Here is a 71,738-nt window from a genome sequence, read left to right as displayed (position 1 = left end):
TTAAAGGATTGGGCAAAGTGGCAATATCAAATGATCATTCAATCTCAAATGTGCTTTATGTTGCTTCATTGAGTTTCAACTTGCTATCCGTTGGACAATTATGTGATCTTGGCTTTCAATACCAATTTACCGAGAAGGAAGTGATTGTATCCAAGAAAGATGATGATCAAGTGATATTCAATGGGTTTAGATACAACAACCTATATTTAGTGGACTTCACCTCTAAAGATGCTAATTTGAAGACATGTCTATTCACTAAAACAACACTTGGGTGGCTATGTCATAGAAGACTTGCTCATGTTGGGATAAGCTCACTTAAGAAGCTAATAAAGAATGATTTGGTGGGAGGGTTGAAGGATGTGAAGTTTGAGAAGGACAAGCTTTGTAGTGCATGTCAAGCCGACAAACAAGTTGCAAACACTCATCCTACAAAAGCTTTCATATCAACAACAAGAGTGCTAGAGCTCCTTCACATGGATTTATTTGGACCAACAACATACAAGAGTTTGGGAGGAAATCTTTATTGTCTTGTGATTGTTGATGACTACTCTAGATACACATGGGTATTCTTCCTTCATGATAAATCCGAAGTTGCATCATGCTTCAAGAAGTTTGCCAAGAGAGCACAAAATGAGTTTGAAGTGAAGCTCAAGAAGATTAGAAGCGACAATGAGAAAGAATTTGACAATACAAACATTGAAGCCTATTGTGATAAAGTTGGGATCAAGCATGAGGTCTCCGCAACATATACTCAACAAAATGGTGTAGTTGAGAGAAAGAACCAGCCATTAATCACACAAGCAAGAACAATGCTTGATGAGTACAACACACCCGAAGCTCTATGGGCAGAAGCTGTCAACACCGCATGCTATGCATCCAACCACCTATTTCTTCAAAAGTTTCTTGGCAAGACACCTTATGAGTTGCTCAATGGGAAGAAGCCGGACATCTCTTTCTTTAGGGTGTTTGGTTGCAAATGCTACATCTACAAGAAGCGGCAACACCTAGGGAAGTTTCAAAGACGTTGTGATATTGGTTTTCTTGTTGGTTACTTATCAAAGTCCAAAGCATATAGAGTATTTAATCATGCCACCGGCTTGGTTGAAGAAACATATGATGTGGAATTTGATGAATCTAACGGCTCCCAAGAAGTACATGAGAATCTTAATGATGTAGGTGATGAACCATTGAGGGAGGCCATGAAGAATATTTCGGTTGAAGACATCAAGCTTAATGATGATGAAGATGATGTACAAGTGATCAATCCACCTTTTTCATCAAATGTGCCACAAGATGGTGATAAAGATGGGAGAGTAGAAAATGAAGATACTCATGCCTCCCATGAGCAAATGGTGACATAAGCATAAGATGTTGATGCTCCACAACCTCCCCCTCAAGTGGTTGATAGAAGAAACTCACCTCTACTATAAGCTCATCCACAAGATCTTATCATAGGGAGTCCATCAAAGGGTGTATTGACTCGATCTAAAAAACTTGCTTCATTTATTGAATATCACTCTTTTGTCTCTTGTTTTGAGCCTACCAAGGTAGAAGAAGCTCTTCAAGATCCGGATTGGATAAATGCCATGCATGAAGAGTTGAACAACTTCACCCACAATGAAGTTTGAACTCTTGAAGAGCGACCACAAGGTGCAAGAGTCATTGGAACAAAGTGGGTGTTCTGCAACAAGCAAGATGATCAAGGCGTTGTTGTGAGGAACAAGGCAAGACTAGTTGCAAAGAGGTTCTCTCAAGTTGAAGGGTTAGATTTTGGAGAGACCTTTGCACCGGTTGCAAGACTAGAAGCCATTCATATCCTCCTTGCATATGCATCATATCATGAAATGAAACTATATCAAATGGATGTGAAAAGTACTTTTTTAAATGGCTTTATTAATGAACTAGTCTTTGTTGATCAACCTCCCGGGTTTGAAGACCCTAGATATCCTAATCATGTTTATAGGTTGTCCAAGGCGCTATATGGGCTTAAGCAAGCCCCAAGAGCTTGGTATGAGCGTCTTCGGGATTTCCTCATTGAGAAGGGCTTCACCATTGGGAAGGTCGACACCACACTATTCACCAAGAAGCTTGATGAACATATCTTCATTTGTCAAGTATATGTTGATGATATCATCTTTGGATCTTCAAATGAAGATTCTTGCAAAGAGTTTGGTGAATTGATGTCGAAGGAGTTCGAGATGTTAATGATTGAAGAGTTTACATTCTTTCTTGGTTTTCAAGTCAAGCAAATGAGAGAAGGGATTTTTATCTCTTAAGAAAAATATACTAATGATCTTCTCAAGAGATTCAAAATGGATGAATGTAAGCCAATTAAGACACCAATACCAACTAATGGACATCTCAACCTAGATGAAGGAGGTAACACGATTGATCAAACTCTCTACCGCTCTATGATTGGTAGCTTATTATATTTAACCGCATCTAGGCCCGACATCATGTTTAGTGTGTGTATGTGTGCTAGATTTCAAGCTAATCCTAAGGAAGCTCACTTAATTGCCGTTAAAAGAATCCTTAGGTATCTTAAGCACACACCAAGCATTGGCCTTTGGTATCCTAAAGGAGCTATATTTGAATTAGTTGGCTATTCCAATTCGGATTATGTCGGTTGCAAAGTTGATAGAAAAAGCACATCCGGAGGGTGCCATTTGCTTGGTAGATCACTTATGTCTTGGTCCTTCAAGAAGCAAAATAGTGTGGCTTTGTCCACTGTCGAAGCGGAATATATTGCTGCAGGTGCTTGTTATGCACAAATACTTTATATGAAGCAAACTTTGCTACACTATGGTGTAGTTCTAGAAAAGGTACCACTTTTGTGTGACAATGAGAATGCGGTAAAACTTGCTAATAATCTGGTTCAACACTCTCGCACCAAGCACATAGATATCCACCATCACTTTCTTAGAGATCATGTTGCTAAGAATGATATTTCATTAGAAGGTGTAAGGACCGAGGATCAATTGGCGGATATCTTCACTAAACCGCTAGATGAGGCAACTTTTTGTCGGTTGAGGAATGAGCTCAATGTGCTTGATTTTAGAAACTTCACTAGAAAATGAGTTTGTGTTGTCCCTTGCATTGCATTGTAACATACAACATGTTTAACTTTATGGTAATGCACTTATGGCTTGTCTAACATGGTTAAGATAACCACCGGAAAGCGTGTGAAGAAGCTTAACCTTGGATCAAACTTGACAAGCAACTAGAATTACTTTCAAGTATTGCATTGCATATGCATGAATGTTGTTTTGTCGTTTCTCTTCAATCACCCTTTTATTGCCTATTTTCTTAAAATGAATTATAGCCTAAGGCAAAATATTTTGAAAATTTTGAGGGTTTGAGAGAGGTCACTCATATCAATCCTAATTGGTGTTTATTTGGGTCTTATTGAAGTTGGGACTTGATTGGGAACATGCAGCATGAAGGAACTTTGAAGATTTGCTGAAAAAGAGTGACCAGACGCTGGACCGGACTCTGCTCCCCTACGTCCGGTCAGTTCACATGAGGTGAACCATTGCTACGAATGAGTGACCGGACGCTAGAACAATGTTCTCCTTGCGTCCGGTCAGAAGGTGATCTTGCGTCCGGTCAAGCGAAGAAGACAAAGACAGGATCGTCCAGACTCTGGCTGCGTCTGGTTAGTGCTGATTGGACATGTCCGGTCGTGACTCCAGGGGATTTGGACCTCTCTGGAGTCGACCAGACTCTGGGTGGCAGTGTTCGGTCATTGCCATCGGAGCGTCCGGTCAATAGTAGTCGTGCAGGATTCCAACTCTTATCTCGTTTCCTTTTCTAATCCATCGGGGGCCACCATAAAATCGGACCACGCCATGACCTAATCCCCATCCCACAAGCTAGCCGCACTGACGTCACCTGCTCCTATGCCCACGTGCTGCTGCATTGCACCTCCCCGCCTGCACCGCCGCACATCTCGAGCTTCGCCGCTGTCCCGCGCCGCTCCTGAGGCGCCGCTCGCGAGCCACACAGTAGAGCTTTGCCGCGCCCGTGCAATGCCCGCGCCTCTCCTGAGCACCACCATGCCCGCGCTTTGCTCCACACCGCCGTAGCAGCATCGCTCGTGCCCTAGCGCCTCTACCACTGTGCCACATTGCTCCATGTCATGCCCTAATCCACTGCCCAACATCTTCTTGGCTATCGCAGCACGTCGCTGGAACCCTAACCGTTTCCGATCCGGTGGTTCCCCGATTCATTCCTCTTCTCGTCGACACCGTGTTGCTTTGGAGGAGACTCAGCATCAGGGAGAGCCATAGTAGCAGACAGAGCAGACTTAGGAGGGAGAGCAGGCAGAGGAGATAGAGCAGGCACCATAGCTTCATCGCTCTAGTCGTACTTGTACCTAGGTGACATCGAGGGCAGAGACACAATAGAGGGGTTCTCGTCCGCCTCCCAGACCACAGGGTCCGCCTCCAGTGACTCATCTGGATTTGAGGGCCGCCATGGCCAAGCAGGTGCAGCAGCTCAGATTTGTGTTGTTTGAGGAGTGGTTCCCGCCTAGGAGGGATAAGCGTGCTTCTGAGGGGTTCTATACACCACTACAGGAAGATTTTTATAATACATATCTTAACAGTGGGGTTGCATTCAGGTCTCAGAGGGTTTGTTCTATTGAGGCCATAGTAGCAGCAACTGGAGAGTAGGTTCGTCCTCACCTTTCTTACTTGCCAAGGCTGATAGATCTACTTGGATGGATAGGCAGATATGTTCCATCTTTGGTCCGAGAGTTCTATGCTACACTTTGGATTGACCCAGCTCACGGGTTCATTCGCTTTGCATTTAGAGGCCGAGACTACAGGTTGATGAGCTTCATGGTCAGAGAGATACTTAGGCTACAGGATTCACCCATCCGCATTCATGAGGTTTGCTATGGACACATAGAGCCTCCTAGATGCCCTCATGGTGGTCTTGTGCCTCCCACAGATCTGGTCCACCATTGCTTCACAGAGCCTTTTGGCGAGGGGTCGAGCAGGACACCCAGGGATCTTACTCCTACAGCTAGACTACTAGATGTTATCATGAGGAGGACCCTACTACCAAGGATGGTATATCATGAGAGATTGACTCGCATTTAGTTATGGCTGCTGAACGCCCTGATGCAGCAGACAATCTTTGATGTTTGGGATGTCATACTTTCTGAGATGGAGGATACCCTTGTTGAGGAATTTAGATGACACAGACAGCTACCTTATGCACACTGGATTACTTTTCTAATTCACAGGGTAGTTATAGTGAGGCCTCTAGAGATGTTGGTAGAGTATTCTGGTGCTACTACCGAGTTCCCTGCATATAACTTGACCCAGATGCTCCGTCATAGTAGGCCGAGTGCACCTAGTAGGATGAGACTATTAGGGGCATTGTAGCTACAGAGGAGAAGCAGCTTGATGCTCAATAGGAGGGTATGGTAGAGAGCGACCCCAGTGACAGCTCAGATGATGACTACTAGGATATCCCTCAGATGCCTCTACGACGAGTCGACGACATGACCATGAGGCCGATAGCTCCAGTTTAGCTCCACCTACACCATAGACAGACCCCACTCTACTTGCTATCCTTGAGCGGATGACGCAGGATCAGGCTCGCTAGGCTCAGGAGACCACTGCTACATTTGCATAGTTTTAGGATAGACAGGATGAGTTTTGGTGATAGCAGCAGGCTATCCAGCAGCAGTAGCAGCAATTACTTGGATTTATGCAGCATGTAGTTACTGCTATTGGGGCTCCACCACCACAGCCTTCACCCCAGATTGGCTAGCCTACCACCATTTCTATGACTCTATCTTTACAGCCTAGTGGGCTTCAGAGTCAGGGACAACCAGTGGCATAGTTTACTTCACCTATAGAGAAGGTGTCCTAGTGGTTTGTCTCGCTAGTGACAGTCCCACAGTTCACACCTCTTCAGACGGGCTTCACATAGGCTCAGACTTCCTCGCTGCTTGTGCTAGATACCTCAGTCTCTAGGAGCCTTGGTGCGACATTTAGTGAGTTGATAGGGCAACCTACTCTGCCATATCTACATGTCCCTGGTCCTTCCATAGTTGCTCCTATTACTGAGACTACAGAGATGCTCCCTTCTTCAATTGCATCATCAGAGCCGCCTACTACAGTCATACCTACAGAGTCATAGGCTGCACCAGTCCCTGATCTGACCTGACCGCTTTAGCATCACTTCTAGCCATAGAGGGTTAGACTGCTCAGAGCTCAGGATCAGATGATGATGCTGCCTAGTTCTAGATCGCTCACCGCACCTCAGCGCCCGACTCGTCCGCTGCAGCCCCGCCGACCAACCCTTAGGTTTTGGTGTTTGATGCCAAAGGGGGAGAGGGATCGAGTATGATAGACTTAGGGGGAGCGATACATTTAGGGGGAGCTAATCTACATTTGGCTTTCTATGTGTGATACATTTTTATGCATTCATGTTTACTATTTTGCATTGAACTACATAAGTGTGATCATAATCATGATATTAATGTGATCGTGATATTTATGTGATATGTGACATGTGTGCTCTCTACTTTGAATTATATATATGTCATGTCACTCGGTTATGCTCATTTGCTTTGCTTCCGTGCTTTACTCTAATGCAAATGAGCTTTATTACTTGTACTCATGCTTATTTCATATCTATTGAGTACATCATGTTGGCTTGGGTCATATAAGCTTGCCTAACTCTTTTGTTCTTATTGTCAAAAGCTTATATGAACCAAGCATGTTGAAAACCTCATCTCTTTTACATACTCGAGGTTGTATTGTCATCAATCATCAAAAAGAGAGAGATTGAAAGCATCTAGGCCCCTAGTTGGTTTTTGGTGATTAATGACAATACGAGATTACTGTGACTAACGTGTGTTTTGCAGATGCAATTAAGTTAGGTCATGGTAATGACAATTGATTGGGCAATCATGGTGGTCATGCCCCTACGATGGAAATCATTTTGGTTTTCAAAGGATGGACGACAAGGGTAAGGATGGACTAGTTCTAAGTATCATTTGGTGTTGAAGAGACACTTAGAGTAGTTTAGGACTTTGTTTTTCCTTTGGCTATACTATTAAGGGGGGTATGGATGGGTAGCTTGACCTAGGTGAGTCTAGTGGGTTAGGTATGGTGCACACTTATTAAATCTAGCACTAGGTAGCTCCTAAAAGGCCCTTAGATCAATTGGAGTTAACTTCATTCACATATGATTGTGAGTTGGAAGTGAATGAGGGTCAAATGTTGACTGGACGCTGGTTCTGGTGTGACCGGATGCTGGCGCAGAGTCCAGTTAGTTCATTTGATCAAGGTGAAGTCATCTGGATGTGACCAGACACTGAGTGAAATGTGACCGGACGCTGGGTGCTAGAGTCCGGTCAACTCCAGTAAGGTTTTAGAGAGGGAGAATCATAATCGGACGCGTCCGGTTAGTGTTGACCGGACGCTAGTTAGGTTCTGGCTATTGACCGAACGCTGAGCAGCAAAGTGACTGGACGCTGGATTCCAGAGTCTGGTCAACATCAGTAAGGTTCCAGAGGGCAGTTTTTGTGATCGGACGCGTTCGATCAGTGCTAACCAGACGCTGGTCAGTGTTCGGTCACAACTTAACTGCTCGATGGCGGGGAGAACTGACCGGAGCATTTGGTCACCTTGATCGGAGCATCCGGTCACCCCGCAGTGGCACATAATAGTTCATTTTGAATGAGGGGTTATAAATACTTCCTCTATTCACTCAAGGGATCACTTTTTCTCATTCCAACAGCTGAGAAACACCCTTGAGAGTGCCAAGAAGAGCAAGGTCCTAGTGAGGTGATTGAGATTTGATAATCCAAGAGAGAGACCTTATTAGTGAAAGCAAGAATAGCAAAGTGTGCATCCACCCTTGTCATTAGGCTTGTCATGGTCAAGTGAGAGTTCATGCTTGTTACTCTTGGTGATCGCCATCACCTAGACGGCTTGGTTGTGATTGGGAGCTTGGTGATCATCCGGCAAAGCTTGTGGATGACCCAACTCAAGTTGTGAGCGGTTGTGGGTGATTCACCACAACGGAGTGTCAAAGAATCAACCCGTAGAGAGCACTTGATCCTTCCGTGGATCAAAGGGGAGCTACACCCTTGCGCGGGTGCTCCAATGAGGACTAGTGGGGAGTGGCGACTCTCTGATACCTCGGCAAAACATCGTCGCGTTCCTCCTTCTCTCTTTACTTTGAGTATTTACGTTGAGCAATTTAATTCTTGTCTTTACATTCATAGAATTTCCATGCTAGAGTAGGATTGGAACATAGGTTGCTAAACTTTTGTGCGATAGAACAGTAAAAACACTTTCTAGGCACAAGGGGTGAAGTGGGCTAACCGTAGGGTTTAATTATTGCAAAGAATTTTAGAATTAGCCCAATTCACCCCCCTCTTGGGCATCTTGATCCTTTCAATAGACATACTGTTTACTTCGTTTTTGTTGGGATTTAACCACCAAAAATGACACTGCCTATCATTTCCCACTTAGAAAAATTAAGGGTTTAGTTTGATCTACAACTTTTAACACTTTTGCCATAATTTCCAAAAGGTCTAAGCCTTGTTAATTTCGGTCTACTAACATACCATGACCTAGTCCAGACTTCATACTAACTTGTAGGAACAAAATATTACAGCACTATTTAAGTATGTTCCACTATATAATTTACCAAAGATAGCACTTTAAACTTAAATTGTTTGTTTGCCGACTTAACCGTGAAGAGTGGATTTAATTTCAATTTGGTTTGTGAGCTTCCCAAAAGTACTAGCTGATATTATTATTCTCCAATATTTAAAATTGCATGCCCAGCTATGTAACTTGTCCTCAAATCTTTATTTCCACACTATACTCTAGTTATAATTGGTCGTTGTTCATAGAAATTGTTTTCATGCCATCAATTAACACAACTCATTCTATTCTTTTTGTTAGGAGTTTTCATCACCACATCTTTATGCTAAGTAAATGAACTCACTATATTATTAGATCTATCTCTCAAGCCATAATCTCAGTGCTTAGCGAGCTCGTAACACCAGAGGTGTTACAACCAACCCCCCCCTTAAAAAGAATCTCATCCTGAAATTCGGAGTAAGAACCAAAAAGGAGACAACGTGATTACACTTCGTAGATATGAGATTACACGAAAGATTACACGACTTCGAATACTAAACCACATGGGGATTTAGGGATACATGGTTAAGAGCAACCTAGTATAACCAAGGCTTAATCTAGAAGTTGGGATAGATAAGGGCAATGGAGAAACAACAAGAAAATGATTATACAAAACATGGCATATGTCCAACAGATCCAGAAATAGGAGATCAAGAACTCAAACATCATGAATCCTATGACCAACTAACCAAAGGTGGACTTGAACTTCTTCGACAAAAACTAGATCCTCTCTTCTTCTCAGATTACACAATCATCTCTGACTGGCAAACCTAGTTCCACGAACGATGACTGGATCTCATAGCTCTGCTTCGAATTTGAGGGGATGGGGATGAAGAAGAAGAGCAAGGACCAAGGGCATCTTATAGTGGTGAACAGAGATGGGGCACAATGCACTAGAAGTGGAGGCGGCGTGGAAGGGAAACACCGACTGTCATGAGGTGGGAAGAACATCAGCCATGGTGCGCTCCCTGCACGAGCTTGAGTGGAGGGAGGAAAAAAGGAGAGGAAAGGGGGTTCGCTCGACGAGGGAGGCGTATGGGAGTCTGTGTCCCCAAAAGAGAAAACATGAGGGGGTCCAATATGGGAACGAGGGCGAGGATCAAGAACCGACCAAATGCGAGGAAAAAGGAGAAGCGCATAGTGCACAAATACGGTGGATGCGGCATAATGTTGTGGTTACACGAGAACAGGGTACGAGTGGACCCTGACACTAACGGCGTCCGCAGGGCATATGGCAATAGTGACCGACGTGCGTAAGTGGTCGAGCTAGACACAGGGCTTGGGACATGATGTCCACTCAGGCTTTTCCTACCACTCCCACTACCCGAGGGCTAACTTTTCATTGTTCTTCTTCTTTTCTTTTCCTTCCTTGTTCACAATATGTGCCAACCTTTTGTATGAACTGAGATCGCGACATACATGCTTCCTCCAAAACCACATTCTCTTGTTTACTTTGGGAGAACACTATTTCATCAACCCATTGTGGATTTCCCATTCGAACAGCCGAATATTTCTAAGAAGAATATTTTGTATCAAAAGCGGTATGGCGGTATAACTTGGTAAAGGTGCTTGGTAAACAACCTCGATACCAGTGTGTGCCGAGTAGCGTCACCATGTGGCAGCTGTTCCATAGGGGCCCTTGATTTTGTCATGGCACCATAAGCTATTAACCAGACAACTATTACCAACTTACACGCAATGAAGGCGGTGGGGTCATAGACCACAGAATCAGAGAAGTATTGCAAGGGAAGATTCAAAGAACAAGGGTTCCTTTCACAATAAGGGACAAGGAATTCAAATCCCACAACGGATTTGATTTAAAGAGATTCAAGGGCTCTGCTGGAACATCCACAATTAGTTGATACAGTGTCCTACGTTACCCAATCATGGCTGGTCTGCTGGCATCTGAATAGCAACTTCTCTTGTAACCAACTTAACATTGTCCTTGAAAACCCTAAGCACGTTGAACGAGACCTAAGGGTAGATGGATGCAATAAACACAACGAAATAAAGAAAATGCACATTCCAAATGTCCTTATACTGGTACAACATACAGGCACTCACTCTCCCACTCGGCACATCTTCATTCCCAAGCTCGGTGGATTCTTCTATCGCCCTAGCTATGGGTCTGCCTCCTATCTTGGCAGTGGCTGAGTGAGGGGAAGCAAGGGCTCTACTTCTCACACTTCTGAGGGTGGGGGTGCTGGCGATACTGCAACACTAGTTCTCCTTTCTGGCGGTTGGATAGGGATTCCCTCCAAGATCAAGGGATCTTGCCTTTCAGCGGATAGCATCCTATGCTTGGCCTTAGTGACAAGGTAGGCCTCTCCCAACTAATGGGCATATCGATCTTCAGTTCCTTTAGGGCTTCCAACATGGTGATCTCCTGACTCTATGCGGCTGCCACAATAGCATGCGCTTCAGCAAGCTACACCTGGAGCATCCTAGAGAAGATCTCGGCTTCCTCGGCTCGCCGGAGGCACTTCCTCAGCTCCGAGGCTAGTCAGTCACACTGCTCATCCAGAGCAAGCAGGTACGTGGTCAAGTGCACCAAGATTGGACTATCTTCTTGCGCATCCCACCCTTGCAAAGCCTCCATACAAGCCCTCCATACCCATCGATTCTTTTCCAAAGGTGGAAAGAACCTCATGGGGGTACGAGCAATGGGCTCTTCATAGATCTACCAAAGGTACCGTAAGGCTTTACGGGCCACAACTTAGTAGGTGTCGATGAAGCAAAACCCGACTGTGGTCACATTCCAGGCTTCAGTGATGTCGGGGAACTCCTCACTCTTCCCAATATAGACGGTAACTTCACACCGCTCAGTGCCAAGTTTCTCGTACTCACGGCCCTCATACTCGGGACGATCCTTGACCCCGAGTTTTTGCAGGGTGGCATATAGGATTTTTGGGAAAACCCTCAGTGTTCAAGCAGTAACTACTAACCTAGACTCCTGCCATCCCTAGTGGGTGGTTGTAAGGAAGGATTGAGCGAAAAGCTTGCTCAAAAGAAAGGGCTAGGTGAGCTAGAGTGCACCGAGTGGTGGTACCAATGGCTAGGCCAGGCCTTGTTTATAATGGTAGAGTGGTTAGTGGTCGTTACACAGTCCTCCTTGGTTCCTGCATGGGGCCACTACAAATGAGTCGACTAAATTTTTTGCGCGCTCGAGGCGAGCGATGTCTGAGGCCATTAATGACTAACACAGCTATAGGGCAAGGGTCCGACAAGAGTGCAAAAAAGAGTACGGGGAGACGTGGGTCACGATAGGCATGAACCATAGGCGAATGCGGAGCACGAAGTCACAGTGCAGTGATAACTCTGAAACAAGGATGGGTCAGTCATGCACAATACGACACGCGTGACATCTACAAAGGGCGCATCTACCAGCAATACAGTCATGACGACTAAGGCATTACTAGCGTGACTGACTTAAAGATCATATACTATGTGAGAGTCAGTCCATCAGAAAGAACCTAGTTAAACCTATTCTAGATGTTCAACCATAGCAATAGGGATACTTATATACTTCGTAGTTAAATGCCCTAACTTTTTTGTAAAAATAGGTTATCAAAATTTTAATTTAGAAAAGGGTTTCAAAGCTTTATTTCCGCATTTATTCTCTGATACCACCTATGGCAGAACCACCTAAAATAACTGACTTCCGAAGGTGCTTGTCTTCCATTAGACACTAAACACCCCAAGAGTGAGCTAATTTAAACAGTTCTATCGAGCACACCTCATGGGAGAACCCGAAAATCCACATTTTCAACAGGATCATAAATGGGAGAATAAAGCTTACAATATTTTAGCCATTTCTTACATCACTTTCCATGCAACATCAAAGTATAATATTTATTGTTTATAACAGCGGAATATAACCATGCTATTAGAGTTACAAAGGAAGCATGATTAATTTAAGGACATGGTAGAGCATTAACATAGTGGACATTATATACAAGAGATGCTAACATATTTTTCATCTTTTCTTATAAAAACCTTTAGTAAGGGTTATAAATAAACACTACGGGCATAGCATGAAAGGAATCCTCTTTGAGCCCACCAGGAGGTTTCCACACACAAGAGTCAGCTCTAAGCATCATCTAATCACCTGCAACAGGGGAATAAAACCCTGAGTACTCGAATGTACTCAGCAAGACTTACCCGATAGGAAGAAAATAAAAGACTCCAAGTGTCGGTGTTTCGAGTTACCACCGATGAGTAAATTTGTATTATTGCGCATCTCGCTCAGATGGTGTGCTTAGAGGACATGAGGTTTATACTGGTTTGGGCAGAAAGTCCCTACATCTAGTTGATCGCTGCTGCTCGTGTTACTAGCACCGAAAGTTTATAGTAGGGGTTACAAATGGGTGAGAGAGGGAAAGAATCCCAAGTCTCTGGTGAAAGGAGTGAGTGGGTGCTGAGAGCTCAATCGTTGCTCAGCTGTGCGTTCGTGTCATGCTCTTGTGTAGATCTGTATCGAATCTTGCTGGGTCGATCAGTTCGGGATCCCTTTCATGGGGCACCCTACTTTCCCTTTTATAGGCCAAGGGAAAGCGTGGGTTATAGTGGAGGAAAAGGAGAAGAATGAGAGAGAGGAAGGCCTCTAGGATCACCGGGTCCTTCTTCTCCTTCATGTGGGTCCCACCAACCCTATAGATGTTAATAGGGATAGTTCCACGTCGTGGTCCTATCCGTCACTAGCGCCATGCATTGGCATCATCCATTGGTCATGGCACTCCACTCCGTCCTGGTGAACATCGTGGTGAACTAACGCGCCTATCAGTGTTCGTACGAGGGTTAGGCAGAATAGCACCGGTACCCCGACGCTGTTCTTAATGTGAATCCTTAGGTATGGCCCGTCATGGTCACGGGTTACATCAGGGCGTGTTGATCTCTTCCCTGGTGTTAGAGTTTTGACCCAGGCCCATATGCTTGGACCTAGAGTGGTTGGCAATGGTATGGGTCCCTGTCGGGCAAGACAGAGCCCGCACCCAAGGGGTCTGGTGAGGCGGAGCCCGTGGTCTTGGGGTCAGACGAGGTGGAGCACAAACCCAAGGGTCGAGCAAGGCGGAGCCTGCCCCCGGAGGTCAGGCGAGGTGGAGATCATGGCCTCAGGGTCGGGCGAGCCAGAGCCTACCCCCGGAGGTTAGGCAAGGCAAAGATCGCTGCCTCGGGGTCAGGCTAGGCGGAGCCCGCCCTAGAGGTCGGGCGAGGCAGAGATCGTGGCCTCGGGGTTGGGCGAGGCGGAGCCCACCCCCGGAGGTCAGATGAGGCAGAGCCCACGCACCTGGGGGTCGGGCAGAGCTGTAGGCGCACTCTTGACTGCTCGGTTGAATCAATGTTGATGACCATTAGCTCCTCCTCTTAGGGTACCCTAGTATTGGTCCCCGACACCATGGATATGCAACTTATTTGGCTTGTGGGTTATGTGGAAAGCATTACTAAACGTGCGTCCTTATATTTAATTTTATTAGCAGTCATCATTAGTTCATTAACTAACCATTCTATGTAAGCACCTATGCTACTTTCAAGCAGGTGGTAAGCAATCAAAACCATTTTACCATAGCCAAGTCATATCGTATCACACGCCGATTCACGAACCGATGTATCCCAGCTGGGTACCCTAAAACACATGCCCTGCTTGTACCCCAGGCACAAGCAAGACCAACCCACCACTCTCCTATCAAGGGGTCCAGGTCCCCGTCCAAACTTGGACTCCAAGCCCCCACTCCTGAGTCCTAGACTCAGTGTGGTGCTTAGACCTCCACCATCCCCTCCTCCAATGAGCCGGTCCAGAAAGAGCCAGAACCCACGATAAGAGAGCAACGAGCCTTCCTGCTCCCATAAGCAAGTATGTGCTTAGGATAATAAGTCTATGACCTGACTACCATCCATAGCAACGGACGATCCTCAATTGACACAGGCAGAACAAGTGCAATCTGAGCCTTGCTCGAATGCCTAACCAAGTCTAGATCCAAAGTACCATTCTGACTGGTCTCCAATTATCATTCATATATATGCCATGTGACAGTAACAATAATATCTTTTCTATCTCTCGCGAGTGATAGGTAATCACTTGACTTCTACCGGATCCTATAGCATAGCAATCTAAATGATCCTGACATTCTAGTATGACTCATAGGATAAGGATATATATATGCAAGTGGTTTTCATTCAACTCCTTAAAACTTAATGCACAAGCATAAGATAAAGTGTAGAATAGTAGGGTTATGCACCGGGGCTTGCCTGGGTGAAAGGTCCTAATGGCTAGAGGGGGTCAATAGCTTATTAAAAATTTCTACAACAACACTTAACAAACCGGTTAGACAATTATAAGGCAAAGCGAGTGTTGCACTAGCCTACTAAAAATGCAAGCCACCTACCACAATTCTGGTTTATGTAGTTTCTATCCACACAATAACTATGTCACTACACTAAGTTAGTGTGCTCTCAAAGGCTAACTAAAGTGCCACACTAACCAAAATAACAAGCTCTCACAACTAGCTACACTAAAGAGCTTGACAACTAGTTTGCGGTAATGTAGAGAGTCAGCAAAATGGTTATACCACTATATCAAGGAATAAGCCAATCAATCATAAGAATGAATACCAATCACCTCGGAATCAAATGATGACACAATGATTTTTTACCGAGGTTCACTTGCTTACCGGCAAGCTAGTCCTCATTGTGGCGATTCACTCACTTAGAGGTTCACGCGCTAATTGGCATCACACGCCAAACCCTCAATAGGGTGTCGCACAACCAACACAAGATGAGGATCACACAAGCCGTGAGCAATTTACTAGAGTACATTTTGGCTGTCCACCGGGGAAAGGTCAAGAACCCCTCACAATCACCACGATCAGAGCCGGAGACAACCACCACCCTCCGCTCGATGATCCTTGCTGCTCTAAGCCGTCTAGGTGGCGGCAACCACCAAGAGTAACAAGCGAATCCCACAGCGAAACACGAACAACAAGTGCCTCTAGATGCAATCACTCAAGCAATGCACTTGGATTCTCTCCCAATCTCACAAAGATGATGAATCAATAATGGAGATGAGTGGGAGGGCTTTGGCTAAGCTCACAAGGTTGCTATGTCAATGTAAATGGCTAAGAGAGTGAGCTTGAGCCGGCCATGGGGCTTAAATAGAAGCCCCCACGAAATAGAGTCGTTGTACCCCTTCACTGGGCACAACACGGGGTGATCGGACGCTCCGGTCAGATCAACCGGATGCTGGACCCCAGCGTCCGATCGTGCGATGCACGCCATGTGTCCCCTCTCTTCAAATACTGACCGCTCAATCCCAACGGTCAAGTGATGACCAGACGCGCTGCTGTGAAGTGACCGGACGCTGGACCTCAGCGTTCGGTCGTTTCCAGTAAGCATCTAGAAATAAGAAATCACGATCGGACGTGTCTGGTCATGCTCGACTAGACACACCTAGCATCCGGTCACTCTACGTCATCATACGTCAGACTGACCGGACTCAGGCCCTGAGCATCCAGTCAGTTTTCGCACTAGCGTCCGGTCATGAGACCGAAACTGCATGCCCTCAACTGTCACTGACCGGACGCGCCGGTCTTTTAGAGACCAGCGTCTGGTCACTTATAGTGACCACATTCACCTGAGTTTAGGGCACCGGTGAAGTCCCTAACCCTTGCACAAACGTGCCAACCACCAAGTGTATCACCTTGTGCACATGTGTTAGCATATTTTCACAAACATTTTCAAGGGTGTTAGCACTCCACTAGATCCTAAATGCGTATGCAATAAGTTAGAGCATCTAGTGGCACTTTGATAACCGCATTTAGATACGAGTTTTACCCCTCTTAATAGTACGGCTATCGAACCTAAATATGATCACACTCTCTAAGTGTCTTGATCACCAAAATAAAATGGCTCCTACCATTTATACCTTTACCTTGAGCCTTTTGTTTTTCTCTTTCTTCTTTTCAAGTCCAAGTGCTTGATCATCACCATGGCATCATCATCATCATGATCTTCATAATTTCTTCATCACTTGGAGTAGTGCCACCTATCTCATAATCACTTTGATAAACTAGGTTAGCACTTAGGGTTTCATCAATTCACCAAAACCAAACTAGAGCTTTCACTGGGTAAGATATAACCAAAGTTAACGTTCCATCATGATGACATGATCGTCAAGGCACCATCTTCTCTGCTACTTCGGTCGACTCCATGATCCATCACTGTCCCTAAAAGGATCAAGATGCCCAAGAGGGGGATGAATTGGGCTAATTCTAAATTCTTTGTAATAATTAAGCCCTACACTTAGCCCACTTCACCCCTTGTGCCTAGAATGTGTTTCTATTATTCTACCGCACAAAAGTTTTGCACCATAGGTTCCAATCCTACTCTAGCATGACAATTCTAGGAATGTAAAGACATGAAATAAATTGCTCAAATGTAAATGCTCAAAGTAAAGAGAGGGAAAGGAACGCGGCGATATTTTCCTGAGGTATCGAAGAGTTGCCACTCCCCACTAGTCCTCATTGGAGCACCCGTGCAAGGGTGTAGCTAACCCTTGATCCACGCAAGGATCAAGTGCTCTCAACAGGCTGATTCTTTGACACTCCCTCCCGGTGAATCGCCCACAACTGCTCACAACTTGACTTGGATCATCTACAAGCTCTGTCAAATGATCACTAAGCTCCCAATCACCACCGAGCCATCTAGGTGATGGCGATCACCAAAAGTAACAAGCACAAACTCTCACTTGACCACAACAAGCCTAATAAGAAGGGTGGATGCACACTTGCTACTCTCTATGCACTAATGAGGTCCTTAATCTTGGATTCTCAAATCTCAATCACGTCACTAGGCTCTTGCTCTCCCTTGCACTCCAAAGGTGTTTCTCAGCTGAACAAATGGGCAAGAGACCTCCTATGGATGAGTGGAGTAAGTATTTATACCCTCTCATTCAAAACATAACGTTTGGAGGCTAAGTTAGCACTCTGTGGGTTGATCGGATGCTCCAGTCAGGGTGATTGGACACTCCGGTTAGTTATACCCACTACTGTGTCAGAAAGAGCCATTAAGCACTGACTAGACTCTGACCAGCGTTCGGTCATCACTGACCGAACGCGTCCGGTCACAAAAATGCTCTCTAGAACCTTACTGATGTTGACCGAACGCTGGCACCTAGAGTCCGGTGACTTCATTGTTTAGCATCCGATCATGTGCCAGATTCTGACCAGCATCCGGTCAGCACTGACCAGACATGTCTGGTCATAAAAAATGCTCTCTGAAACCTCTCTGGAGTTGACTGCACGTTGGCATCTAGAGTCCAGTCACTTTACTGTTCAGCGTCCGATCAGTACTAGACAACTGCAGTTGATCAAATGAACTGACCGGACTCACCCTCCAGTGTCTGGTCACAACCAGACTAGTGTTCGGTCAATCATTTGACCCTCCATTCACTTGCAACTCAAAATCCTATGTGAATGAAGTTTACTCCAATTGATCTTAGGGCTATTCCTGAGCTACCTAGTGCTAGGTTTGATAAGTGTGCACCACACCTAACCCACTAGACTTACCTAGGTCAAGCAACTAGTCCATACCCCCCTTAATAGTATGGCCAAAGGAAAAACAAAGTCCTAAACTACTCTAAGTGTCTCTCCATCACCAAACGACACTTAGAACTAGTCCGTCCTTAACCTTGTCGTCCATCCTTTGAAAACCGAAAACGATTTCCATTGACAGGGGCATGACAACCATGATTACCCAATCAATTGCCATTACCATGACCTAACTCAAAATTGCCTCTACAAAACACACGTTAGTCATAGTAATCTTGAATCGTCATTAATCATCGAAACCCAACTAGGGGCCTAGATGCTTTCAATCTCTCCCTTTTTGGTGATTGATGACAGCACAACCTCAAGTATGTAGAAAATATGAATGAGGTTTTCAACATGCTTGGTTCATATAAGCTTTTAACAATAAGAGCAAAGGGGTTAGACATGCTTATATGACCCAAGCCAACATGGTGTACTCAATAGATATGAATTAAGCATGAGTACATGAAGTAAAGCTCATTTGAATCGGAGTAAAATGCAGAAGCAAAGTAAATGAGCATAACCAAATGACATGAGTCTCACCATCACATGTAAATAAGACAATACATGGAAGTAAACGTGAATGCATGAAGTCTCACACAAAAGAAACGAATCACACGCTCCCCCTTGATCACACACTCCCCCTAGATCTAACATACTCGCTCCCTCTCCCCCTTTGGCATCAAGCACCAAAACCTAAGGGTCGGACGGCAGGATAGGAGCAGTCGAGTCGGGCGCTGAGGTGCGGTGAGAGATCTGGAACTGAGCTGCATCATCCTCTAACCCTAAACTCTGAGCGGTCTGACCCTTTGTAGCTGGAAGTGAAGGCAAAGCAGTCTGGGTCTGCTCAGTGACTAACGTGGCCTATGACTCTAGAAGTATCACTGTAGGAAGTGGAGCCACATCTGCTGTTGTCGCTGTCGCTAAAACCTCAAGTGTAGGAGTGATAGTCTGAGGTGGCTCGGATGATGCAACAGACGACGAAATCATCTTGGTAGTCCCGGTAATTGGAGCAGCTATGGTAGGGACATGGACTCAAAACTCTGAAGGTGTAGGCTGCCCTATAAGCTCACTGAAGGTAGCACTGAGACTCCTAGAGACTGGGGTGTCCATCACTAACACTGAAGAACTCTGAGTCAGAGTGAAACCCGTAACAATAGGAGTAAAGTGAGGACCCTGAGCTATCACTGGTGAAGCAAACCACTAGGACACCTGCTCTGTAGGTGAAGCAAACTGAGTAGCTGGTGGTCCCTAACTCTAAAGCCCACTGGGCTATACAGCTGGAGTCACTGGAGTGGTGGTAGCAGGCTGGCCTATCTAAGGTGTAGACTACTGAGGAGCAACCCCAATAGCAATGAATATATGCTACATGAAGCCAAGTAACTATTGCTGAATCACAAGCTACTGCTGCTGCATGGCCTGCTGCTGCCTCTAAAACTCATCCTGTCAAGCCTAAACCTAAGCAAGTGCAGCTGCGGTCTCCTATGCCTAGCGTGCCTGGTCCTGCCTCATCCGCTCAAGTATAGCTAGAAGAGTTGGGCCTGTCTACGGTGGCTATGGTGGAGCAGAGAGCCACTGGCCTCTCTATCGTGTGGTCGAGGAGCCATCTGCAGAATCGGCTGATAGTCATCATCAGAGCTGACACTCGAGTCACTCTCGACCACATCATCCTACTGTGCATCAAGCTCCTCCTCTGTAGCTGTAATGCCTCTGATGATCTCATCTTGCTGAGCTATTGTCTCTGGTATCTTTAGGCAATGGCTCAGCTAACGAGGTGTCCTCGCATGACTATGATGTAGCATCTGGGTCATGTCATATGGTGGAAACTCAGTAGTAGCACCTATGTACTCTGCCATTATCTCAGGAGACTTCTGTGTAACTGCCTTTCGGATTAGAAAAGTGATCTAATGAGCATAAGGCAACTAACGGTGACCTCTGAAGCCCTCTGCTAGTGTATCATCCATCTCTGAAAGTATCACATCCCAAATATCAAAGACAGTCTAAGACACCAGGTGATACACTAGCCAAAGCTAAATTTGAGTCAGGCCCTCGCTGTAGCCCATCCTCGAAAGTAGAGTCCTCCTCATAATTGCATCAAGAAGATGAGCTATAGGTGTAAGATCACATGGTATCCTGCTTGACCCCTCACTAAATGGCTCTATGAAGCAAGGTCTGACAAGATCTATAGGTGGCACAAGTCCGCCGTGAGGGCATCTCGGAGGCTCGGTCTGTCCATAGCATACCTTGTGAAGGTGAATAGGGGACTCTATAATCCTTAGTATCTCTCTGACCCTCAAGCTCTGGAGCCTATAGTCATGGCCTCTAAAAGCAAAGTGTATGAATCTGTGCCTCGGGTCAATCCAAAGAGAGGAGTAGAACTCATGGACCCAAGATGGAACATACCGACTAGTCCATCCAAGAAGATCTGACAAGCCTAGCAGATAAGAAAGGTGAGGGCAGATCTGCTCGCCTGTAGCTACAACAAGAGACTCTATGGAGCAGACCCTCTGAGATATGACACCACTGTTGAGATATGCATTATAGAAATCCTCCTGCAACACGGTGTAGAAGTGCTCTGAGGCACGCTCATCCCGCCTCGGTGGAAACCAGTCCTCAAATTGTACAAATCGCAGCTGCTGCACCTATCTAGCTGTGGCTGCCCTCAGGTCAAGGTGAACCACCAGAGGCAGACCCTGTGGTCTGGGAGATGGACGAGAACCCCTCCTCTATGTCTTAGGCCTTGGTGACACCTGAGTGCGTGTGTGACCGAAACGTCAAAGTTGTGGCTGTGCTACCTGCTCTGTCTCCTCAGCCTGCTCTCCCTGCTGAGCATCCTCTATCTGCTCTGCCGATTGTGTCTGCTACTCAGTCTCCCCCTAAGTCTGACTCTCCTCTAAAGAGACACATCGTCCTCCAAGCATGACAGTCCTAGGTGGACTACCAAGACTGGCCTCAATCCTCTCAACGGCAGCCCTCTGAGCGGGTGACAACTAATCGCCTATGCGAATGCCACTGCCAGCTATACCTCTCTCTACACGCTCTATGGCGGTTGCCACTACTGCTGCCCTCTCTGCCTCAACATCAGTGAACTTGCGCTTCTTTGTTGTAGTCTTTTTTTCCTTTCCTTTTTGCTGAGCAGTCAGGCGAGGCGGAGTCCTTGGATCCTCATCACTAGGACCACCTCTGGCATTCTTGCACCGTGCCATCACTAAAGCTGACGAGAATCATTGCCACTGATAGGAAACAACTACCGACTTACACTCATGAGGCTTGGCCTCAATCCGTACTCGTGGACTTGGCCTCGAGTTCATTGACAACTGCCACAACAATCACAAAAGCACTGACTCGCTGCATGATAGAATAGATAGGGAATATAAATAATCACAATATTCATCTAGAGATGAGAAACCCTAAGAAGCAAGCAGTAGAAGTGAAATTGAAATCGATGGCTTGCTACCTGAAGAAATCCGATGATCCGGCGACCGACAAGCAAAGGAAAGGATCACGGGGCACCACCAGAATTGACAAGGATACGCCTAGGGCTAGGGTTTGGCGGCATGAAACCATATGACAGCCAGGAATGCATGGTAGTGCAATGCAGGCATGGGCATGAGCACTACGAGGTAGGCGCGGGCACTAGCGAGGCCATGGAGGCGTAAGCGCGGCAGTGGCGAGGCAGTGCGGTCGTGGGCACGGCGGCACGACGGCGGAGGCAGGCGCGGCGGCACGAGGTAGGCACGAGATGGTAGCATTACTCATACTACGCTGATGTACTCGCCGTGGTGCAATCGATTGTGCAAAAACATAAATGAAAGCATCTAGGCCCCTAGTTAGGTTTCGGTGATTAATGACAATATGAGATTACTGTGACTAACGTGTGTTTTACATATGCAATTAAGTTAGGTCATGGTAATGACAATTGATTGGGCAATCATGGTGGTCATGCCCCTACGATGGAAATCATTTTGGTTTTCAAAGGATGAACGACAAGGTTAAGGATGGACTAGTTCTAAGTGTCGTTTGGTGTTGAAGAGACACTTAGAGTAGTTTAGGACTTTGTTTTTCCTTTGGCCATACTATTAAGGGGGGTATGGACGGGTAGCTTGACCTATGTGAGTCTAGTAGGTTAGGTGTGGTGCACACTTGTTAAATCTAACACTAGGTAGCTCCTAAAAAGCCCTTAGATGAATTGGAGCAAACTTGATTCACATATGATTGCGAGTTGGAAGTGAATGGAGGGTCAAATGTTGACCGGACGCTGGTTCCAGTGTGACCAGACGCTGGCGCAGAGTCCGGTTAGTTCATTTGATCAAGGTAAAGTCATCTGGATGCGACCGAACACTGAGTGAAATGTGACCGGATGCTGGGTGCCAGAGTCTGGTCAACTCCAGTAAGGTTCCGGCTACTGACCGAACATTGAGCAGCAAAGTGACCGGATGTTGGGTTCCAGAGTCTAGTCAACATCAGTAAGGTTCTAGAGGGCAGTTTTTGTGACCGGACACATCTGGTCAGTGCTGACCGGACGCTGGTCAGTGTCCGGTCACAACTTAACTGCTCGGTTGTGAGGAGAACTGACCGGAGCATCTGGTCACCCCACAGTGGCACATAACGGTTCGTTTTGAATGAGGGGTTATAAATACTTCCTCTATTCACTCAAGGGATCACTTTTGCTCATTCCAACAGCTGAGAAACACCCTTTAGAGTGCCAAGAAGAGCAAGGTCCTAGTGAGGTGATTGAGATTTGAGAATCCAAGAGAGAGGCCTCATTAGTGAAAGCAAGAGTAGCAAAGTGTGCATCCACCTCATTAGGCTTGTCGTGGTCAAGTGAGAGTTTGTGCTTGTTACACTTGGTGATCGCCATCATCTAGATGGCTTGGTGGTGATTGGGAGTTTGGTGATCATCCGGCGGAGCTTGTGGATGACCCAACTCAAGTTGTCAGCGGTTGTGGGTGATTCACCGTGACGGAGTGTTGAAGAATCAACCCGTAGAGAGCACTTTATCCTTGCGTGGATCAAGGGGGAGCTACACCCTTGCGTGATTGCTCCAACGAGGACTAGTGGGGAGTGGTGACTCTCTGATACCTCGGCAAAACATCACTGCGTTCCTCCTTCTCACTTTACTTTAAGCATTTACTTTGAGCAATTCAATTCTTGTCTTTACATTCATAGAATTGCCATGCTAGAGTAGGATTGGAACATAGGTTGCTAAACTTTTGTGTGGTAGAACAATAGAAACACTTTCTAGGCATAAGGGGTGAAGTATGCTAACCGTAGGGTTTAATTATTGCAAAGAAAATTAGAATTAGTCCAATTCACCCCCCCCCCTCTTGGGTATATTGATCCTTTCAAGCTCGAACAAGGCGGTCGAGATGGCGGGGAGGCATCAGGAGCTCACCATGGTTCGTGCTGTGGTGACGGTTGAGTTAGAGGGAGTTCAAACCGAGCTAGCCACATGCGCCCGGCGGGCGCGGCGGTGCTCCGGTGTGGACAAGGTGGCGTCAGCACGTCGACGACGCACGCCCTGGCCAAACAGAAACGAGCACCAGATATAGAAAGTTAACACGAGCTCAGAAACACCCTCAATTTGATTCTTTTCCCATGGAGTGGGACTTACCCCAAACCTATGGTTGCGGCGACGCCTATGGCCGGCGGCGGCCAAATTGGCCACCTACAAGGCGCACCTGTGCCCTTATACGAGTTGGCCCGCAAGCAGTCGCTCTTAATTAGCTGCTGGAACGCTGATCCAGGGTGGCGTGCAACAGACTGCGAGCAAGGTATGGCGCAGCTCTACTGATCAAGGCAGGCAACGACGGCTATGCTTGACCCGGCCAAACCCGGCTGAGGCCCGATAAATACGCGAGGACAAGCTCACGGCGTGGCTCGGAGGGAGCGATCGTGAGCTACCGAGATGGGACGGCTCATCCGGGTGGACAATGTCTGCGGTAGTGAAATAGAGCCAAGCGCAAGCCGTCGCACGGAGTCAAGGCACGACGCGACACGAGAGGAGCGACGACATCCCAACAAGGACAGGCACGCGATGAGGCAGGGAAGACCGCTAGCGACTCGACGGTAGCTGGATTGGACGGCGAGAAGAGCGCCACGTCGATCTGCCGACGGCTGCCAAGGCACTAGCCCGGCCCTGCGCGTGGCACGGTGCGGCCAGGACAACACGAGGGCGCAGGAAGGCAAGGGGTGCGCCACGGCGTCGGTCGACACGTGGCAACGACACGCACACAGGCCAGAGGAGAAAGCCGTGGCCGGCAACAGCCGAGCCCGGCGCCCGCCACGCGCGTGCACACGGTGACCGCGAGCCCAGATAGGAAAGTGACAAGGGTGACGTGCACGAGTTTTAAAGCGAACGAAAAAATGTGCCTAACCCGACATGAGACCGACCAGCTATCCCAACTCGCAACTGGGACTATCAGCTAGCCAGCGAAGTATTCCCTACGCCCCAAGAGCGACTAGAGATGAAGATACAAGCCCGCCAACATGAGCTCGTCGCCCGATCACGGGTTCACAAACAGAACGTCCATGACGTAGTTCACAGCGCGTTCTGACGAGTTTTGGGTAATTTTTGTGAGCAACATTCTACCCACACCACAACTACTCATACTATGCTGATGTACTCGCCGTGGTGCAATCGATCGTGCAAAAACATAGACATACTGCTTACTCCGTTTTTGTTGGGATTTAACCGCCAAAAACGACACTGCCTATCATTTCCCACTTAGAAAAATTGAGGGTTTAGTTTGATCTACAACTTTTAACACTTTTGCCATAATTTCCAAAAGGTCTAAGCCTTGTTAATTTCAACTAACATACCATGACCTAGTCCATACTTCGTACTAACTTGTAGGAACAAAATATTAAAGCACTATTTAAGTATGTTCCACTATATAATTTACCAAAGATAGCACTTTAAACTTAAATCGTTTGTTTGCCGACTTAACTGTGAAGAGTGGATTTAATTTCAATTTGATTTTCGAGCTTCCCAAAAATACTAGCTGATATTATTATTCTCCAAGATTTAAAATTGCATGCCCAACTACGTAACTTGCCCTCAAATCTTTATTTCCACACTATACTTCAGTTATAATTGGTCGTTGTTCATAGAAATTATTTTCATGCCAACAATTAACACAACTCATTCTATTCTTTTTGTTAGGAGTTTTCATCACCACCTCTTTACGCTAAGTAAACGAACTCACAATACTATGAGATCTATCTCTCAGGCCATAATCTCAGTGCTTAGCGAGCTTGTAACATCAGAGGTGTTACAAACACCAATTTGTATAAAATAGTAGGCTGTTATATTGAATCATCTACTAATTTTAGTCAGTTTTGTCAAATATTATATTGAATCGTCTCGAACCAATTTCGGTCAATTTTGTCAAACTTTTAAGATGTGAATAAGGTTTTAATTATAGGGTTCATCTTTTAACCTGGAACTCACGTGTATATATAGCCACACCAATTTGCATATAAGTAATCTTAAACAAATTTTAGTCAATTTCATTAAAACTTTAATGAGTATAAACGTGACAATTTAATTCTAAAGTTCAGTTTTAGGCATGAAGTCAACATGTAGGCATAGTACTTTTGCTATTATTTGGATCCTACTGGATTGATTTGGACTTCAAAGCAAATTGGATTGAACATTAATCATTTGGAATTGGATTTAGATTGGATGTTATTTATTTTGTTAGATTTTAATTAGACTTCTCCATTGGATTTGGATTCTAATCCATTTCCACCTCTATATATCCTTGTTGCTGTAAATATATTCCTCGCTATTAATATTAGTACAATGCCCCCAGCCCCCACAAACTTCTTGCCAGTTGCTTTTAATGGAAAATTCAAGTGTATATCAAACCTCCGGCAGCGACATAAGTCACAACCTGACAATGGAAAATTCTGTGTATATCAAACCTGCGGCAGCGACATAAGTCATAACCTGACAAAAAACCTTCAGAAGACTAAATTAAAGCAAACCAATAGAACGCAATAATCTGCAGAGGTCAATTAGCAAATCGAGGTCAATTAGCAAATCAACGATCAAATGCACCACAAGTAAAGAAGGGATGAGCAAAGGCTATATGAAGTGTCATGTGCGGATGTGCCAATATCAACTTTCTTTGTTAACAACAGGACGGACGGAAGCACAAGTAAATAAAGGAGGAATGAGCAAAGGCTATATGAAGTGCCATGTGCTAATATCAACTTTCTTTGTTAACAACATGACGGATGGAAGAATAGATCAATCCACAGGACACAAATCAAGTGTGTTGAGTATTCTTTGGTACATTACAATACTTTACTCACTGTATCTTGTTACAAGATAGAACACCCAAAAAACAAACCCCCCCAAAAAAAGTAGAGAACAAAAACAGCCTCACTATATGAAGTTATGAAACACGGTGAGTTTTACATCATTTGTGCAGTCAGCAGTACCACAAAGCATGAGAGTATTGGACAAGTCAAAACAAGAATCAGAAACTATGCATGCATGTACTAATCAGTCTTGGTATCCTCAGCTCAGTCGAGTTTAGCTGGTTTTGATTCGACCCCTCCTTTTCGTTGTTCAATAGAGTAGGGCATGTAAGTTCCGAGTATCTTGTCCCACATCACAAAGAAGGGTTGTGAAAAGTTGTACTTGTTACCATAGAGCTGATGGTGAATGTCATGATAAGCACTGTTATTGCTGAACAGCGCCTGGAGGATGTTACCAGGAAGCCACAGCCCACAATGATCATCCACAGTTTTGATGGTTGCAAAGGAGAAAAAGAATATGGATGTCCGTGGAGTCATACCAGAAACAAGGAATGAGAGTGCACCACCAATGGTGTCCAAAATAAGGCCCTCAAGAGGGTGGTTGTATAGAGCTCCAAAGGAATAAGGGACTACAAGAGTGTGGTGCTTGGAATGGATGTGTTTATACAGGAACTTGTTAATGTGCATGTATCTGTGCATGAAGTACTGCCATGTGTCCATAACAACCATTGCAGTTATAAACTGCAACACTATTACAAGAGCAGGAGGTTGCTTCTGTCCAATACCACTCTCATCACCAATAACCTGTTTGTGAAGGAAAATGTCAGCATGTTAACAAACCTATCTACATAGATGATGTGTATCGAACAATTCACTGATGAACCATTTTTTAGGAACCCAAAAGAAACATTATGATGTCAAGCTGGTTCCAAAATCAAGACTGATCATAGAACTAGATATCCCCTAGATCAGTGAATTCTCATGAACCTATATTGATTTATATTCAAATTCTTAGTTTTATTCCAATCAGAATCAACATGGTTAACCCAGCAACCACCCGCTATACTGACCAGGCCCGGCCCTGGGGGGGTTCGAGCTGTGCCCCTGCACTGGGCCCTCGAACCAAAGGGGCCCAACTCCGTGCGTGAGAACGGAAGCCTGAGAAGGGAAGCCTGAAGCCGTCCGCTACATCCAGTGTCCGTGAAGCCGCATCGTTGCGCCCTCGCCGTCGCCGCAACCTCGCCGCTCCATGCGGCCTCGTCGCGAGTCGCCACCTCGCTGACAGCTGACCTCGCTGACAGCCAGCCGCAGCCACGTGATTCCGGACGACGCGAGTGACGAGTCCATACGTGAGGTGTTTCAGACTTCCCATTCAGGTACGTATGTTTGCCCAATCGCTCCTAATCCTTTTGTTGATCTCAATTTCATATATTTAATCAATGTTTAATTTGCTTTTTCCTTCAATTTCTATTCTTTGGAACACAAGATTTGAGACGCTTGTGCACACGCTGCAGCTAGGGCAGTGTGTGACCTTACACTATTTAGTGAATAATTGTTATCTCAATTTCTCAACTAGGTAATGTACTAACTCTGTTGATTTTAAAGTTGAATCTAGCACGGCATAATTTTGGTAAATTACTTGCTAATTGTTCTAAAATTTCAGTGGCCTCATGTTTCTTGAAAGCAAACATTTGGCAGTGAGAGAAGAGAAATGAAGAAATGCATAGAAGAGTTGATACAATGGTAGAGACGGTATATATTATAGCTATATTAGAGGGCCCATCTTTATGGCTCAGCTCCAGGTCACCGATTTGACAGGACCGGGCCTGATACTGACACAAGGATTTTAATCCACTTCACTAGCTACATGTGTATTGAATGTTATGTTCAGCTTTCAAATCCTCAAAGCATGTAAGTAAGACATGTTTGCTAAGAATCACCGAAAGTCTTCAATAACCAAAACTGATGACTTTCTTTAAAAACATGATCTGGTTTGCTTCACTTTGCTTTATACTTCATTGGTTAGGATAGATGCTCAGGAACAAAGTCTAGAAGGAAATACGAAGGCTGTTGAGCTATATGCAGTAATGGGATGCAAATACAATCCAGGAGGCTTGTAAACCAATTTGTGCTTCAGACTTATAAGGTGTGTTGTCTCGATCGATCATTTCCTGTGCAATTAAAAACATCAAGTTTGCTTCGTTGCACAGAATGATAACGCCCAAAGGAAGCACCTATTAAGCACGGGGCTCATCTAAAACCAACTAAAACGATCCTGGAATTCCGTGGTACAGACAAAGGAACAGATGGCGCCGAGGAGGAGAAGATTACCGCAAAGAGGGTGAGCGCGACGGCGACCTGGAAGACCTGCTGGAGGAGAACGCCCCTCACGACGGCAGCCTTGGAGACGACGTTCTTCGTGGCGGCCTCCTCCCTGGTGTGCAGCCGGTATCCGTCGAGCCGCCCCACCCCGTCCAGCGCGACGTAGAGCCCCGAGTAGAGCCAGTACACGGCGATCGGCACGAACGTGCCCAGCAGCTCGTCCGACACCGCCCCGATCCCCATCGTCCCCCCTCCACCGCCTCCGGCGTTGCTGTGGCTCCCGGCGGTCGGGTTAGGAGGCGAAATTACGGCGGCACGAGCGCGAGGGATGGATTACCGGGCTGGCCAACCCGGATCTCTCCGACTGCGGGAGAGGCGGAGGGAGGAGGAGGAACCGGAGTCGGATTTCCCTGGCGAGGTTGGTGGCCGCGGCGGGCAAGGGAGGGGGAGATGTATATATAGCGGTGGCGTGGCGCGGCGCGGCGGTCGCCGTCGGTCAGAACGAGGTTGGGGGCGGGTGTTGGTTCCAACGCGAAGGAGGGGTTCGGTCGCTTCCCGACGAACCCGGCCGGGCGATGCTGGCCACCGCACAGGCGGCGGCCCTTCTGTGGTGAGGACACCACCGGGTAGCGTAGATTGGCCGGCCTAGCCTCCTGGCCGTCTGATTATCAGCAACGGACGGCCACATCTTTTACAGACAACGAAGTCTGATGGTACCTACCATCACCGGGTTTTTTTTCCCCTCATTCTCAGTAACTAGATTTCTTTTTTCCAGAAGAAGACTTTTTTCGCGACCGATGGCACGTTTTTTTTAAGAGGAGGATTTTCCCAGAAGAAGACCTGTGTCTGACATTTCGTCTGGCTTAACAACGCCTTCCAGAATCGCAACGGCAATCGGCAACCATGTGTGCGTGTGAGCTGACGAGACCTTGTGATGTTAACGTCTGGAGGTTCCTGCTTGATGCCTCGACCAACGTTCGTTTCCGGATTTTTTTTAGCACCCCATCTTGAGCCGGCCGGAGCTGCAGTTTATGCTGATGCTATCCGGGTGGCCTGGCATCACGCAACGCACCAACGTGCAACGTTTGCTTATGGCAAAGGGGAAAACTACTGCACTAGCCAGTGAGATAACTGGACCAACACATGCAACAGTCTATCCGCAAAACTTCAAGCAAAAACTGACCTGGACTTGGCCATTTTTTTATGTTTTGCTTGTAAAACATCCTATCTGCAGGACAAGCTTCTGAAGTTCACGTCGACCGACCTTTTTTTCTAGGCCAAGCAGCCACCATGGTTAACAAAACAGGTCATGATGGGAAAGGGACCGAACGATCTTATGATCCACTGGTGCGATAAGTAACTGCATCCAGATTCACAAAGACGAGGTGAAAACTTCTGGCAAGGCAACCAACGCAAAAACCAATTTCTGCAAGAGTTCTGCTGCAGATCGACACAAAGACACTCATCGCTTACTTGGGTCCAACGAGGTCCACATTTCATTTCATACATTTATCTTGCAAAAGAAACCAAAGGCGATGGATAAACTGCAAAGCTACTATCATCAGGTTCTATCCTGTCTTCCATCGGTGTACAAGAAGCCATTGCCTACATTAACTGGTAAAATGGCTGGGGCCGATTTGAGTGCATGCATCTGGGTGATCATCAATATCCGGGTGGGCCAGCAAAGGAATAATGGGTGGACACAGGCACACTAGGGCCATTAACCCTTGTCAAAACTGGCCTCTGAATGCCTTCACCATAAACACTAGTCGGGCGCTCATAAGTAGTTTGGTAGGATGCTCCCGGATTGAAGTCCATTGCGCGTGTAGAGAGTTTGTAGGAACGATACAGCTCATCCACGCGTTCAGACCGCGCAGCAAGCTCTCCTGACAGTGCTCGGTGATCTCTTACCAGAAGTGGATCCCTAACAGTTGCCTCAGCTGCAGTTCTGGAAACAACAGTGAAGTTCAAGAATTTGAATATTTTCATAAAAGATAATAGAAATACAACTTTGTGAGGAAAAATGGACTCTCCATAAAAACATTGAATTCAAACAAAAATATCACCTACAAGCTAGCAACAAAACTTACAAAGTAAACCAAGTATAACAGAAACTAAAATGGCTATGGGATGCCCACTGAAAAATAGACAGGTAAGGTAAGAACAGTATACAAAAAATAAAATCTAAAGCACTTAGTTCAACACCAAACTCTGCATGTGAAACCTTCTTTTCTTTTCTTATATTTCTGAAATACTGTCTCTGTTCCAAATCATAAGATGCTTTGACTTTTTTGGTATGTCAATTTTGCTATGTATCTATATATACCATATGTCTAGATACATAGCAAAATCGATGTATAAAAAAAGTCAAAGCGTCCTACAATTTGGAATGGAGGGAGTATATGACAACCAACAATACACAATGCTATTAAGGTTTCATTCCTGATATTTTAATCTCTTGCATAGCAAATGACACTGAATCACTGATTATTAAATTATGTTGTATAATGGAACTTTGGATTGTTGCATAGTCGGTAGTTGCAGAATCACTACCTCTACAAGGATCATTTAATAGTGCAACAACAGTATTCCAGATTTACATACCGACTGAAACAAATTTCCAACATATTTTCAAACTGGAAGCTAAAATACAGACCATATTCAAAGCTTCCTTTCATGCACACTTCCATTAAGCATGTTAAGGATCAAGCTGAACTAACACACAGCCAACACCTCAATTGAATCGGCTGCCACGCTACAATTGTTTGGCAAGCTTTGGCCAAAGCATAGGGAAAATCTCTTTTGCCTATTTTGTTCATTCTTGCTACAAAACAGACTGACCAACGATAAAATACCCAACTCCTTTTTCTTCATCCCAAACATGTAACCATTACTTACACACACACACACAAAAAAAAAATGTAACCATTGATGAGCAATCAAAATACACATATGGTTTACATGTTAGCTAATTGCAAGCCAATAAGTGAGTGAGCTTGGCTTTCCTAATGACAAATCAAAAGGCAATGATTGAACATGGTTGTCGACATAGTTGAACTGCAAAAGAGAAAACAAGAAAGAAAAGGCAATGTAATGGAATACTAGCAGAGGCAAGGCAAGTATTTCTATGGTTGGCATGAGAGTATAGTTCAAAAGATACATATAGCAAATAAAGGAAAGTAATCTCTAGACAAAATCTGTTTCACTCCTATTCCGATGAGAAACCCAAATAGCTCAACTCCTCTAGAGGAGTCTAATTATTTTGTGGCTTCAAGCTCAAAAAAAGAGCCTAACGTCGCCAAGTAGATATAAATGAGTCAGGCATTTAAATAGAAGCCCTCAATAAGCTAGATCATTTCGGAAAAAGGATTAACATTTGCATAACCTGACCAAGCACCCAAATTAAGAAATCAGATTACAGTTAAAAGACTACCTTTCATGCATAATATCCATATGAGGTTGATGGTATGGAGACCTAGTAGCCACTTGGTGATAGTAATTAAGAGGAACATGTTGAGGCTCTTGCATGTGATAAGGATCTAGCACCACACCACGTCGAGGCTCGTCAAGAAGTGGAGGATGTAATGATCGTGTTATCTTGTACTGATCTGCAAGAGGATGTGCATGGACATTAATAGGTGCACCCCTTTCTTCAATATATTGCAATCGTCTTCTTTCTTCATAATCACTCGGTTTTCGAATATCTTCAACGATACGTGATCGTCGCACTTCCTCGATATGTTGTGGAGCTGGCTGAGAAAGGCCAATAGGCTTGAACATTGCCAATAGTCTTTGAACCTACAAGATAGTGCCATGACTTAAAGCATGAAACAAAATTTTGTGCCTTTTATTTTGTATATACAACATTGCAATATAGAACATTCCCCATGACTCACTTGTTTAGAGTTGAGCTCTTGGCTGAACCTGCCTTTTGAGGTGTAGTTCTCCTTAATGGCATTCTTGAAACTACTCTCAGGAATAGGAAGGCAATCCATGTCAACGCTAAATTTAACCTACATCAAGGACACAAGTTAGTTAGTTAAGCGATAACAATGTCACCATTCAAACATCATCCACTTTGGTTAGCCATCCATCTACAATTAAAAATCCATTTAATGGCTAGAAAAGCAAAGGTTGCATGATAATGGGAGGCCAAACCAAAATAACAACAATCACCACCTTCCTATACTAGGTTAACACAAAGTGCCTTAATTAACTCACCAAATCATCCTTCCGCCCTCATTAGTCTAGCAAAAAGTATTGTGCAAGGTAGTCATAGAAGCTATAAAAGCAGATATCTGGATAAATTGAACAACAATAGAGATGGTAAAACCATAGGGATATTTTGGGTGATGAGGAATTAAATGATCATTAAAGCAAACATAATTTTGTGAATCAATTGATGTAAACATATTTATATGAGGTATGGCATATGTTTGGGGTTTAAATCTTGAGCATGGATTTAGGATATGGCATTTGCACTAGGCCAAGCAGCTAAAGAACCAACCTTGGCTCAACGTGAAGCGCCGAGGAGGGGGGATGTTCCTTGTTAATGGCTTTCATAGGAGGGTGTACCGCTAGTTATCATCAAAACCATGAGGAAAAACAATCCCTGCTCTCTAGAATATCTAGACAATTTTAGTAGCATTCAAAAAAATATTTTCTAGGCAAGTCGGGCAGCATACATCTAATCTAAGGTGGTAAAAAACATTTTACGAAATTGTATTTTTGTTCCATGAATCCCACATTGTTGACTGTTAACAAATGTATATATTAGTTATAATATTTGAAGGGAACACATATAAATAGAGACATTCAAATGCTTGCTGATTAAGGGCAAGACATATAAATAGAGGCATTCAAATGCTTGCTGATTTCTCAGACCGGTTTCCACCCAAAGTGAGAGAAAAAAAACAGAGCCGGACAAATAAGAGTGTGCAAGGCACAGTATGATGAATGATATGTTGTTGTTGTTGTTTTCCCTTTTTTGAGAGGATGGGGACACTGGCTAGTACAGTTTCTTAAGGCTAACAACCCATATGTGTTCAGAACCTGAAAAACACAGTAGCAAACCTTCCTCCAATCCACTTTCATGGCAATGCAAGTATGATCATTAGTTCAGATAAGGGCACTTGATACGACAGGAAAAAAAAGTCTGCCAAAGGCTACACATGTATTAAAAACAAGACATTCCTAGTTTAAAGATGAAATTAAGTTATGTCCCTTGAATGACGTGACCATGAACACTATAGCAGTGAGCCATTGAGCAAATAAACTGATAAACTATTTTGTCATATACTCCTATGGATGACAACAGTCATAAACCTACAACATGTGTCCTCACCACCTTGGTATTTCACTGTACTATTTCATTAACTTTGTAAAACTGACTGAGCTGTATTGCAGGACTAAGTTTACCGTACAAGCAAAGCAAACAATAAGATACAAGAATTACCTGTGCAGGGAATTTCCCGTCAAAGGCATGTCGCACAAGATCCAATCCTCCCCTTGTATCTGCCTTGTACACCCCATACATTAGCTTGAGGTCAAAATCATACAGGAACAGCTTCGCCCCTGGCCAGATCTTCTCCACCACATCCATCTTCCCCCTGGGCAGGCCAAACACACCGTTCCGGTAGCACTCTGGCTTCGTCCTCGCACTGCACATGAATATGAATCCCAAACCACTTTCTTCCTCCTCCTTTTCCTTCCCCGTCGTCTTCCTTCTCTTCGCTTCCCTCTTCACACGCTCCTCTTCCCTCCCCTTCATCATCTCCTTCCTACTCGTCGTCCTCTCTTCTGCCTCCCCCTCCGTCTTGCTCTGGGCGACCCCGTCACTGGCCCCCTCTCCCTTCTTCTCTCTCCCCTTCATCGTCTCCTTCCTATTCTCCGTTTTGCTCTGCGCGACCCGGTCATCTGCAGTCTCTGCGGCGGCGGCGGCCGCCGGACTAGTCTTGACTGGTTTCGGGGCGGGTGTCTGCGCCGAAGCAGACGCCTCAGAGATGCCCGCGGTTTTGACCCCCTTCTTCTTGAACTTGTCGGGCTTGGTCAACCCAGGGGCGGCGGCCTTGGGCAGCGGCGCGGAGGAGGCGTCGCCCTTGCGCCTAAGCCTCTTCACCATGGCTGATCAGAACGAGGGAGAATCGAATCCCCACGATCAGTTGCGCTGAATTCGATACAAATCAAGCTAGATCCATGTGTTTCCTTTGTACAATCTATCGAATAGCAATCAACGGATTGTTTCTGAAAGCGTGGCCGAGAGGAATAAACCCTAGATGAGGATGGAAGGACGACGAGGAAGAGCGCACGGACCTGCGAAGCGAGGGAGACGGCGCGAGTGGTGAGGACGGGTAGTTGCGTTACCGATTCCGGGTGACCCGAAACCTATTCAGCTTTTCGTCCTCGACTCCTATACGGGGTCTAAAGACCGTCTCCCACACCCGTCACCTAAAATATAAATATAAGATTCATTCCTTATTTACAAGCAAAAGGTTTAATACTTATTTTTGTCTTTTCCAACCACAAGACTAAAAAAAACAACTTTTTCTGTAAATAGGTCTTCAGAAGAGAGATCCCCGTATTTAGGTTATGTCTCTCCTGACATCTAAAATAGATCTTCCATATATATGCTCTGTTGGAGACTATAGATATTATGTTGGAGATCTATTTTAGGTTTGGGTTCCACAATGGATCTCTTGTTGAAGACAGCCTAACGTCTTGTCGGCCTCAATAGGAATATGATGATCTACCATGGATACTTTTTGGTTTAAAAAAGTGTGGGCACATCAATTTTTTTTTCAGAAATGATATACAACACATATGTGTTTTAGCATAAAAAAACACATAGATTTTTTTATCTCTCTCCCTCTCTTTCTCACCGGTGACCACCGGCGCCGGCGTCGGCGACCGGCGAGCTCGCCCCGGCACCCGCGCCCGCGCCGACCATGGCAGTGGCGGTGGTGGTGGCGGTGGCGGCGGATCTGTGATTTATCCTTCCATAGAAAAAAATTATGATATGTGATCTGTGATCTGTGGAGGCTGGAGATAGAAGAATGGTGGAGGTTGTTGATCTTAATCCTATGGTACAAAAAAATTCATGTGTTGAAACTGCATAAAACACATAGTTGTATAGTAGACAGAATCCTTTTTTACTATATTTACAGAAAAAAATTAACAATATTTATATCTCTAGATAAGTTTACAATATATTCAACGATTTATCTAATAATAATCATAAATATTAATACTTTCTTACGTATATTTGGTCAAAATTAAAAATGTTTGACTTCTCCGAAGATGAGAATAACGCTCTCTCAGGGACCAAGGGGGTAGATCTCTTCCCTCTCTTGAAAGGTCCTAATGGCTAGGGGTGAATAGTCTATTAAAAAATTTTACAACAACACTTAACAGATCGGTTAGACAAAAATAAGACGAAGCGAGTGTTGCGCTAGCCTACTAAAAAATACAAGCCATCTACCATAATTCTAGTTTCTATAGTCTCTATCCACACAATGGTTATATCACTACACTAAGTTAGTGTGCTCTCAAAGACTAACTAAAGAGCTACACTAACCAAATTAAAAATCTCTCACGACTAGCAACACTAAAAAGTTTGACAACTAGTTTACGGTAATATAAAGAGAGAAAGCAAGATGGTTATACCGCCAAATCGAGGATTGAACCAATCAATCACAAGAATGAATACCAATGAAGAACAATCACCTCGGAATCAAATGATGACCCAATGATTTTTTACCGAGGTTCACTTGCTTGCCAGCAAGCTAGTCCTCGTTGTGGCGATTCACTCACTTGGAGGTTCACGCGCTAATTGGCATCACACGTCAAACCCTCAATAGGGTGCCGCACAACCAACACAAGATGAGGATCACACAAGTCACGAGTAATTTACTAGAGTACATTTTGGCTCTTCGCCGGTAAAAGATCAAGAACCCCTCACAATCGCCATGATCAGAGCCGGAGACAATCGCCAATCTTCGCTCGACGATCCTCGCTGCTCCAAGCTGTCTAGGTGGCGGCAACCACCAAGAGTAACAAGCGAATCCCGTAGCGAAACACGAACACCAAGTGTCTCTAGATGCAATCACTCAAGCAATGCACTTGGATTCTCTCTCAATCTCACAAAGATGATGAATCAATGATGGAGATGAGCGGGAAGGCTTTGGCTAAGCTCACAAGGTTGCTATATCAATATAAATGGCCAAGAGAGTGAGCTTGAGCTGACCAAACGATATTTATAGACACCCCTAAACAATAGAGCCGTTGGCTCAATTATTGGGCTGACTGCGGGACGACCGGACGCGCAGGTCGTGTGCACCGGACGCGTTCGGTCGCAGCCTGACCGCCACGTGTCCCTTTCAAATTATTTAACCATTTGCGCCCAACGGCTATCTCTCTGCACAGTAATACTACGTGATCGGACGCGCTGTTAGAAAACGACCAGACGTGGGAGACGCAGCGTCCGGTCGAGTCTAGAGAGCTCCCAGAGCCACTCTGGACCAACCGGACGCGTCCGATCACACCGGACCGGACGCTCCCAGCGTCCGATTAATTATTGCGCTGAAAATCCGAGACTTACTGGTTCACACCGGACGTATCCGATGTGGCGACCGGACGCGTCCGATCGCTCTTTGCAATCCTACTTTGGGCAATATCACTTTGACCTGACGCTAAACAGTAACTCGCCAGCGTCCGGTCACTCCACCGAGCTAGAGTCCGATCACCTCGGCAACTCTGCCCGCGCCTGGCCAAAATACCGGACGCGTCCGGTATCGATATCGGACGTGTCCGGTCACGTCAGGAACACTGTCGCCTGAGACAGTACCGTACGCGTCCGATCACCCCGCGATCAGCGCATTCAACTCCTTTTCAACTCTATCTTCTTTACCCTTGCTCAAATGTTCCAACCACCAAGTGTATCACCTTATGCACATGTGTTAGCATATTTTCACAAATATTTTCAAGGGTGTTAGCACTCCCCTAGATCTGAAATGCATATGCAATGAGTTAGAACATCTAGTGGCACTTTGATAACCGCATTTCAATACGAGTTTCACCCCTCTTAATAGTACGGCTATCGATCCTAAATGTGATCACATTCGCTAAGTGTCTTGATCAATAAACCAAAAAGCTCCTATCAATTTCACCTTTGCCTTGAGCTTTTTGTTTTTCTCTTTCTCCTTTTCAAAGTTCAGGCACTTGATCATCACCATGTCATCACCATGATTATGATCTTCACCGTTGCTTCACCACTTAGAATAATGTTACCTATCTTATGATCACTTAGATGAACTAGATTAGCACTTAGGGTTTTATCAATTCACCAAAACTAAATTAGAGCTTTCATCTCTCTATCCCAAAATAAGTATCGCTATGAGGTACATGCTGGTTAAACTTTCTCGAGTATAACTAGGTTTATATAGAATATTAGCATCATTTATATCTCTAACCAAGTTTATTATAAAAAATATATTTAATGATTCATCTAATAATGATACTAGTTTTTATATATATTTAATCAAAGTTAAAAATATTTGAATGACACTCATCTTGGCACGGAGAGAGTAGATTTGTGAGTAAGTTTATCAATATATTCTAAAATCTTATGATACTAGGATGCTGATATTGATTTTATCAGGTATGTTAAGTTTTATATAGAATCATTCTCCTGGGTTGCAACGGGAAAGTATCTTGATAATTTAAATTTAACTTTGTGTTATACTATTACCATAAAAACAATACTCTAAGCGAGATATTCGCAACATTCCTTTTATTCCTAGATTCGTTCTTATGATTCATGTTCAGTTAGAATATAATTCAAATTTTAATGTGATCACGTGATATCGGAACAATCCAGTTCATAGTGTAATAACCGTGTTCATCACAATCACAACTATCTAAAGTGAGCGTGAGAAAATTGTTCTCTAGTCTGACATTCTATTTGTCTGTGATGAGATAAAACAATTAAATAATTCGTCATGGGCATAGAAAATTCATAGAGAAAATATTTCAAATTTTTTATTTTTTTATTTAGGAGGTTCATTTAAGAATGTGATGATTGTAGGGCCGATCTTGTAACCTGCCCTTTTCACCTAGTATGTAACTGATTGTTTATTTTCATATGGAATGAGCTTGCGTGGTTGTACCTGTTGTGATGTAAAGGTGGGGTAGGGATGACAGTTGCACCCGCATGTGCGGGTATCTCGGGTTTCATACCCGTTGGATGTGGACACGGACATGAAAACTCACCTATGAGTAGGGTGTTTTACACGTAGGTACTCAAAGGGTAATAGATATGCATAGCATGCCAAACTATAAAGATGGTATTTTTCATGGTTGAATAAAGTGATTGTGTGAGCTATTAACTTATTACTTTAATTCTTATTTAAGTTGTGTTATATTATTAGTATGAGCATGAAGAACCGAATTATGAGCCTACGTTGTATCGTGTCATAGGTGAGATTAATTAATATAAATAATTTAAATGGTTTAATTGTGATAAGATACTATTTAAAGTTAAAGGGTGTTGAAAGTAATACCAAGAATTACACCTATTGATGAGAAAAGTGAAATAAAATAATCAAACTAATATTATAGCTTCAATCTATACAACATCTACAAATTTACATGAAGTATATAATCTGTAAAATTTGATAGTATCTTGATACTACAATACGCTCCTACGATCCGGTACTGTCAAATGAAAAACAATGCTACCTTAGGATACCGATCCATACAAAATTGTGTGCAAGTAGTGTTGCAAGTGGGACGGATTGCGTTGTGAGCTCGCTGGTTTAGCCTGCACCGTGACTGTTTATCAGTCTCATCACAAAGTGTCTCGGACTCCCAATCCCATCCAGAGCTTGTTAGACGATTTCCAATCCAAGTGTAGAATCACCGGACTGTTGGTTATGCTATAATATGCTTATATGCCCGAGTACGATCTTTGAAAACATTGCACATATCAACGACGAGGTAACATCATTCTCGATGAGAATTAGCTGCATAGGTAAACTGCAGGAAGACAGCCATCTCAAAGTTCACCTGTGTTTTTGTTGGGCTATATCCATCCACATAGAGAATGATTTGGAAGCTAGTAAAAACAGTCCACAAGCCCAATGCTCGTGGACCATTAATTTTGGTTGGAATCGATGGTTGAGATTGTTTCTTGAGACGGTTGAGATCGCTTCCTTTTTACCCGTTGCTGCACTTGGAGAGTGAGTACACAGGCCCTGTTGAACCATTCATCCTCAAGCCTGTGTTTGAAGGCTCAAACGTGTTAGGAAAGGCACCAAACTTAGTGAACTCGTTCTACACATAGAGTATTTCAATCTATTCAGTTGGTTTAAGGATTGTTTGAGTAGAGCATCCGATCTGAGAGATATTGTCAGTTTGAGTTACTGTAGTTTTAGAATAGAGCAATTTTGGTAGATGATTTGATTTGGATGGTAAAACAGTCAAACATTGTCCGATTGAGTTAAAACTTGGTCATTAGTGCCCGGTTGAGCTGAAACTTGGTCATTGGTTAAGGGACACATGGACCTACATCCTTAATTCCCTACCGAAATTCATGCACAGTGGAACTGTAATTTATGAGGTATGAATTGATTACCTAAAGGGGACAAAATCTGTAACTTCTCTGTTTGGTTTTGTCATTCCTCTTGTTAGAAGGTTGTGGCTGTAGTTGATGCCAAGTTTGCAACTAGATGAATATATTGCCGCTATTGTAATCCTATAGATGCTCTAGAAAAGACGCTTTACATCCACTTAGAGTTGATCAGTTGGTCCCCTAGTTCTTACTCCCCACCTTTCATGGAGGAGGTTTCCCACAAAAATAGTTGTAACAAATTGTGCATGTGATTTGTTAAATTCTTGCTGTTGGTCTGATGTTGGATGTTTTTTCATAGCTCATCACAAGATAAGAAATTAATTGTGCATTGTTGCTACCCTTCTATTGTAACACCTCGGTGTTAAGCATGCATTAACATTTTGCAAATCATGAGCATAATCATTATTATGCATTCATAAGCATGACATAAAATATAGATATGAAACATGCTCGTGAAATATGTATGTTGCATTACTGTTTAAATGAACCTGAGTCGTGTTTGTGCTTATAATAATGTTTAACATGATTGTTTGGGAGTACAAATGACTTAGAAATGTTTCACATGCATTTTGGAGCAAGGTGTATATTCAAAATTTCCCAAATTTTGCTTTTAAAAATAATCTTCTAAAATAGGATTTTTGATTTAAATTAACTTTAAATCTATAGTTCAAAATCTAAGTGGATTTTGGCCTTACTCTTTTTGGCAAAGTTGTAGAGTACTTTTTTCTGAACAACTTTCATTTTTACACCAACTTGTGAAAATGCTTTTAAAATGGCTCAAAATGGAATTTTAGTTCTGTTTATTTAAGAAATAAAAAGAAAATCATTTTATTTTCCTTAACGGGCCGCCGCCTCCCTTTCGGCCCAGCTCGCAGAGCCGGCCCGGCCTACCCTGCACCGCGCCCGTGCGCTCCCGCCTTGCCCTTGCCCGCGCCCGCCGCGTGGAAGCCGCTCACCGACGGCGAGGGGCGGTGCCCGCTCCAACCGGCCGTGCTCCGCCTTCAAGGCTGTTCGACCGCGCGCACGCCACCCCACTCCACACTCCATCCTGTCTCCTCCTCCTTCCTCTCCATTTCAAAGTTCCATGGGAGCTCTCACCACCGAGCGCCGCCAGCGATGTGCCCCTCCACCCACGCCTCTTTCTTCGATTCCTCTAGTCAACAGCTCCGCCTCGTCAAGCTCCATCGTTTGCGCCCATGTGCGGCTGCCGTCGTCAAGGTGAGAGGCTGTAGTGGTCGGTCTTCTTCTCCGCACCGCCATGGCCAAGCTCACCGGAGCTTGTGCCCGCAGCAGGTGACCCGCTCCGCCTCCTCTTTTCCCCTTTTGCTCAAGCGCTTTGGCTTCTCTTTGGCACCACAAGGCGTACGCGCCCCTCGCCTAGGCTTGTCGCGGCCACGAACGACGGTGAGGTCGCCATGCAGCTCCGCCGCTTGTCGGCGTAGCTCACCAGTGGTGGATAGCGCCTATCTGCGCTGCCCTTTTCTAGCCTGCCGAGCTCGCGCTATGAAGAGGAGTCCGTTGGTGCCGGTGGCACCACCGGAAGGCTCGTCGCCGGTGAGCTCCGTCCGGCGGAGCCTCTTCCCCTGCTTCCGTGAGGCTGACCGATGGGACCCGGTCGGCTCTCAGGGGCCCAGTTGCAGCGACTGGGTCCGGATCTGGGTGCACGGAGCTGGGTGTCCCGTAGCATTTTAGATCTGGTTTTAAAGAAAAGGATTTCTAAAATGATTTCAAAAATTGATTAAAAAGCTTGTAAAATGTATATCTCGAGTTATATTGCTCCAAAATTGATGAAACAAATTTTGCTAGGTTTCTTGTGACTAGATCTATCTATTAAAAATATTGCATGTCAAATTTGTGATACTTTTCTGTGTAGCTTTATTTAAATTGAATAAATGCTGATTTCTTAGAAAATGTCTAATAAATAGAATATACATCAGAAAAATATGGTTCCAGTTTTGTTAATCTCCTTTAGTGATGTACTTTGTAGGAAAAATAGAAGTCATACATGTTCTGTAGAGAAATATTGAGGTGTAGTTCAAGTGCCTTTAATTGATGATTTTTGTTATTTTAATAGAGAGCAAAAATTGTATAAAACATGTGTATGATATTTTTTGTGCAGTGATTGTTTATTGTGTAGAACATAGGAAAAATACCAAATATGTTGTTTGACACTTTTCATAGTACAAAGTATTTTCATGCTCATATTTATGCCATAGCTTGTCATTTTTGTGTAGGCTATTTTACTTATCTAAATGCCATGAAAATTTTATGGTAGTCTACTTAGAGTAGTACTCTGCTACTGTAATTTTCTCAGATTTTTATGAGCACCAAAAATATATGTTGTTGTTGTATCCCTAGTTTAAAAGGAAATAAAATAATCCTCTTTAATGCATGTTTAGTTAATGATGTTTGCTTTGGTATATCTTTGAAGCATCTTAGCTTGCTGTGGTGACTTGGCATGTTAGTATAGTGGTTGTAGCAGTATAGTAGTACATGTTCTTGGATGATATTGGCTACCTTGTAGAAGAGCTTTACTTCTACTATGTCCAATAAAGTTAAATATGTTCATCTACATTTCATGCATCATGATTATTATATGTCACCTCTCCGATGCACCTATGCATTAGCACTTATACATCTACATCATACAGGATCGCAGGAGGAGTTGCTAGTAGTAGTTTAGAAAGAGCAGACCGGGACAGATCCACAAGAAGTCCAGGCACAGGAGGTGCCAGAGGAAGAGGAGCAAGGAGAGGACTTGCCCGAGTGCGTGGATCATCAACCTAGTTCATTCGAACGAGGCAAGCGCTGGAGCATTCTAAGTCTCCTACTTTATAAAAGCAATTCTTTCTATATATATGAGTTTATATATTGTTGCATTAAGTTGTAGTAGTTGATTGAAACCGTTGATGCATTTATTACTATCCTTGCATACCTTATTACCTTTTTACCCTGTTAGGTTGGGATCGAATAACTGCTTAGCCTTGCTTAGACCGGTAGCGATCGGTGATTTTCGGTCACCTACATTTATAGGTGGTCACTGGAAGAATTTAGCTATGGAAAGAATGATATCCTGGAATTAACCACGTGTGATGGATAATTGGAGACCGGACGGAAAAGTTGGAGGCAACCAGACAGGGTTCTGGGGTGCTGTTAGTTTCCGTCTGTGTCGATTAAGAACCGATCGTTGCTCGTCCCTCTTGTCATGTTGAACGCATGCCTCACATTTAGTTGGCCGAATAAAGTACCTTTCGACCGCGAAGCTAGTGACACTATTCGAGCTGGGATAAACTCAGATTGGTAGACTGGTGCTGAAGAGGGTATGACGGGGACGCGAAGAGTGAGCCCAAGGTGCATCCTGGCTATCGGGCGGTCCCTGGGTAGTGCGGTCCATGACTGTTATCCCGCGGCTACTTGGAAAGTGTCATTGGTGATCTGTAGCTCACTAGATTGGTGAGTGTGGTTTGTATGAGGAATAAATCATCAGCTGGTTAGGAATCAATTCGAATTGCCATCGCTCCTGGATAGTGAGCACTTGACTCGAGCTACAGTATCATAGTAATTATGATGAAACACTAATGGTTATCTAGATGGTATGGGATATGCTAAATCTAAATTGGTAACTGGATGTTATTGGTTAATCAAGTGATTGCTATAGTACATGTGCTTACCTAGATGGATACGTCATAATAAAGATGATGCAAAGTACTTAAAATGTTTTCTTCATGATAGCTTATGCTTTTCGCAAACAAGTCAGCTAGCCCACTAAAGAAAGCCTTGCATAATCCTTGGTGTTGCTTTATTTTGGTTTAAGACGGGTAAGTCTAGCTGAGTACCTTCTCGTACTCAGGGCGTTGTTCCCATTGTTGTTGCAGATGGTCAAATGTACTACGGCTATTGCATTAACTGCCTGTACCCGGCAATGGGTGACAACTAGGACCAAGGGCAATGGTCACTCCGTATCTCTCATCTGATGCTTTTGTTGGAGACGACTACCTACTAGCACTGTATCTGAACTAAAAGTGTGTGTGTGGCTTTAAAACTATTTGCTTCTGCTATTTCAGTTTGAACTTGGGTTGTAATAACTTTATATTCTAAACTCTAATGTATCCAACTGTCATTGCGAAATTTATGTAACATGTGACGGTACTTGCTAAACTTGTATGATCTTGGTTTGTATGTCGATTGGTTTGAAACCCTTCGTGGTTTCACGGACTACCGGGTTATACGGGCTTAAGTTTGCTAAACTATCTGCTCCGGCGGAAGATTTCCTTATTTAATCCCATATAATTGGTCGGTTCTGTTACATCTATCCCAATAGTTTTTGCGATTTTATACTTACTCATATCGCAAGGGCCTCCTAGTTTGCAAGGTGCTGTCATATTAGAGATATAAAGGCACGCCAAATCGGTGGCCTCCTAGAGTGTCCACGTACGTTCTATTTACTTGGTACGTTAGATAGAAATTTCACGACTCAGATGAAGCGCGTCACAACCAGTCTTCCTTCATATATTCGGTAGTGGATAGATCAAACAAGTGGACACATTCAATGAAGTAGATGAAAAATTAAATGTCCATGCATGCCAGGACAATGTACTTTGCATGCCGGAGGATGCCGAGGCGTCGGCAGAGCTGGGCTCCACCATGGTCCTCTCATGTAAAATGGTGCCCCTTCTTCTTTCTCTCTCTCGTGTAAATGGCAGGCAATAGCAACTGCTTGCTCCTCTACTCCCTCCCTCACTCTTCCTCACTCTCAGTAGCTCTGGCGTGGGCAGGCGGGTCCGGCGCAGCGGCTACCGGCATAGGAGGCCCCCAGCGCGGGTGAGGCCTCGCTCACGCTCTCGCTCACGGGTGGCCGGCGTGGTGGCCCTGGCTCGGGTGGTTCGATGCGGCGGCGCAACAACATGGGAGGGCCCCATCATCCCTAGAAGTGGGTAGCTATTGAATACTATTCCCCTATTTTCTTGGTCGATGTATATGTGAAACGAAAATCTTGATTTGCCACTGTTTGACTGGACAGTGAGTTGAACACAAGATCTTCATCGCGCTGAGCCGTCGCCTTGGCTGGCCGCGCTCACCCCCACGCCGTCACCGCAGGTGCCGAGCTCTCCCGCCAGGGATGAGAACCTTAACCTGGCCATGGTCCCATGGGCGCCCACTAAGGTCCATGCCCATGCCGCCTCCAGCTCCATAGCGGCCGCCGCGAAAATGATGGACGCTGTTCAGGATGGCGACGGCACATCCATGGAGGTCGAGCATGGCGTGGAGAGCCAAACCATGCCCCCAGCTGTCTGTGCGCTGTAGGGGGAGGCGTTCCACCACCACCACCACCAGTGGCCGATGCATCACTATGTTGTGTCGCCGCAGCTGCAGCTCCCGTCTGCTCTGACCCGCCGAGGCTTGCCACCGTGCTATCCGCGTTGGCTGGCCGCACCTACTCGACGCCATCCTCCACTGTTGTGGTGTCACCTCCCACAGCCTTACCTCCTACCAGGGCAAGGCAGAGTGGGCTGGATCTGAGGGTCAGTGCTGAGGAGCCGCAAGCTCCGAGAAGGTCTGGACCCTTTCACTTTTCTCCTCTCCTGACGGGAATGTTCTTTTTCTCTCCTCTTGGTTCTAGATCAGGTGGAGTATTGATTTGTTTTTTCATCTGATTTGGGGTCCTCTGTATCCTCGATGCTGGCTGTGTGTGCATCGATGGACCTTCTGTTTGTGGCAGCGGATCTATGAGCCTTGTTTTGTGTTTTTTTCCTCTGTTGGTCAATTCGTGTCCTCGTTGTTGGGCTATGTGTTTTTGTTTTCACTGGGTATGCTTGTGCCAAGCGTTTTTATTTTGCCTCTTCCGTCCGTGGTGAACCGACTGACGGAGTGGCGTCACCGCGCCATCGACGTCCTATGCTGTAGGTACTGGGGGTGTTCGGTTCGAGCACAAGGGTCGATGGGAGATCTTGGGACATGGATATTTACGATGTTTGTTTGTTTGGATGGATGGAGCGAGTTATTTTTCTGTTTAGTTGGATGGATGAGATTGGATGTGATGGAAATACTTGACTAATTATATCTATGATTAAAAATAATACCAACTAATTGCACACTAATAAATATACACCGACACTAATCTTGTCATTATAATCACTAATTAAAAATAAAATATGTTAACCAGCACTATATTACTCTAATTGTCGCACAAAATATGCGCTAATCAACATGTGGATATCTTCATCCACCCGATATTTTAGGGCAACGATATCCAGTATCTACTCATAATGTTCGTTATTGTGGATATCCTTGTTCAGCTTATCTATCCAACCAAAACCCAGTATCCATATATACACCCTTTATTTCTGCCAATGACGTCCTATGCTGCACGTACCGGGTGTTTTTATTTCTGCTTTCTGTTTCCCTCCGAGCCGGAGGGGACGACGATGCACTTTCCACCTGCTGTGCTTATCGTAGCCACAACTGCAGCCGTAAGTAGCGTAGCCCAGCGGACAAGATCTGCAGATGGTGCCTTGGTTTTTCTTCCTCCACTTCGACGGGGTGATACATTTCCAAACTTCTGTATCCTCTTGGACGGCGTTGTCTTTTCCTCGGTTCTTTTTTTTGCCTGTGTCCTCTGAATTTTTTTTCTATGTCCTCCAAGCTTTTAGAGTTTATCTTCTGACGTGGGGCTAGCTCTATGTTTTGTTTTTGTGTGGGTTTTCCTTTTTTTTAAATAGTGTGGGTTTTCCTTTTGCCATTGGTGCTGTTTGGATTTTTGGTTAACGGATCTGAGCTTTGCTAATTTCCGTGTTGCCTTTGTGTTTTTGTGGGTTCTTCCCCTCTGTTTCTGATTGGTGGTAGGTGGTGCTTTTTCTCTGCTCATCGTTGCCACCTGATGCGGTTCTTACATGGGCTCCTTCTCCTGGTCCTTCGAATCATGTACTTTTTTCGTTTTCCCTTTCGCTGGATCTGAGGATGAAAAACATTTTTTCTGTTCCCTTCTGTTTGATGGATTTTTGTCAAATTAAAATCCACGTGTACACGTGTATTTGTGTGTACCACCGAGCATTTAAAAAAAGAAAATACATATACGGAGATACATGTGCTTTTGTCACGTACATGTAAGGAAAGAAGCTAATAACAATTGTGTACGTCCATGCATGCATGTAGGCGTGCTCGACGTGCAAGAGAAAGCTAACATGTGCCGTCATATGTGTGCGCCTATATACGTCCGGAACTGGTTGTAGAGCTCGTATATATGCCGGTCTGTGCCATGTATTCTTTGTGTAATTGTACCCCAACTGAGTCGGCGTGGCCGCTCGCACGCCGCCACGACAGCAGATCCCACCTCCCACCTTCCCTCCATCTCCCTTCTCCATGCATGCCAGCAGCACATCTAGCCGTATATGCGCAGCAAATAGAGCAAGACAAGCACGTACGCACACAACCACCACATTTACCACGCACGCACTAGCAGCACCTTGTTACCTTTAACCACGCTAACTAGCCGCCGTCCATTTGCATGCACCATGCAAAGTTAGCACGCAGGCACAAACAAAGGCCTCAGCAGCATGCACACGGTTCGTACTCACATGCGTGCCGACCATCATGCTACGAGCCACCGGCCATGCATGCCAAGCATCCACCCCCCGCTACACACCGCACCGCCCACCTGTAGCGTCGTCCCATCGTCCTGTGTAGTCATGGCGCCACAACGACACCATTAATGGCGAGAAGCTGAGCACCGGTGGCACAGCTCCTCCCCGGCTGCAAGTAGCGAAGTATGAACCTAAAAAGAATGGAGGTGACCAAATTTGGACTAACTTTTTCAACGCCTTGCAAGCATAAACCATGTCTATAAGATTTTGTATGATCCTGACAAAGTAGAAGACAATTCCTGAGGTTCACATCACGCTATCTCTGGCCGCGTCTTTAAAACCACACCCTCTATGGCCCCATTCGGCTTACCCAGAAACCGGCTTGTTCGGCTTGTTTTTTTCAGTCGGAACAACGTTTTTCTCTCACAACAATTCAGTCATAACAGTGTTTTTCAGCCAGTTTCAGCCAAGTTTCAGCAAGCCGAACGGGGCCTATCGCATTGATTAAATTTAAAATTGTCTGGCATATTGAAAAGTGAGGATTCTATTCATTTTAGGATGGAGAGAGTATTGAAGTGTTAACACTCAAAATTATCCACGAATAAAGCTTTATAGTCCACTAAAAGCATGGTAAAGACCCACCAAAAAAAGCACGGTAAAGATGAAGCAATAAATGGTGGTCTCCGGAGAATTTATACGAGGAGTGCAATAGACTGAACGTGCAAAGTATATAAAACAAGATGATGAGTGCCTCCCTAAGCTATCCAGAAATTCACTCAGTAAATTTGAAAGCACTAGACATCTTCACCTACGCAGGGTGGGTCGAAAGCAGATGGACACATTTAATGCCTCCCCTCCATGCTACCATCACATAAAAATAAGTCGGGTAGGTGGACACATTTAGTGACTCTCCTCCTTACCATCAGATAAAAACAATTCACCGATCATGCAGGAATATTTGTACTTACACGTGCATCCATGCATCTAAGAGACGGCTTGGGTTGCGTGCACGTTGCTCCCAAGGTGGTCGGTGGTTGGGGTTGGTCGCCATTAATATGGCTCCCTAGCCAGTGCAGGTTCAACTTCCCAGCCGTGCAGCGTTCCATCATCCTTAGCACCTCCATGTCCACCTCACCATGGCAAACATCAGGGCGATCACTACGGACTACGATCAAAGATCTGTTGCCTTCCTTGCACCGCTCGTGTGCCCTACACTGCCAGCCGCACCATCGGCATAAATGAGGAAATAAAGCTTCGAAACCCATTTCTAAACTAAAACTTGACAACAATTTTTTTAAAAAAAGTTAGGACATTGCATGCGAAGTTATATAAGTAGCCCTATTACTATAGTTATGTATCCATGATAGATGGCACTCTGCTGACTTAGGTAGGCTTAATCAAGTTCTCTGTAGGTACACTGACCTCAAGCATTGTCCGATAGTATCGACTAGCTACAGGGAGAGATCGATGTGCCAAAAATCTAAGAACGGTTGCCCTATATGTTGGCAATAGGAGAATGATGTATAGGATGTGCATTCATGCATACCCTGTTTGTGCATTGTAGTGCCTGTATTGCTTGTAGATATGCCATCCATAGGTGTCATGCATGTCGTATGGTGCACGCCTGACTCGTTCTTGTTCTGGAGTTAATGCTAAACTGTTGCTTTGTGCTTCGCGTCACTTGCGGTTGACGCCTGCCGTGACCCACGTCTCCCCATACTCTTTTTGGGCTCTTCTTAGAACCTTGTCTTGCAGCCGTATTAGTCATTAATGGTCTCCGACATTGCTCGCCTCTAACACACGAAAAATTCGGTCGATTTATTTATAGTTATCTCGCGCTGGAACCTTGGTGGACCGCGTCAGGAACACTGACCGCTCTGCCTTTATAAGCAGGGTCTGGCTTAGCTGTTGGTACCACCACCCGGTGCACTTTAGCTCACCTAGCTTTTCCTTTTGAGCCAGCTTTTTGCTCAGTCCTTCCTTGCAATCACCGCCAGTGATGGTAGGAGCCTGGGTTAGTAGTTACTGCCTAAACACTGAGGGTTTTCCCAACATCCTGTATGCCACCCTGCAAAAGCTCGGAGTCAAAGATCATCCCAAGCATGAGGGCCGTGAGTATGAAAAGCATGGCACTGAGCGGTGTGAAGTTATCGTCTACATTGGGAAGAGTGAAGAGTTCCTCGACATCACTAAAGCCTAGAATGTGATCGCAACCGGGTTTCTCTTCATCGACACCTACCAGGTTGTGGCCCGCAAAGCCTTGCGGTACCTTTGCTAGATCTATGAAGAGGCCATTGCCCGTACCCCCATGAGGTTCTTTTCACCTTTGGAAAAGAATCGATGGGCATGGAGGACTCGCATGGAGGCTTTGCAAGGGCAGGATGCGCAAGAAGATAGTCCTACCACGGTGCACTAGACCATGTACATGCTTGCTCTGGATGAGCAGTATGACCGGCAAGCCTCAGAGCTAAGGAAGTGCCTTCGGCGAGCTGAGGAAGCCGAGATCTTCTCCAGGATGCTCCAAGTGTAGCTTGCCGAAGCGCATGACAGTGCGGCAGCCGCTAAGAGTCGGGAGACTGCCATGTCGAAAGCTCTGATGGAGGCTGAAGATCGACATGCCCATCAGTTGGGAGAGGCCTACCTTGTCACTGGGGCCAAGCGGAGGACGCTGGCTGCTGAACGGTAGGATCCCTTGATCGTGGAGGGGATCCCTATCCACCCGTCAGAAAGAAGGAGAACCGGTGTTGCAGTACCGCAAGCACCTCCACCCTCGGAAGTGTTAGAAGTAGAACCCTTGATTCCTCTCACTCAGCCATTGCCAAGAGAGGAGAAAGATCCATAGCCAGGGCGGTAGAAGAATCCGTTGAGCCCGGGGATGAAGATGTGTGGTCCAAAGTAGATTAGTTGCCTTGGGATGATGTACCCGTAGTTAGTAGTGTCTTTCGTCGCTGTCCACCGGTATTGTAATCTTTCCGTTGTATTTCGTCCATAGTTGTTGAGGTAGTCTGATCGTAGAAAAGGTGAACGATGTGTCGAGAATGAGAGAGTAAGTGCCTGTATGTTGTACCAGCATAAGGACGTTCAGAATATGCATTTTATTTATTTCGTCATGTTATTGCGTCCATCTACCTTAAGTCTCGTTAGACGTGCTTAGGGTTTTCGAGGGCGATGTTAAGTGGGTTACAAGAGAAATTACCATTCGGATGCGAGCAGACCAGCCGTGATTGGATAACATAGGACACTGTATCGACTAATTGTGGATGTCCCAGCAGAACACTTGAAGCTCTTGAAATCAAATCCGTTGTTGGATTTGAAGTCCTTGTCCCTTATTGCGAAAGGAACCCTTGTTGTTTGAATCTTCCCTTGCAATACTCCTCTGATTCTGTGGTCCTCCACCGTCTTCATTGCGTTTAAGTTGGTAGTAGTTGCCTGGTTAATAGCTTATAGTGCCACGACAAAACTGAGGGCCCCTGTGGAACAGCTGCCACATGGTGACGTTGCTGGGCACGTGCTGGTATCGAGGTTGTTGACCAAGTACCTTTACCAAGTTACACCGTCATACCACTTTTGATACAAATATTCGGGTGTTTGAACGGGAAATCCACAACGAGTTGATGAAATAGTGTTCTCTCAAAGTAAACAAGAGGAGGTGGTTTCGGAGGAATCATGTATGTTGCGATCTCACTTCATATAAAGGTTGACACATATTGTGGACAAGGAAGGGAAGGAAAGAAGGACACCTAGGAAAAGTTAGCCTTGGGTAGTATGGAGTGCTTAGAAAAGCCTGAGTGGATGTCAAGTCCCAAGCACTGTGTCCAGCTCGACCACGCTACGCACGCCGGGTCGCTGTCACCGCGTGCTCGCGGACGCCGTCGGTGTCGGGCCCATTAGCACCCTGTTCTCGCATTCCGCGACATCATGCCGCACTCACCGTCCTCGTGCACTGTGCGCTTCTCCTTTTCCTGGCCTCTGGTCCGCTCTTGATCCTCGTCCTCGTCCCCGTACCGGACCCCCTCCCTTCTTTCTTCTTTTGGGGACACAGCTGCCCGTACGCCTCCCTTGTCGAGCAAACCCTATCTCCTCTCCTTTATTTCCCCCTCCGCTCGCTTGCGCAGGGAGCGCGCCATGGCCGACTTTATCCCCACAGCGTGAACCGACAGTGTATCCCATCTACGCCGTCTCCACTTCCGGTGCGCTGCGCCCCATCTCCGTTCGCCACTATAAGATACCCTTGGTCCTTGCTCTTCTTCTTCATCCCCATCACTCTCGAATCCGAAGCAGAGCTACGAGATCTAGTTGTCATTGTGGAACTAGATTCGTCTAACAGAGGTGATGGTGTAATCTGAGAAGAAGGGATCTGGTTTTTAAAGAAGTTAGTCTACCCTTGGTTAGTTTGGTCTTAGGGTTCACGATGTTTGACTTCTCAGTCTTCTATTTCTAGATCTGTTGGTCATACACCATGTTTTGGATAATCATTATCTTATTGTTTCTCCATTGCCCTCGTCTATCCCGACTTCTAGAGTAAGCCTTGGTTGTACGTAATCTTTCGTGTAATTCCAGATTTACGAAATGTGTTGTAGTTTCACCTAAGGGAAGTGGATTCTAATTCACTCTTTTGTAAACCCTCGCGTTAGGAGACGTACTTGTGTTGTAGTTTTTGCTCTTTCCACCTATAATGTAATCTTAGCCAATGTTGTGCTTTGAATCTAAGTGTGTTAGTTGCTTTAGCCCAACTCCATCAAATACTTCTTTTCACTAACATGTCATTGATTTGCTGGTCTAGAATAGACACCATGTAATGACAACCAACCTCTATGTTCGTTTACAACATTGTAATAAAAAAACTATGTTACCTTTCCTTCCCATATTTTTTCATTTAATGTACCAAAGAGACCAACTTTTCGTAGTAGAGCGATGAGAAAACATATTAGACATATGAGTTATATTTTTCAAGATTTTTTCTATACCAAGCACATCACCCGCAGCGAAGCACGGACAACAGTGGCTAGTAAACATAAAGAAGCAGCCTAAGGACATCCACAGGCAAAACGCTGCCTAGCAGCAAGCTGCAACTCTGCACTAAACACTATACTAAGTTGCAGCAGAGAACCGGTAAGCTACAGCAAATCAGAGCATACTCGTGCTGACCGCATGCTCGGCTCAGCAGGCAAAACCAACATGAAGCATCAAGCAGGTCACATGAGCGCTGAAGATGTTCAGACACAGAGCTACTCGTAGTATGTATGTTTGAAGTGGTCTCTCTCGTCAGTCTTTCAGAGGCCAAAGTTGCAGAGCGTTAGAAATTCCATCTCAGTGTCGACATACTTGGTCCAGAGATGCTTGTACTGGTTGAAGGCGACGTCCAGCCATGGCTTCATGTTCCCGTTGAAGTGTATCACCGCAGCTCCACCGATGTCCTCGGGTCTGATGTGTGGGTTGTAGCCGAGCCCCATCACGTGCCATGACTTGTCCAGCGGCTTCGTTTTGCCGTAGAATGTCATGAGCCCGACTGGAAGCACGGACGTCGGATCCCAGAGCGTGCCGTTCTCGTTCTGCCACGAAGACAACGTATACGTAACTTGAACACGTTAGAATCCCGTTCAGAACACTGCAATGGTAGAGGCAACAGGCAGCTTACCATTTCCATGAATCGGTGGAACTGCTCGGTGCATTGCCCCCGGCGCCACGCCTGGAGGTCGAACACGTTGACGCCGTAGGACCAGGCGCAGGCATGGTGGCTGAAGCTCTCCTGCACGACGGGTTCCGAGAAGTTGAGGTACTTGCCGTACCTCCGGAAGCCTCCGAAGCAGGTGTGCAGCGCGGCGTTCACGTTGGCGCCCATGTCGATGCGCCACAGCCCCGCCAGGTCCCTCTGCACCACCACGTCGTCCTCCAGGAGCACCACCCTCCGCAGCGCCGGGAACATCTCCGGGAGGTAGAACCGGAGGTAGTCCAGCAGCGTCACGTCCCTGTTCCCGTCCTCGATCTGCCTGAGGACCGGCGAGTAGGACGCGTTCAGGAACGGGAAGTCGGAGACGGACAGGAGCTGCACGTGCGCGCCGAGCGGCGGCGGGCGGCGCGCGAACCAGACGCGGAAGGCCGGGAGGTACATGGGCGCTGTGACCACGTGGAAGACGTGGCGCGAGGGCTCGGCGGCCACGCGCGCCGCGGAGGCCACCACGACGGAGACGGCGAGCACGTTGTCGGAGAAGATGGCGTAGTGGTAGAGCGACGGGTCGGCGAGCTGCGGCGGCGGGACGGGGGGCTCGTCGGGGACCGCGGAGGCGTTGGCGAGGCGGGCCTCGAGGAGGCGCATGGCGAGGCAGTGGAGCGACTTGGGCGTGGACCACGCGGCGATGCGGGAGTTGAGCACGCCCGCGCGGCGCGCGCGGAGGAGCTGCTGCCCCACGGCGAAGACGGTGTCGGAGAGCTTCTGGATCTTGGACTGCGTGTCGAACGCCTCCTTGGCGCCGCCGGCGAGGGAGCGCGCGCGCTTCACCTGGGCCTTGATCTCCTTCTCCAGGGCCCCCACGGTGGAGAGCGAGAGGCGGGAGGCGAGCGCGGAGAGGCGCGAGGAGATGGAGAGGAAGGCGTCCGTCTGGGAGGCCGACGCCGCGCTGAGGTGGCGCGCGTGCGCCGTGTAGGCTGCCAGGACGGCCGCGTGGTCCTCGGCGTGGCGTTGGACGATGGCCAGGCGCGAGGCCGGGGAGTTCGCGGCGGCAGAAGCAGAGCTGGTGGCGGTGGCGGACAGGAGGAAAGAGACGGAGGCGAGGAGGATCAGGGTGATGACGGCCGCGAGCACCGCACGACGACGCGAGGAGGCCCGGGCGCCGGCCATGGCGAGCGCGTCGTGGGAGTTCGAGAGGGCCGGGACGAGGAAATGGCGCGCAATGCTTTTCAAGCAGGTGGGTTTGGTTTAGTTGCGCCGTGGCCGATCAGATGTGGACTTTTGGAGTGGGTTTTCTCCGGCATGTCCGGTTGGCTCGCACTTGCTGGCCTCGGAGCACTAGTTAGCTGGTGGAGCCGATGTTGCTGCGTCACGTAAGATCATATACTATACGTCTTCGCTACGGGAGTTGGCCAAGCCAGGCTCCGCGAGAACGACGTCGTTTCCAGCGAGCCACCCAAATCGTACAGAATGGGCTCGTGGAAGCCGGGCTACCAGATCGAACAGAGAACTAAGCAAAACCCAAGTTGTATTACATAAGCTTGGCTAGGGCCTACACTAGAAAACCAAACACATCCTATATATATATACTCTGTTACTCTTAGATGTCTTAGCTAACAGTGGCGTGTTGAAGATTGCCTAACAAGTAACAAGCACCCTCAAACAAACTGTACTGCTGGGCTGCACATGATCTCTCCCCCTCGTGTTGCCCTCTGCTAGAAAAGAGAGCACGGAGGTGCATTCTCCTCAAAGTGAATCTAAGGATCCAAAACGAAGCAAAATCCTTTCAGCTTCTGTTAAAAATAATACAATTGAGTGACGCATAAATTGAATCTGATATTGAGAAAAAGAACAACATCATAAATCATAGATGTATAATTTAACATTAGCACTACGATCCGAGGCAAACTCAAACTCTCCAGTGCTAGTAACATAAAGAACGTGAAAACGAACGACGGAGAAAGTAAAGACATTCTTACCGTGGGGTTGTCGGCACTACAAGTAGCGCAAAAGTAGACGAAGCAGACTGTCGATGGAGACTGTGATCACTAGCATAGAGAGGAAGACGTTCAGCGAGTAGTCGCGACGACGCTTCCCAAAAACATGATACGGCCCCTACCCCGTGCAGGGACACGAGGGGACGCAGGCTTCGGAGACCGATGACATGTCGGCGACGGGACGGGGAAGACGGCGCAGCGCACCACAATGGCACGAAAGAGGAGATGAATTGTCTGTACTGAGGACCACGTCTCGTCCCAATATATACCCGCGTCGCAGCTATGGTAAGTTATTAGCCGCGTAATCACTGCATTAAGGTGATTGACCTGTGTTAGTTGACTAGAGCAATTAGAGCAATCACCATTAATACGAGAATAATTGCTTACCAAAATATGCCATTGCAAATTTCTCCGCGCATGTAAAAATAGAGTGGCAAAAGGAAGCCATTTTTCTTCCTTTTTCACTCGCCAATAGCTTTAACTGGTTAGAAATAACTCAATTATTTAAGTTGGCCTTATTAGCAGGGACTAGAGCCCCCCTCCTCCTATACCATGCATATATGAGTGGATATTTGGAATTTATTTAGAATTATTATTTAGGCCGCCACTTCTTGGCTGTGCGCTCGGCACCACCAGATGATCGGATGCCGGATGGGTGTGCAGGTTGCGCGCGCTAGCCGTGCGAGTATGCCGGCGGCCCATGGGTGCAGGTGCTGGTGCTAAACTGCTACTGCACATTGCAATTAGCACGAGTTCACGCGTAGACGACGGCTACCAGGGCTAAAACTGTCGCGTATGTTACAAAATTGTTGGCATCTAATAACGGCGATAAAGATTCCAACTGGAAAATGAACGCAGCGGCATGTAAAGGAAGGAAAACTAAAACCACTGGTAATAAAGTGAGCCTGTATTTTTCGATGTAAAAAAAAGGGACGGTATATTTTTTAACGACATAGAAATATTTTTCTCTCTCGCTTGATCATGTCAACTCTTATTCAGGGAGACAGGGACACCCTAAAAAAAAAACTCTTATTCAGGGACGGGGACAGAAAATGCCATCAGGGGTTCGGGGCTTCGGGCTTGCTTAATTCTGTCGGGTGGGCGAGGCCGGGGTTAGATCCAACGCTGAATTGGTCTTGGTCGTACTACACCCTCATCCCAAATTTAACCGGCCCAAAACAAATCTGGCCCGAAACAGATCCTAAAGAACAACAGACTTCCCCAATTTTCTGCGCGGTAGCGACCAAGGCCGCAAGGCACCAGCCAAGTAGCCAACTGCTCCACGGCCACGAGATCGCGGATTTACCAGCAACTCCGCCACCGCGAGGCAATGCGGCGGCCGGTGCTAAAACCTCTCAGCCTTGGAGGAGGATCCGAGTCGATGGCCTGGGCGTGCGCGCCACCCGTTCGGCCAAATGCCCACGAGAAGCCTCGCATTTACGCGGCAAGTAAAGTAAGCTTCCTTGAGTTATTACTGCCATAGTGCCATACGAGAGTTTCATCCATGACAGTTGCTCTCATGTTCTGAAGCCAGGGTAGAGGAGAACTGGTGGCCGGGTCTACTTCATTGGGCACGCACAACTTAAGTGCATGGAAGTATGGACAAAACTGAAGCTAAGTAAGACTTGCAGTCTTAGAGAGTTACACATTAAACGCGAAGATCGGAACTGCTCCTACATTACACAAAAGGTACTAACTCACACAAATGCACCCTAATAACTCTGCTAGCTTCGCTGTTAACAGAACGAAATTCTAATACTCCTCCATGATAACAGCAATGCTAGCAGATGGAGGTAGAAGCTCCAAAAGGTGAATTAGGTACTACTGTCTGGTGCACTATAAAGCCAAGCCTACATTAGTTCAAACTAAGTATAGCACTTGGTCGACTGGTAATTTGTTGAGACCTCGGTTGTGCAAGGGAGAGAGTCCCAAGGCAAGGTCATCCTCCAGTCATCTGGCAGTGCTCCTTGCAGGTTGAATGGGAAGTTGATTGACCGTGGAGTGGCGGTGACACTGTTGCCAATGTCAGGCAAATCAACCGTGCATCTGTTGGCCATGCTACTGGTGTTGCTGGGGTGGTGTGGTTGACCAAACTCAATGTTTGTGGGGATCCTATCTAGGTTCTGGAGTGTAGTGGGTGGTGCATTGAGGACCATTGATGCAATGTCCATCCCAGCTGGAAGATCAAGCGGGATTGCTGAGAGGACACTCATGGTGTGATGTTCTGCACCAGATGAGGGGTGCACAAGGGATGCAGCCGGCCTGCTGCTGCTGTCAATGATGCTCGCAGGGTTGCGGCAAGAGGAAACTATTGAAGGCATGTAGCTGCTGCCAGTGAACTGGATGGAGGAGATGATGTCTGTCATCGTAGAGGATGCGTTCTCTGAGCTGTGATGACTTCTCTGTGTAGCCTGTGAGGAAGGCCGAATGTAGTTTTCATTTGTGCTAGATAGCGGAGGAGATACCCAGGAGTGTGAGAGAGCTCTCTGTGCTGTTGAATTAGTTTTCTTGAAAATCCTGCAGATCGCCCAGGAATCCTGTTCATACAAAAGGAAATTAAGTAGGGCTGGTTAGTGGTTTTCATATACAAGGTAATTTATATCTTCTATTTCGGCAATATACACATGCAAAAGGTACAAATAAACTGCATCTCATTGTCCTAAAATGTGCTATGTTTTAACCATGTCTAATGCTATTGACACTTCATGCTACAAGTTATCTCGATGAAATTTTTGCCTAACATGTAGAATCCATTGATTTTATGACTGGTTTAGAGGGCGTACCCCACAATGAGCTACACCCCTAGCTTTGTATTAAGTAAATAAATGGCTACTGTTTCTTTCTCAAATATTACATCATGCAAGTTTCTTACATTTGGTGGAATGGTCTTCTCCAGTGGCTTCTTTTGCAGCAGTGATGGGTCAGTGAGTGATGGCAACCTGAATTCATGCATCATCCAGTCGGTTTTGACACCTTTGGCTGCTCTACCTTTGTAGAAGACAAGAGATTTCTTCAAGCCTATGCACTTGCTCCCATCAGAAGAGTAGATTGGCCTGTCGGTTCCAGTGGCCTTCCAGAAGCCTGCTCCAGTTACCCTGTTTGGTCTTGTGCTGTTCCGGTACTTCCTATCCCTTGGACAGTAGAAATACCATTCCTTCTCTCCAGTACTCGCTAGTTCTTTATGGAGAACAAAAAAAAGAGAGAATATTTTGTAAGTAACTGTATGTAAGATTCATGCTGTCTTTACTAGTTACGACCAAAGATCCCAAACTTAGGGTTCAATATTGAAGCCGAGGTGTTTAACTGATAAGATGCATTACACATTCATGTGTGCAAATATAATCTATGTCCAGCCTACATGCACTCTTAACTTTGATAGCCGAAGCCTGAATCAGTTATACAGCACAACAACATACAACTGAAAGCATAAGCTCAGCAAGAACTTACAGGTTTGTATAGGCTCAGAGCTGGTTATGTGATCACATAAAGTTTCTTTAACACCGAGACAAAACATGGTAAATACATTAGGACAGCAAGCTTATATTATGTTGGTTTGTGCATACCTTACTATTCATGTTAATGGTATTTAACTCTAGGACCAGTTTTACCTCAGCTACATGAATGTTGTATAATGCCCAGTATTGCAAGTAGACAAAACCTCAAAGATACAGACGAAGTAACAGATGCACGTAAAAGTTTTTGAAGATTGACTAAGATTCATAGTATGAAAACATGTCCCACGTTACTTGTACAGAAAGGAGCATCATGCAGCAAACTAGGCTTATCTTAAAACAAACAGTTTTCTTAGCTCTTTAAAGATTTGTGCAGAGAAATATAACATAGTTAACATGGGGAAGAGATGCAGAGAAGCTTACTTGGGAGATCCCATGGATCATATTTGTAGATGTCTAGCTGCCTGATGAGCTCAATGGGGAGAGACTTCTGCTGGATTTTTCTTTTAAGGTAAAACCTGACAAGCTCTTCATCTGTTGGATGAAACCTGAATCCAGGTAACATAACTTCATCATGCTTCTCTATGTCATCACTTCTGATCTCATCCATATGTTTACACAGTAAAACAAACCACTGGCTCGATGCTGTATATCTCAAGCAGCGGTCACCTGCTTCTAGTTACAAGAAGTTACCAGCTACAAACCGTAACGGTTAATCTGTATGGTCAAATTTCACTCGATGGGCAGTAGCTAAAAGATTTTGGTTTCTGCTAATTACTGGAGCTAAGATGAACCCTTTCTTCCACTCAGTGTGGGACTACCATATATTTCTTCGGAGCTAAACAAGGTGGGTATCTAAGCACTGGCTCTGCTCTTATCAAAGACTAGTTAAATTTGGAGAAAAGCTAGCACAAAATCTCGGAGAAGAAAGAAGCGAAGCTTTAAGTTGCAGACTTGTTGTCTTAGCTCTCTTGGTTGCTTACTTTGTAGGGTTTCCCTTCCTACTATTTGGCTAACCTTTTGCACCCTTGTGTGCACTAAACAGCAGATACTTATAGAAGAGGTTTTAAAAGCGTCACCTATTGTAACTCACGTAGGGTCTCCATTGTGAGGATCTCAATGAGATGTATGTATTCTGCTGTAAGCTTGGGATTAGCAATCTTGTGATCTAATATTCACCTAATTAATAAACTAACTCAATGTCAAGTACTTTGCATCTAATGTATGTCTTGTTTGCTATAATTAAGCCTCCTCACAGAATAATGTAGCTCTCTAGATGGCTACCTTAGGAATTTTTAATTGTGTTCCCTTGAATTTTCTTAGGTGAATTATATAAGTACAATTCCCAAGACACTAGGAGACTTGAGAAGACTTGAGAATTCCAACTAAGTGCAGTACTCTATTGGAATAACGAGAGTCTAATTCCTTTTCACAGTACATATATCTTACATCGGTATGTGCATATATACCTTTGATTCTCTCATGATCCCAAAATCCTTTTTGGACGGACTTCCCTCTTCATTGGCACCCTTTTTTCTCACTTGTATATGTGAATTTGAAGGGGAGTTTAGCGAACACAAAGAAAGAACTGTAAAACCTTCCTGAGAAAGTATACATGTTGCTTACTCATTATTGAGCTCCTGAGTTGATTGAAATTAACAAAAGAGAGAGAGAGAGAGAGAAAAGGTTTTTATTATATAGCAGATCTCTATATTCTGTGACATGGTATAAGATATAATTTTCCAAAGAAGAAAGGCCTCTTTTTTAAATCTTGGTTTATTTAAATTCTTGAATCAGATATGGGGAAAATAATTCATGCCATGAAACTGCTTGTACAGAAGCTTATGCATGCCACACCAGTATGAAGTGCCAAGCTGGCACACTGCTCTATTTTCCACCTATCCAAATGGAATTTAGCTAAGCTGAGGGAAGTGCCAGTTTCACATCCCTGAGTTAGAGCCGAAATCCTGAGTCATGTCGAGCAAAAATTCTTTATCATTCTTTTATGGAGCCATGCTGTTGTCTCTGGCTTTTGTAAGGTAGTGATTAGTCAAACTAGTATGAAATCTAGCATCAATCCTCAATAGTTATTTAACTCCATAGATAGTGACATGTTCGCAGATGATAAGGTATTACAGACAAAGGGTCTGTATGTACCGTATGTGTTCTAACTTGAGATGATGCTTATCTCTAGATTATTGTTCTTTTTTGACGGAAGCTAATCTTCTAGATTATTTCTCTATCCTTGCCATGCAACGTGCTGCCAACGTGCGGTTTTGTAATTATCATCTAGTATTATCTACCTTTGTCGTTTGGAGATAATGTTTTGTATCCATTTGGTTGTCGATACTCTGAAATTTCTGGTCTCGCCCATCCTTGATGAGAGTCTGGGATGCACACCTTTCTTGACTATTGACAGCCTACTACTTGCTTCAAACAAGTATTATTGGCTTGACAACCTTTATATGTTTTGCTGTAAGTGTTGTCTAGTGAAGAAGTAGCCATAAAATCTGTGTTCTCCTGAAGTTTATTTTTTCCTGACATGAGACTAATTTTACACGCTTGATGTGTGCAGTGCACCATCATATGGTGCCAGCCTGCCAGGGACGAAACAGGCGGACAAGTTACCAAGAACTGTGTGAGAAAATCCAAGGTAGCTCACTGATCACTAGGTCACCATCATAGTCACATGCCATCATTCGTGCATACGGTGCTGCACTGCTGCGTTGGGCTCGTCAACGGAACTTCCACAGACATTGATGCGAAAAACCTGCATGGATCCAAGTGCTGCCTTCTCATTCCTCGCTTCCAGCCAGAAATAAAAATTAAGGAAAAAAAATAACATGCAACCCAAAATCCCATGGGCCATGTTTTCCAAACCCTGTCCTCCAAGCACCCAACAGTGCAAGAACCTTTAGAGTTAATGAAAGGAGAGGTCACTAATAGTAGGGGTTTAAAGAGGGCTCTAGGGTCAAATCTCTGGGCACGTAGGCTAGTGGTCGGTTTGTGTCGACCGACGCAAGTTTCAATTGAGAGTTTATACTCATTCTTGTACTACCATAGCTTCTTTAACCATATTCAGGTCCCATTTGTCAGAAGTACTGTGGTAAAAGAATATTCAGGAAGGGCAGGCCTGGTGCAGTGGTGAGAGCTGTCTCACTGAGTCACCAGGTTGCAGGTTCGAAGCAGCCTCTCCGCAGGCTTTGCGGGGAGAAGACTTGCTTTGGTTTTTTCCTTCTTCAGACCTCACTCATGTGGAAGCATCTGGCATTGAGTCTGCCCCTATGCTCTTTTTCTACATATCACTTCCAGTGGCGTGAACTAATTGAGCTCAATGCTCCTACAGCAATATCTGAACTCTGAACTCTGAAGCCCGAAAGGCCTCCTGGAATGCAGCTGTTCTCCCCCCCCCTCTCCTAGAACTGCACAGTGGCTTGTCTATTCTTTGTTTGACCTCGATCGGGCTGTGCCACTGCCACACCACACGTACGGCCACCACACCCGCTCGTGCGGCGGCCTCTGCTGGATCAGGTGGGTCAAACGGACCCTTCCGTTTCAAGGCCACGTTTAGATTACAAAAAATTTCAAACCGATGAATAGTAACACTTTCGTCTTATTTGGTAAATATTGTCCAATCGTGGACCAACTAAGCTCAAAAGATTCATCTCGTGATTTCCAACTAAACTGTACAATTAGTTATTTTTTTACCTACATTTAATGCTCCATGTAAGTGGCTAAAAATTGATGTGATGAAGAAAGAGTGAAAAAACTTGAAATTTGGAGGTGATCTAAACAAGACCCAAGTTTTCTCTTTCTTCTTCCCATGCGGCCGGCTTCGGCGTCGTGTCGGCATGCGCGGCACCTCGCATTCCCTCCTCTGCAGACTGCAGTAGCATCCAGGATCCCATGTTTCCAGGGTTCAGACTCCCAATTTAATCCCCTTGTACTCTCGCCGCGGCTAATCGATGTGCGCAAGCGTGTTTGTTCGTGCACACACGCTGTGCTACCGGCCTGGCGCATCGGCATTGCGCCCGTGCACGTGTGGCATGGGACAGTGGCTCCTAGGGCCCAATAAACTTGGCGTCTCAGCCAGAGCTCGGGCAGCATCCAGGGACCAACCAGGGTAGCAGTTCAAACCTGCTCCTGCAGTATTTTTTTTTTCGACAACATGCTCCTGCAGTATTAGGCGCGTATTAATCATAAACTCCTTTTTTTAAAGATGGCGTATTAAACTTGAGTAGAATGCAGGCCTCCAGCCGCATTTCTATGCTGAATATTTCTACCATATAGTACTACCTAGTGTATGAAATAACACTGCAGACTGCACTTACTGAAAACCGGAGCATACGAGCTTTTTTCCATTTTTGTCCCTTGTTTCCATAGGTCTGTTGACTCTAGATTCCAAGGGTGTTAAGCCAGAATTAGGGCATGTTTGGTTCGCCTAGTAGCTACTAAATTTAGTAACTTTTAGTTACTTTAGTAACTTTTTAACCAAACACTATGACTGAAAGCTATTAAAAGAGCTTTAGTCATCTCTAGTAACTCTGGAGTTACTAAAAGTGACTAAACCGTTTAGTAGCTACTAAAGTTTAGTAGCTCGAACCAAACACCCCCTTACTACTAGGGGCCTCTTTGGCACGGCTTATGCCGGCTTCGGCTTCATCTATTTTGCGCAAATCGAAGCACTGTAGCGTGAAGCCGTTTTGTAAGCCGGGATTAAAATGAACTAGAAGCCGAAAAAAGCTAATTTTTCTAGCTTCACCGGCTTTGGCTTCACCGGTGAAGCCGTTTTGGATGAGCCGTGCCAAAGGAGGCTTAGGTAACACAAGTACATGATGTGTGCGTGTAAAACCAAGTCAGGCTACGCTCTCCGATTCCCAAACTGGGGAAAACCAACGAAGACGACGATGAGTAGTCCGCACTCCACACTTGTTACCAAGAACAGCAGCGCCATGGAAACACGGAGGCCGGGAACCAATTCGCGTCGGCTGGGAACGAGGCGAGCCAAGGAAAAAGATATATATGCCCAACACGGAACGACACGAAGATAGCGTGCCAGTCGCACTCTCACTGTGCTTATTACCACGCACGCATGCACGATGCAATGGGACGCTGTGTGTGGCTGCCCTGAATGGGACTTCGTATGCGTCCCTTGTGAGTAAAGCAAGTGTCCCTGACTCAGAGAGAGAGGCCCTGATTCGCGTCGTTTGTACTAGCCACCGATATGTATGTGCTTGACTTTACAGGACTCATAGGTGCTGTACGTTTTGCAAGATTCCATGCAGTCAAACTTCCATGTTACTCGACCTTTTTCTTGGTCAGACCACGCTGCACCGAGTTCAGGCCCGGGAGATTTCAGAATTGTAACTTCTCATGTCCATTAAACTCAGTGCTATAGTTGTAGTACTGCATGAGGTCAACTGGAACAAATTCTGGTTTGAAAAACAAAAATGCATCATCCTACTCAAAATTGCAAAACAGAAATGAGCAGTTCATTCTAGGCCTGTTCAATCACGGGTTGGAGCGGTTTCAGCTAGTTCTCCAACCCAGACCGTGTGTGGCCAGCTTGCTTGGGCTGGTCCGGTTTTTATGGTGCGCAGGGGTGGTTGATTGGATTGGGTTGCTCGTGTGGGTTTATTTGTTTTCAAACCAGTTAGGACAGCTTCAATGTGTGTGCTAAGAAGGTGTAAGGAGGAGGAAGAACGAAGGTGCTAGCTTAGAATCTGCAAGCACTTGTAGCCTTTTTAGGTACCCGGTGTAAAGAATAAACAAAGATTTTTTGTGTGTGAAAATTAGAAGAATTAGGGCCTGTTTGGCACAGTGAGCTGTTTTATTTACCAAACACTCGTTTCCAAAACAGATTCACCCATAAAGTTGTTTTCCCTCCTCTTATAAAGACATGAGTTAGGATGAAGCTGAAAAAAGTAGCTTATTCTAGCTCTCACCCTCATTTCTCTCTCCCATCCATGCATGAAGTTGTTGGTGAAACTGTTTTGCTAAACAATTTTTCCAAAATAGTTCAGCTTCATCTAGAAAATTACTCATGAAACTGTTTTATAAAAAAACAGTTTTACTAGTGAAGTTGAGTTGTGCGGGACCTTAGAAGTGTCGGTGGAGAAGTCATTGGCCATGATAATATTTTATTGTTCATTAAGACTATACTAGCAGCATGGCAGAAATTATATATTGGAGCAAATTTTGCTAGTATGGAATTTGATGACATGGCTTCTTTTACACCTTGCTAGGAGAATAAACGTTAAAATTGTCCTTTGATGGCTACTTTGCTCCAAAGTCCTTTGGCTCTGCTGCTCCATGGATTTGTAAGGCAGTGATCAAACATTTGATATTCTAGATTGCAACAAAAACAGATAGATTCGAGAAGAACAACACAATATTTTTGGACGTGTTTCAGAAACATTTCTATTAAGCACACCGCCTACAGACATTTGTTTGTTCGTATATATTATACCTCTAAGCAGGATGTCAGCCAGTCTTTTGTTTCTGAGGATTAGTACTAGTTTGTTACTGCAATATTCAAATCCTTATTTCTAGCTATCATGCACAAAAATAAATCCGAGCACAATTTAAATCCTTAAAACACTATTTATATCATATATAAAAGATAGAGAATTTCATTCGATTTTATCAAGCACATCGTGACATGAAAATGTAAGGAACAAGGCTGACAAAAGATTTGAGTTTCTGAGCCTATCTTTCAACTTTTAACAGTACAATATCTATCAATCTAATGAATAATATTAGAACAAACCATATCATAAACCCATGAGCATATCTTTTAATGTTTGGATTAAGAAAGAAAACATTATGATTGGATTAAAAAAGTTGAACAATAGTTTGAACTCAGAGAGGATTGAAATGTAAATGACACCAGTCAACACACATGAGACATTGGGAAGAGACAAAACATTAGACAGAAAAGCAATGAACTGTAGTTCATAAATAAACAAGTGAAATGTGAGGCTTCCTTTTTTTGCGAGTAAAAAATGTGAGGCTTTATGTATTAGGTTTTGAGCATGAATATTTGTTGAATATATTAGGTTTTGAGCATCAGAATCAGGGTAAGTCCTTAAGTTCACAAAGATGAATACAACAACACAATTGAGTTTTAACATTGAATGGTATCTTAAAATTTAGAATCACTTCAACAGTTTGTTGGCTCTGGCTATAAGTGATTTAGAAGCCAATTGAGGAATTACCAATGTGAAAAATGTATGCCAGTCACCCAGAACAGTACATAACACACACTTAGCACATGATCTAGATAGAAATGCTACCCCTGACATGTATAAGTCTATTAATACTGGCATTCTTAATTAAAAAAACACAACCAATCAATTGCTCATGTTTGAAATCCATTCATAATCATGTAGAGAAGAAAAGCAATGCATCTCTTGTTTCAAACAGAGACACGGACTTATAACCTCCATAATTTAATTATGCAAACTCTACAATTAGACAAATAGTATAAGCCAATTAGTATAGAGCAAGGCGTTTGAATTGTCATCTCTTGTTAGAAGTGTTTGGAGGAAATAAGTGTCATTTCTAACATGAGATGAAGTACTAGTAGCAACTTCGTTAAAAAAAAAAGTACCAGAGCAACTTGAACTTAAAAATCAAACAAGCGAATCAAGCATACTTCAATTGTGGCAGTGAACTCATTTGCCTTCACTCTGTCATACAAAACTTTAGAGCTGAAATCTTAGAAGTTTAGCCTGAAGCTTGGGTCTAAACCGATAGCCATAAATAATAATGGTTTCAAAGCGGTAACATTTCCCTAGTATTTATCAAATTTGTTTTTTTGCATGCCAAATACTCCAAGTGTGGTATGTTCTTTGAGAAAGTTTGACAAGCTTGCCATGGATTGAGATAAAATTATGGAAAGACATGCTTGATGTCACATATTGTGATCCTGAGAGTCGTATTGTCACACTACAAAAGGGATGTTTATTATCATTGCAATATAAGAGAAGCACGCACGACAGCACGCATGACTCATGTTCACCTTGCCTGGTGCCAATACCAACGCACCATGGTACAAAATATTACCTTGAAACAGCCTCATATTTACCATATATTTCAAGAAAATTATATATACTACTCGAGCGGTGCACCGGTTCAATTTATCACTAGCTTCACCCGTAAATAGAAGGAACATTTCTTGATGGAAACATTGCCTCGTGAACAACCCGAATAAATCAATCGTTCGTTTGGTGAATCACTTTCTTTTCTAAAGACTAAGAAAATGTTTGGTTTGTGACCGCACTCACCAAATATGTGGCAGAAACTCACCCTGTGAAAAGTTGTGGGGCTACCAAGAGTGAATCATCAACCAAACAGCACCAATCGATAGCTATGGCAATCTTAGTATGGTGGTGGCGCGAGGTTGCCGGAAACCAAACGTGCCCAGAGAAGTAAGGCTTTGTGTTCCTCGAAAAAAGGAAAAAAAAAACAAGAAAAACAAAGTAAGGCTTTGTCTTAGAAAAGAAACAGAGCAGCTCGAGGACCATAGGCTTAATGGGCCAGCCTAACTGCAGCCCATCTGGGCCTAAAAAAACTGCTGTCCACCTATGCTGCAGGGTAGTCCAGTACGTAGCAGACAATTTCCCAGCTTGCCTATAGGAAGACCGCGGCAATTGAGCAATACCTGCAGTCCTGCACTGAGACTGAGCACTACACGTGTTTAAAACAGCAATTGTGCCTACATACATTCTTGTCCGTATCTGAGTGCTTTTGGAACCCAGAAAAGCCGATGATGCAAGTCCTTGGTACTTTATGTCCAACACAAAAGGTGACACATGATCATCTGAATCTAATCCCTATATCGCATTGACAAATTTGTCGCAGCAGAAGATATGGATGCACTCCAGTGACTTGAGCTCGCAGTTACAGATCGGTCCCATCTCAATCATGCGCAGGCACACGCACAGACGTGTTGGCGCGTGTGGTGAGATAAAAGAACATCAAAAAATGACCACCCAAAACGCATGGCCATTCTAACTTCTAGAAAAAAAAAAAGTTGCATGCATGATAGATACCACATCAAGCATCAAAGCAGCTAAGAGTGGTGGGGCTTGCATTGCATCGCTCGTCTCTTGATCCGGACGGACGTGATGCTATTGCAGATGCAAAAGCAAAATTGGCGCTGAGGAATCACGCAACTAAGGATCTAACAGCACTGAGAATGCACCGGCAGGTGCCAGTCAGTTGGAGTAATTTGCCTGATGCGCCCATTACCTCTCATACACACAAAAAGAAAGTGAAGGACTGGCAGCACGTTCACGTACGGTATGCCAAGGCCAATTTGAATCCTCCTACAGTGAACTTACCAGTCATAAAGCTACTGAAACCGTGTAGAAAGGCGTGTCGTAACGAGTGTGCCGCTCGCTGTGTTCCCCTGCTTTAGTGACCAAGTTTAGATAAGTACTGATCGTCTGATCTTTCAGGAATGAAAGTGAATAGATAACAGTCCGTAAGATCGACCCGGATCCCAGCCACCACTGATCGTCCTCCACCTCTGTCGTGGGAAGAAAAAGGTCCCGATATATATATATATTTTTTTTTTTGCGTTTGTGGCATCCTGTAAAAGCGACGCTGGATACGTGCCAGTATAAACAAGCACTACACCAGCACGGACAGGACAGGATGTACGCCGTACATAGCTCATGGATCTATCGGTAGTGCGCCAGTGACGATCTCGCACACGGCACAGCAGCATCGTCGCCTCTCCAAAGATCCGTCAAAAAGTTGCTGATGGATCAAAAGGCGCCTGGCCGGCCGCCTGAGGCCTGATGACCAGCCGAACCGACCGATCAATCATGTGGCGCGTCTCGCTGATAGCCTGATACTGCCCGTTACCTGACTACCTCGACGGGAAAGCGGCGGCGGTGGTGCGCGCGCGCGACCACGAGGTCGAGGTTAACCGGGGTCCGGGACCCATGGATCCCGCACGCGCTCCGCGATGGCGACGCGCACCTGGGGAGGCGGGAAAAAATCACGGGCCGGGGCGGCCGGCGAAATGGCTAGTGCGGGCACGGTGAGGGTGAGGTGCATGGCTCGCTCGCCGTCCCGGGTTGGCCGGCACGGCAGGTCGGCGGTCGTGCTCGATCGGCTTTGCAGCTCGGAGATCTCGCTCGCTCGTCCGCGTCCGTGACGCGGAGGGGTTGTCGCGACGTATGATGGATTATTGGGATGGTAGTCACGTACGTCTCCGCGACTCCGCGTGGGTGGCCGGTCTTCGCGCGCTTCCGTCTACGGTCGAGGCGACGGCGACCCGGCGGTGCACTAGCGGCGCGAGGTGGTGGACTGGTGGGGGTGTGGTGTGGTGTGGCGTCGTCTTTCGGCCGGCGTGCCTCTAGTGGCGAGGAGGGCCGGGGTGTCAGATGCATGTCGGCGCCGGTGAGGTGCCGCCAGGTGGCCGGCTCATCGGATTCATATCACCGGAACTGGCACCTGGGCTGGGCAAGTGGGCCAAAAAAAAAGCGTATCTTTCCACGTCCCGGATCTCTTGACCCGATACTGACGGCGCGGTAGAATTTCGCCGTCATCTCTCGACGAACTGACATGACTTAGCCGACCATGCACGCGCGTGGAAAGATTCAGGAGCCATGCTACTTGGTGGTCGTGGCACTTGCATTATTGCAGCAAAGCAACACTGGCGTTTTCAGCTTCAGCATTGTAGTAATTCGTATGCCCATCAGGTCTAGGATGTTCAGGAACTGATATGTGGGTGTGCACTGGTCTCATCAGACCAGCTTTCTGGTAAAGCACCCTACGTGACACCATTCTGGTTCAGTGACTCAGTGTGCGTGCCTACACGCACTGATATGGTGATACCCAGCTCGGCTCGGATCAACGAACCATCACCAATCTGGAACCAGACTACTACATCCGGATCAGAACGCCTGGTGCCCATCTCGACAGGAAATTGCATAGATACATACATGCTCCCTCCGGAGAACGCTGTTCTAACTATTAATATTAAGTTAAACCATTTTCAGTTTAACCAAACTAGTTCAATGTGCTCCCACGCAAGCTTAGAATATAGAAGACATAAGCATTAAATTTTAATTTTTAATACCTACAGCTAATAACAATACCAATAACAATTTACATGTTTTCTCTTTGTTCGTTTTCTAATAACACAATACACGTGTAGATACTATGTGGTGATAAACTTACCAACTACTTATCTATATGTTTTTTTATTCATATTTATAGTTTTTCCCATATGTTTGTGTATTTTCAATGTGTATTTAGTTGAAATCTTAGGTTCAATTATGGTGATAGTTGTTGCGGTCCGTGTCTGATGACATCATGAGTCTAGATTTTGATTTTCGACCTTCGGTTTTATTAGTTGCTATATAACTTTTTTATTCCCGTGTTATGTTCAAACTCTTGTGCGTATTGCATTGTCGGGAACCAATACTAGGATACTCGAAGAACATGACCTAATGGTCATCAACACTGATTCATCCGAGCAGTCAAGAGCGCGACTACAGCTCCAACCGACCCCAGGTGCGTGGGCTCCGCCTCGCCTGACCTCTAGGGCAGGCTCCGTCTCGTCCGATGGGGACCCATACCGCCGTCAACAACTCCAAGTCCAAGCGTATGGGCCTGGGGCAAAACTCTGACACTAAGAAAGAGACCGGCACGCCCCGATGTAACCCGTGGCCATGACGAGCCATACCTGAGGATTCACATTAAGAACAGCGTCGGGCGTGCCAGTCCTATTTTGCCTAACTCTCGTACGAACGCTGACAGGCGCATCAGTTCACCACGACGCCCGCCAGAACGGAATGGGACGCCATGACCGGCAGACGACGTCTGCGCATGGCGTCAGTGACGAACAAGGCCGCGATACGGAGCCGTCCTTGTTGACGTCTATAGGATCGGCGAGACCTACATGAAGGAGAAGAAGGACCCGGCGATCCTGAAAGCATTTCTCTCTCTCTCTCTCTCTCTCTCTCTCTCTTGTTCTTCTCCTTTTCCTCCATTGTAACCCGCGCTTTCCCTTGGCCTATAAAAGGGAAAGCGGGGCGCCCCATGTAGGGGAGAGACCCGATTGATCTAGATCCGCACAAGACCGATCAATCGACCCATCGAAATCCGATCCAGATCCACACAAGAGCACAACACGAATGCACGGCTAAGCAGCGATCGAGCTCTCAGCACCCACTCACTCCTTCCACCAGAGACTTGGGATCCCTTCCCTCTCTCGCCTGTTTGTAACCCCTACTACAAACTTTCAGTGCTAGTAACACGAGCAGCAACGACGAACTAGACGTAGGGACTTTCTACCCGAACCAGTATAAACCTCGTGTCCTCTAAGCACACCATCCGAGCCAGATGTGCAATACTAGAAATTTACTCGTCGGTGATAACTCAAAACACTGACAGTTACTATCGGGGACCAATACTAGAGTACCCGAAGAAGAGAAGCTAATGGTCATCAACATTGATTTATCCGAGCAGTCAAGAGCGCGACTATAGCTCCAACCGACCCCAGGTGCGCGGGCTCCGCCTCGCCCGACCCCGAGGTT

The 71,738-nt window shown here is 45.4% G+C and overlaps 3 protein-coding genes, 1 long non-coding RNA gene and 1 pseudogene across 6 annotated transcripts; 1 reads left to right on the top strand and 4 right to left on the bottom strand.

Annotated features, from left to right (window-relative positions):
- Window positions 1–26,470: 26,470 nt before the first annotated feature.
- LOC136467746 (sphinganine C4-monooxygenase 1-like) lies at window positions 26,471–29,878 on the bottom strand (annotated as a pseudogene).
- A 412-nt stretch (window positions 29,879–30,290) lies between these two features.
- Window positions 30,291–35,265, bottom strand: LOC136467745 (uncharacterized). Of its 2 annotated transcripts, none has more exons than XM_066466521.1 (5): window positions 35,168–35,265; window positions 34,311–34,978; window positions 32,752–32,868; window positions 32,289–32,653; window positions 30,291–30,803 (listed from the first exon to the last, which is right to left on the bottom strand). In XM_066466521.1, exons 2-5 carry the CDS (start codon window positions 34,974–34,976, stop codon window positions 30,518–30,520), a joined length of 1,434 nt encoding a protein of 477 aa, XP_066322618.1. In that variant the 5' UTR covers window positions 34,977–34,978; window positions 35,168–35,265; the 3' UTR covers window positions 30,291–30,517. The 2 variants fall into 2 exon arrangements, with proteins under 2 accessions (XP_066322618.1, XP_066322617.1); XM_066466520.1 differs by having other exon boundaries at window positions 34,311–35,070; window positions 35,168–35,244.
- Window positions 35,266–53,028: 17,763 nt separating this feature from the next.
- On the bottom strand, window positions 53,029–54,980 carry LOC136464493 (probable galacturonosyltransferase 9). Of its 2 annotated transcripts, XM_066463441.1 has the most exons (3): window positions 54,172–54,980; window positions 53,700–54,051; window positions 53,029–53,613 (listed from the first exon to the last, which is right to left on the bottom strand). In XM_066463441.1, exons 1-3 carry the CDS (start codon window positions 54,897–54,899, stop codon window positions 53,335–53,337), a joined length of 1,359 nt encoding a protein of 452 aa, XP_066319538.1. In that variant the 5' UTR covers window positions 54,900–54,980; the 3' UTR covers window positions 53,029–53,334. The 2 variants fall into 2 exon arrangements, with proteins under 2 accessions (XP_066319538.1, XP_066319537.1); XM_066463440.1 differs by having other exon boundaries at window positions 53,700–54,980.
- Window positions 54,981–56,983: 2,003 nt separating this feature from the next.
- Window positions 56,984–57,620, top strand: LOC136464492 (uncharacterized). Its single transcript, XR_010761194.1, has 3 exons — window positions 56,984–57,179; window positions 57,257–57,415; window positions 57,502–57,620. It is a non-coding gene; the product is annotated as an uncharacterized lncRNA (long non-coding RNA).
- LOC136464491 (protein FEZ-like) lies at window positions 57,536–58,810 on the bottom strand. The gene is made up of 2 exons (XM_066463439.1): window positions 58,599–58,810; window positions 57,536–58,263 (listed from the first exon to the last, which is right to left on the bottom strand). The coding sequence occupies exons 1-2, from the start codon at window positions 58,680–58,682 to the stop codon at window positions 57,592–57,594; spliced, it is 756 nt and encodes a 251-aa protein (XP_066319536.1). The 5' UTR covers window positions 58,683–58,810; the 3' UTR covers window positions 57,536–57,591.
- Between the last annotated feature and the right edge of the window lie 12,928 nt (window positions 58,811–71,738).

The sequence above is a fragment of the Miscanthus floridulus genome, chromosome 7 (genome assembly GCF_019320115.1).
Source record: "Miscanthus floridulus cultivar M001 chromosome 7, ASM1932011v1, whole genome shotgun sequence".
In the NCBI taxonomy this organism is placed as follows: Eukaryota; Viridiplantae; Streptophyta; class Magnoliopsida; order Poales; family Poaceae; genus Miscanthus; species Miscanthus floridulus.
The sequence above is the reverse complement of the archived record's forward strand: the minus strand, read 5'-3'. Positions and strand labels throughout refer to the sequence as shown.

Bases quoted from the DNA above. Each gene is read 5' to 3' on its own strand.
- LOC136467745 (XM_066466521.1), bottom strand. From the start codon at position 34,976: ATGGTGAAGAGGCTTAGGCGCAAGGGCGACGCCTCCTCCGCGCCGCTG. The intron at 32,869-34,310 runs GTAATTCTTGTA...TCCTTGATGTAG, and splicing joins ACGGGAAATTCCCTGCACAG to GTTAAATTTAGCGTTGACAT. The intron at 32,654-32,751 runs GTGAGTCATGGG...ACTATCTTGTAG, and splicing joins AAGAGCTCAACTCTAAACAA to GTTCAAAGACTATTGGCAAT.
- LOC136464493 (XM_066463440.1), bottom strand. From the start codon at position 54,899: ATGGCCGGCGCCCGGGCCTCCTCGCGTCGTCGTGCGGTGCTCGCGGCC. The intron at 53,614-53,699 runs GTAAGCTGCCTG...TCTTCGTGGCAG, and splicing joins TCCACCGATTCATGGAAATG to AACGAGAACGGCACGCTCTG.
- LOC136464491 (XM_066463439.1), bottom strand. From the start codon at position 58,682: ATGATGCATGAATTCAGGTTGCCATCACTCACTGACCCATCACTGCTG. The intron at 58,264-58,598 runs GTAAGAAACTTG...TTGTATGAACAG, and splicing joins AGAAGACCATTCCACCAAAT to GATTCCTGGGCGATCTGCAG.